At 43.5% G+C, this 72,089-nt stretch overlaps 1 pseudogene across 1 annotated transcript; it reads left to right on the forward strand.

The window, feature by feature from the left end:
- Positions 1-1,485: 1,485 nt before the first annotated feature.
- Positions 1,486-57,965, forward strand: LOC310824107 (cytochrome P450 3A27-like; annotated as a pseudogene). Its single transcript has 4 exons — positions 1,486-1,675; positions 1,879-2,041; positions 57,632-57,841; positions 57,960-57,965. The product of its transcript is annotated as a cytochrome P450 3A27-like (transcript).
- Positions 57,966-72,089: the final 14,124 nt, after the last annotated feature.

The following is a 72,089-nucleotide window of genomic DNA, read 5'->3' on the forward strand; positions in this document are numbered from 1 at the left end:
GGAATAAGGAGATTATTTAACAGTTTGAACACCTTTTTTTCAAGAATTATTATTTTTTTGCTTAAAAAGGGAAGGTTGGAGATTGGCCTAAAATCGCTAAGGACTGAAGAGTCTAAGTTACTTTTCTTCAGGAGGGGTTTCACCATGGTAGTTTTAGGTGCAGATGAACAGACCCCCACTTTGCTGAGCATTTCTGTATGACCACTGCAAAAGAGTTCATAGTGCTTCCATGTGGTGGAAGGTGGGGTAACAAGTCATCAAACACATCTTCAGGTCTTGCCTGAGTGATCCTCCTCACCTAATATTGGTTCTCTTATCTCAGAAGTATGTTGCAAATTCCTCACATTTGTAGGTGGAGAGCAGATCACCAGGTGTCTTGTGGGCGGGATTTATAAGGCTGTCAATCGTTGAAAAGAGCACTGTTTGAGTTGTTATGATTCATTATCAATTTTGAGAAATGATCCCGTCTGTCTTGGCGTTTTTTTATTGCCTTATTAAAAGCAGAAAGATGCTCTCGAAGAATATCAAGGTGGACCTGCAGTTTTTGTCCGCTCAGACTTTCTGCAAATTCTTTTAAATTTGGCCACAGCCTTTTTCAGTTTGACTGGTGCTACAGAGTCGATAGTTGCCCTTAGTTTGGTGTTGAAGCTGGTTGCTAAATCATTATCACAGGAGGAAGCTGTTGATGGTGTACTATTCATATTCATATTCATCATGAAATTCTCATCTGCTCAGCGACATGGCTAGATAAATAATAGAGTGAAAATATATTTTTCCCCACTTCTAATAGACTGACATGCATTCATGTTTAGCCAGGTTTCAGATAAAAACATTACAGTGCAGCTTTCGCTCTGAGATAAGATCAATAAAGGTTTTGCCAGATAGGGACCTAATATTCAAAAGCACCATGGTAATGTTCTCTGGGCTGTTCGGTGCTGCCCGGCCACAGTTAATGGAATGGATACCAAGTTATTCACATTTGAACCACCTGACAGTTTTCTTGTAGTCTGTCGACTGTGATAGGAAATAATAGACTATAGCACATTCAGTATTCCAAGCAGTCAATCCACTAAAAGCAGCCCAGTTTAGTGGCATTTTGACTTCTGATTGATCCTTGTGTACATCTATCATTTACATTGTTCAGTGGAATCTAAATGTATTTTCTTCTAACTATCAAGATAACATTATTTAGCGATTTTTTTGTTTATTCATGTATAACAAAAAAGCAAGACACTATTACACATGTACATTGAAAGTAATGGCGTTCTGTATGCGGGTGTCATGAAATTAGGCTATGCAGATTAGAATAAGTATAGTACTGTGTTCATTTCCCCCCAAAAAAACACAAAAAACTAACAGCTCTTCAGATTTGCGACGAAAAAGAGTTAGTTCTGGGCTACGGCTACGTGAACGACCAATCACTAGTGCTCATGTGAGTGTAATATCCCTGTGCAGGCTCCTATCCAGTACGAGGCTCTGATGCAGATGGACTATCTAGACAGCGTGATCAACGAGTCTCTCAGGTCGTACCCCATCGACTTGAAAGAGTCGCCAAGAAATCTGTTGAGATCTGCGGCATCACCATCCCCAAGGGTATGGTCGTCATGATACCCATCTGGACCTTGCACCGTGACCCCGATGTGTGGGAAGACCCAGAGGAGTTCAAACCAGAGAGGTAATGGGCCACATCTTAACCACAACCACAATATCAATCACAACAGCAACGATAAGAGCAGTGTTCCACAAACAACCATAAAACAAACCTAAATGCGACGACCAAACACAAACAGGTTTCTTCAACCATGTATAACCATCATATTACTGTGATTTAATTGATATGTTCTTTAACCCCTCCTCCTCTGAACTCTCCGTGTGTAGGTTCAGTAAGGAGAACAAGGAGAGCATCGACCCATACACCTACATGCCGTTCGGGTTGGGCCCACGGAACTGTATCGGGATGCGATTCGCTCTGGTATTGATGAAACTGGCGATGGTGGAGATTCTACAGAGGTTCAACTTCACCGTCTGCAAAGAGACAGAGGTGAAACAAAATAATGATACAATGATTGTAAATATAATTTTGTACCTATGACTTTGTTGCGTTTCTATATGTAGCAGAGGTGATTTTGGAATCACACTCGGGTGATGAGGTAGCCCTGCCTGAGACATGTAAACTGAAGTGTCGCCCTCAGACCTTGAGGATGTCCTCTTGGCTTAATAGTAGCGTTTGTGTCTTCCACATGGGAGACCCGGGTTTGAACCCCCATACTACAATTCTGTACTTGCATACTGCATGAGTATGTACTCCCCATTTAATTTCCCAGATTGCATTTTTCAGTACTAGGCGCCAATCATCCTCAGTATAGGCTACCTACTAAATGATGGAAGTGTGAGATTTAAAAAAAAGCTATTTGTATTTCTGCAAAACTCCCTCGAGACTTCATAGGGCCATTTTAATGTATGTCGACCCAAGAGAGGTTGTCCAGGAGTTTGAGTTTATTTGAATTTATCGTGCAATGCTACCCGAACGTAACAGTGATACTGTATTAGGTAACATTCATAGTGTAACGCTGACATCTGTTTTACTCGTTCCTTCATACTTTAACTGTGTGTCAACTCTCACCAGATCCCCATTGAGATGGACCTACAGAACACTCTGATGCCCATACGGCCCATCAAACTCAAGCTGCTGTTCCGCTGCCAGGAGTCCAACGACAACCAGCTCAAAGCAGACAGCCAGTGATGAGGACCTGCCCTGCTGCAGGTCTCTCAGTTATTATGTTACACATAGATCTAGGATCAGCCTCAACACTGGCTACTTTCAAAAATGGGCTTAAAAAAAAAAAGGGCTTCGCTTTTGCCTTAAATTGAAACTAAATTGGCGCTAATAATTGCACTGTGACCCTAAAATGCACTGTGACTTTTATTCTTTTTTTATGTCTTTTATGCGTTTTTATTCAAAAAAATTTTTCATGCTGTTTCCTTTTTATCTATTTTACGTAAAGCACTTTGAATTGCCTCTGTGTATGAAATGTGCTATATAAATAAACTTGCCTTGCCTTGCCTTGCCTCGCCTTGCCTCTGGGCTCTGCTGCTACTGTATGCTGCTCTCTTTGTATCTGTCTAATAGTGGAGGTCCAGGACTAGTTGTACAGAGACAGTTGTTGTCTGTCGTCTGCAGGGCAGGGATTTGCATGTGACTTGTGCATGTTTTGTACTCGTCTGGTAGTGGGTCTCTATCATCACGCTAAAAACGTGTGTATAATCACAAACTAAATCATAACATGAGAATGAACAACATGCCATCAAAACATGACAATAAATAGGTGTTAGATTAGATTCAACTTTATTGTCATTGTGCAGAGTACAAGTACAGAGACAACGAAATGCAGTTAGCGTCTAACCAGAAGTGCAAAAAAGCAGAAAAGTGCAATGTGAACAATATATACAGGTAGAGCAGTATAAGCAATATATGAGCAGTATAAGTAGTGCAGTATAAGCAGTATATGAGCAGTATAAGCAGTATATGAGCAGTATAAGTAGTGCAGTATAAGCAATATATGTATTAACAGTAACATTATAAGCAGAATAAATATAGAATGCAGTATGAACAGTATAAGCAGTATATGAGCTGTATAAGTAGTGCAGTTACCAATGTATTGGGTCTATCTATGGGTATCGTAGTGCAGCAGTAGTCAAAATGTACCTGCATTTTATCGGTTGAAGTGCCATCTCATCTGTCATAAGATTTGACTTGTAAAACTGAAAAGTAGGATACAACTAATAGCCTAAATGTATAAACACAGACCACAACCAAAAAACAACATGGGAAAATCGTTTACGCATCCTCTGCAGCAGGAACAGTGCAGAGAAAAAGTATGTACAGTAAACCCCATAACTGAATACACTTCATACGCTTCAGCGCGACACAGAACGCCTATACTGCAACAAAGTAAAAAGATGAGACAGACACGTGTCTTCAATAACTTGCATGTTTAATCAAAATACAAGCATTCGGCACATCGTTAACTTGTAGGAAAGTTTAATCAGGTTTTATCAATTGTATTATTTTAAATGTGAAATAAATATCATCAGTGCAGAGGCTATAACACACTACAAAAGTCACATTAAATCACGGAAAGTAGGCTAGGCTAATTAACGGAACTATATGAATATACAGCCCGAGCCCAGTCCAGGGTTCTGAAAGCGACAAGTAACAAGTGTGCCCATCAACTGTCTAGATATTAGGCCTATACGTAACATTTAGTCCTCCACTTTATATCACAGGTAGTATAACGTTTAAAATGACTACAAAACAAAAGCAATATAGTCTACAGTGAACGGCGCATTGTCCATTTGTCATACATGTCCAAACAGACCTGCTCACTTGAATAGGAAAGTAGCGCGGCGGTTCGTTGCTTCAGCAAACCTCTCGATGACTTTACTGTTGAAATCCATCTGTCCCTGGATCAATGCATTTTCAATGGAAATCATGTCAAGGCCGTTCAGTCGCTGGTGTCTGTTCTGTTCTGACAGATGTATAATGTCTTTGAATCCAGCCGATGCCCAAATAGTCTCCACCAAAAATCATACATGGGAAACAGAACAGCGCATGTTTCGAGGTGGTAGCGGTTAGCCATCTCTTTTTGTCAAACCATTCCTGTTGGCCCTAAACGTTTTATCTCCAACTTCTCTTCCAAAGGCAATGGACTAAACCGCATGGTCAACAAATAATCTACACGATTCATTGTGAAAACTTTAGCTAGCTAGCATTAGCGATAGACGTACAGTAGATGAACTGAATTGCTTTATGATTATTTCCTGTCATGTCAGACCACGTTAACGACATTAGCGTTTAATAGTTTTTGGCCACCTGTTGCTAGGCAGAATTCATACCCAATATAATTTGCGTGAGGTTTTTCCTGCTTACGCCAAACACGCTCACGTTGTTCCCCTCGCAACGATGGGGCAAGAGTGCTCCGCTGCCCCACAGCAGAAAGACGGGACAGGGAGCGCAGTCCGCACACACTAGTAATTACTAGTAATTAGTAATTACTCCAAAAACTATACGGATTATGAGTCAAGTTTTATATATTTATACACACCAATTTCACCATTTAATCTATTTTGTATTAAATATAAAATACTTATTATTATTACTAATAAAAAATATGACTAATAATTGTTTCGTATTTGTAATGTACTTTATGAGACTTTATGTTTGTAATGTACTTTATAAAGAAAAAAACCCTGTATATCCCCAAATTTGATTCTATGCAATATGTTTTTTCAAATGTTGTATTTGTCTTGTAGGCTACTTTTGTGTAAGCCGTATATTGTGGGTAAAATGCACTATAAATTCAAATGAACTTAAACTTAAATGTGTATTGCAGTGGAATCCGATCCGCGTGTAAATCGAATCAATTTCCCATTGACATGAATGCAAGATTTACGCGCGCGGATTTGGAGTTAGGATTCCACCCAAAATGCGTTGCCATTGGTATCATTATGACGTTGATATGTACACAGAATTGAGAATGTTCTGCAATAATACACAAAGTTCTTGAACTTTTAGTTCAGTGGCATAACGAGCTAAGACGCAACCTGAACCTGTGCAATCAGTATTACCAGAGTGAGATATAAAGAGATTATAACCGGAAGATTCGGCGCTTATACACAGCCTACTGACTGAGGTAGGCTAATGTAGGCCAGAGATGTAGTATAGTTGACATATAGTATAGTTTTATAACACTTGTATTTGTAAATACTTGAGACGGCATAGGCCGACTACCTTTACAGCATTTGGACAAGGGACGCGTAAAAATGTCACTGAGAGATATCTGTCACTAGGAGATGATATTCCCATTAAGTCGAATTCAGCGTTGGATATTTCTATATGCCTAAAAACTCACATCTTTAGAAAGGCCTTCCTTTAGGTCCTGTCCTCTTGTTGTTGTTAGTGTTTTGTTTGTGGTTTTGTTTGTGTGTCTATTGCACTCAACTGCACAGGCTTTGAAATTGTCGGCTACAAATGAAAAACACATTCCAAATCAAATATATTTTTTATTATTATTATGAGAGACCTAAATGCATGAATTGAATTAGGGCTATTTTAATTTTGCCGAGGTCTTCTGCTTATTAGCCTATAGGCTCCTACCTGTACCAGGCCGATTCCAGTTAATAAAATGTGCCCATTATATGGCCACTGATATTTGACCTGTTGGCCACAATTGCAGGCTATATTTCAAGGCGTGTCAACAAACATAGCCAGCCAACCCACACTGGAAGCTTTTGCTGACTCTAACATAGGCCTCTGACAGGACCAAGTCACTTCGAACCATTGCATCGAACGCTGATAAGAGTTGTTAGGCAGTGAATTACCATGATAGTCATTCCAAACCCATTATGACGCCAGCCGAACGCACATTATAGATAATAACATTTCTTTGCTGCCAATCGGTGTACTGGTATTTGTTGACTGATTCAGAAGGGCAAACTCAAAGATTGTTATCCCATTCTCATTTGGGGAATCTTTCTGACATTCCTGTTGCATTATAGTATGGGTGTGTGGAGATTATTTCAATCATTTTTGTTTGTGTTCTATCTACTGTAGGTGCATAAAAACAATGGAGGTGAAAATATATATGAGTATTGAGGATATCAGGAAGGAGCATGAGAGGATTAAGACAGAGAAGGCAGAGTTTGAGAAAAAGATAGAGGAATATGAGAAACAAAAGAGAAGGGACCAAAAAGTTAGGCAGAGGGAGGAGGAGATCCTGGTCAGAAAGGCAGAAAGACTGCAGGAGGACAGGAATGAGTTCAATAGGGAGAGGGAGGAGATGAACAGTGGGATCAAGATCCTCATGATGGAGAATGAGAAAGAGAAGGAGTCCTCAAAGGAGATACTTAGAAAGGCTGAGAAGGCAGAGGCAGAGTTAAATATGATGAGGAAGGAGAGCGTGAAAATCCAAAGAGACGGGCAGAAGGTGGAGCAAGAAATGCTCAGGATGTGGAAGGAGAAGGAGACATTTCTCAAGGCCAAGAAACAGATGGAGAAAGAGATGGAGAAAAATATGGTGGCAGTCAAGAGGAGAGAGGCCCTGGTGATGGAGGCCGAAGAAAGACTTAAACTGAGCAAGGAAAAAGAGAAGGAAGAGCAGGAGAAGGAGACCTCAAAGGAGATGCTTAGAAAGACAGAGAAGGTCGGAGCAGAGTTGCAAATGATAAAGAAGGAGTGGATGAAAATCAAAAGAGACGGGCAGAAGGTGGAGCAAGAAATGCTCGGGATGTGGAAGGAGAAGGAGACATTTCTCAAGGCCAAGAAACAGATGGAAAAAGAAATGGAGGCAGTCAAGAGGAGAGAGGCCCTGGTGATGGAGGCCGAAGAAAGACTTAAACTGAGCCAGGAAAAGGAGAAGCTAGAGCAGGAAAAGGAGACCTCAATGGAGATGCTTAGAAAGACAGAGAAGGTCAGAGCAGAGTTGAAAATGATAAAGAAGGAGTGGATGAAAATCAAAAGAGACGGGCAGGATGTGGAGCGAGAAATGCTCAAGATGTGGAAGGAGAAGGAGACATTTAAAAAGGATAAGAAACAGATGGAGAAAGAGATAGAGACCATCAAGAGGAGAGAGGCCCTGGTGATGGTGGCTGAAGAAAGAGCGAAACAGAGTCTGGAAAAAGAGAAGCTAGAACAGGAGAGGGAGACATTGAAGAAGGTGAGCATGGTGACGATTAGAGAGATGGTAGAGAACCTATAGACTAAGTAGATGAAGGTGATTGTTGCTAGTTTTACTATAGCATTTAGTCCATGACCTTCAACTCTCAGTTGAATTTGTCCAATTCTTGTCTCACCTTGCACTCCCCTCTGATGTTACTTTTTTAATTTCAGATGAACGATGGCTCCAGATATGCCCCAACCCTCATGTTCTCGTTGAGAGCGACTCCTCTGATGGCTCAGCTGGTACACAATCAGGCAAACCAGGGGACGAGCCTTTCTGTCAAAAGCCTTGTTGATGTGGCCCTGGCTGAGAGCGTGTGGGGGTGCAGAGATAAGACAGGGGACTGCACATGCCGACACTGTTAGCCTGGAAACCTCAACACAATTGGCTGCTATTTAGGGATACATAGCAAATCAATTTATATAGTTGTCTTAAGTTCAATAAATTAAGTTGAACATTAAATTAAATTGACTTCCTTTCTCTACCACTGTGACTGCTTGTGGCATTTATTATTATAGAAAGTCTTACTTGTGATGACCGTGTTGTATGTAGCTGAAGATGAATGTAGCTATTTTTTTAAGTCGCTCTGGATAAGAGCTTCTGCTAAATTACTCAAACGTAGGCCTAAAGTACATAAAATAATGTATCCATTTCCTGTTAACCATCTCTAAACCCTAGATGGCAGTATTTACTCTTACACCAGAAACGTGACCAGTTTCACGTGTGGATGCAGAAGAAATAGCCTCCCAATCTGTTTCTGCAAGGAACTTCTAATTTATGGATTCTGTACATTGTTTTATGTTGAGAGTCTTGTCAAGTCTGAATATCTTAGAGTTGGGGTTTGTCCTCTACCTCCAAATATAAACGAGGACAATCCCTTTGTTTTTCATACAGGTACCACTATTGTATGTATTTCTATAATCTATGTTTCTATTACTTTACCATACTATGAAACTAATTGAATATGTTTTTAAGCGTCCAAAAAGCATTGATACCATTTCCAAGCACTCCAAGAATCATTTTGCGTTGCTGCTGCAGCAGCCGCGCAATGTCAACACTTTACACACGCACTGGTGTAGCATGTAACATTAAAATCCATCAACTTCATATCACACCATTGATGATTGGTGAACTTGTTGGATCAGTTAAGGCCTGTGCCAGAAATCAGTAGACACACCAATCACACAATGGGACTATAACAGGCACATACAGTGCATTCTGAAAGTATTCAGACCCCTTCACTTTTTCCGTATTATGTTATGTTACAGCCTTATTCAAAAATAGATGAAATTATTTTTTTTCCTCATTAATCTACACACAATACGCAATAAGGTGCTTCAACAAAAAACGTAAAGGGTCTGAATACGTATGTAAAGGTGATATTTCAGTTTTTTATTTTGAATAAATTAGCAACAATTTCTAAAAACCTGTTTTTGCTTTGTCATTATGGGGTATTGTGTGTAGATTGATGAGGAAAAAGGCTGTAACATCACAAAATGTGGAAAAAGTGAAGGGGTATGAATACTTTCCGAGAGCACTGTATTTACATCTTGATTCACATAATCACACCTCGTACACACTTGCAAGTGATAGCAACGCCTATCACCTGTCCCAATAAAGGGATGCTACAAGCGCGCCATTTCATCCTTTCCACTCTTCACTCTCTGACTGTCTGAAGTGTACTGTAGTTGTGTTGTTGTAGCTGGGTACACCTCAGCCTATGATTCTCATGGGGCGTTAGTTTGAAAAGTGTACTGTAGTTGTGTTGTTGTAGCTGGCTACACCTCAGCCTATGATTCTCACGGGGCGTTAGGTTGAAAAGTGTACTGTAGTTGTATTGTTGTAGCTGGCTACACCTCAGCCTATGATTCTCACGGGGCGTTAGATTGTCTCTGATAGAATCTTACGGTTCAGCTCAACGACGATTTTCACCTTCTGAGCACCTGTTAACTCTCTGAGCTAGCAGGCTAACCTGTGAGCTCTCAATTCTTTGTTATTGTTGAACCCTAGCTCGACGATAATTCCTCAGGTTATTATTAGAACTTGCAAGGTCACATGTGTAGGCTACAGCTAGCACTTGGGACGGACGGCTAACTAAGTTACTTGTTGTTTCCGGACAGCTGAGAACCTTGGCTAGCTTTGACAAGGTAATATTGAGAAATATTAGCACCCTGTTTGCAGGAGGGTTGGTCAGCTTGTGTTTGTAGCCCTAGGACTACTGAGCACTTTCTAGTAATTAATAATTTACTAGCTAGTTACCTCGTATAATGATCTGGAACATACCAGTTCTCTCTGGTGTGGGACCAGCACCATATCTAACTATGCGGGTACCAGTTCCCTGTAGCACGTGGGTGTAGCAATGCTGAGGTGTGCTGATATTGTACCTGTTTGTTGCATAGTGCGCTGTATCTAAACTAACCCCACAACTAAGTCAACTAATAAACATGGGTTACGCATATCTTAAACATGCCTGTGTGTGTGTGTGTGTGTGTGTGTGTGTGCGTGCGTGCGTGCGTGCGTGTGTGCGTGCGTACATGTGTTTTTTCGGGGATGCAGAGAAAGTCTTCCAGCTGTTCCAATGAGTACATCCATCCATCCATCCATCCATACATAGACCTATGCATTTAATTCTGGTTTGTTTATAACTAAGAGGAAGACACATTTATCATCTGTTAGAAATTATTTTTATAAAAACAGTTTATTATTGCTATAATAAAAATACATTACTGCAGTGTGCTAAATTTACTAATGTGATGGCCTGTTGACAAATGAGCGATGGATCAAGCATTAGTCCCATAGTACGTTGAATTAATACATGGAGAGGTTAAGCCAGGTCATCAAGAAAGATGTTGCAACACACGCTTACACAAAGAGCTATAGTGGAATAGTACCAGGCTAGGGAGGATAGGCTAGGGAGGACATACCAGAGTAGGTGTCTTATCTCTTACAGAGTGCTGACTCCGCAGCTGGGATGAATGGTGTGACCAGCCCGTGAACAACAAGGGATGCCAAGTCTAAACCATGGTTCCTCCCCAACCAAATAGCCAATCACAATCATTTTGTATACTGTAAATACTTTGTTTGACTGTTTGAATGCATCCATTTTTGGAGGGTTGGTTACAGATTAACAGCTTGCTGACTGTGATTTTCATCGCCAAAAGTGGTCCTTGTACAAGCCTAGAATTCTGACATGTAAATAAATAGCTAAAAGTAAGAAGTAGTTTGTCTTCTCTTCAAATAAAGAACACGTTTTCTCACACATCAAAAACCACTAGTTATCATCAAAAAGGATGGTCACAGTTTGCTAAAAAAGAGTACCTAAAAAGCCTGCAGAGGTCTCGTAAAAGGTATTGTGGACAGATAAGATGAATATTATCATGGACTAGAGTGACAAAAGTTTGGAGAAAAAAGGATCTGCCCAAGATTTACAGCATACCACCTCATCTGTGAAACATGGTGCAGGGGGTGTTAGGTGTGGGCATGTATAGTTGCCATTAGAACTTGCTAACTTGTCTTAATTGATGATTGTACCTGCTGACGGCAGCAGCAGAATGTATTCTGAAGTGCACAGAAACATCTTGTCTGCTTGAGTGCAAGCAAATGCCTCCAAATGCATTGGATGGAGCCACACCATACAATAAAACAATGACCCAAAACACTGCCATTGCAACTAGTGGAAAGATCTTGATTGGCCAAGTCAACCTTCAGATTAAAATTCAATTGAACATGCATTACATTTCCCTAATGATAAGAATTTAGGCAAAAAGACCTCAAAACAAACAACAACTAAAGATGGCTGCAGTACAGACCTAGCAGAGCATCACCAAAGAAGATGCCCAGCGTCTGGTGGGGTTAGTGGTTTGCAGACTTCAGGCAGTTATTGTCCACTAAATACTAGTGGATTGTCCACTAAATACTAAACATGACTGCTTCATTTGGACATTTGATAAGTCTGTCCCATTACTTTTGGGTACACTGAAATAGGGGGATTATGCATAAAAAGTGATCCAAATGTTTGATAAATCCGAACGTTTGATAAAGTTCTTCATAACGAACATCAGGGAGATGTGACCAGAGAGGTGGTGAGTGGATCCTGGCTATAAGGGCACACTCTTGCCAACACACATTCTGGTGTGACATGTGGGATGTCTTATTGATCTATGTTGCTTTGGCTGTCTCCATGTGTGGATCATTGTAATCAGGGGTGGGGCTGGCCTTTTAAACACCTGTGCTTTGTTTCATTCAGGGAAAACAAAGAGATTTTTAACATTTCTTTTAAAGAGACAACACACATTTTCTGCCATGCCTCTGTCAATTGATTTGGCTTTAATCAATGGTTTCTTCTTGATGTTGTGTACATGTTTTCATGCCAATGTCACCTTTCAGAGGAAATCAAGGAACCTATCCAGATCTGATGTCGTATTAGATGAGTCAAACCCTGTCAGAACATAGTTTGCTTTTGCTAGATTCTTTTCTTTTCTTTTGTCTAGTATTGGTATACATGGTCGAAATTATGCACTCATATTTAGTATTTGGTCGACAATACTTTGTATGCAATAACCGTCTGGGACCCATTGACCCCACCAGGTGCTGGGTATCTTCTCTGGTGATATTCTGCCAGGCCAGCCATCTTCAGTTTTTGAGGTGTTTTTGCCCAAAATCTTACCATCAGAAAATGAAATGCATGTTCAATAGGATTTAAATCCAAACATTGACATGGCCAGTCAAGAACTTTCCACTTTTTCGCCCTGAAAATCTCCCTAGCTCCAATGGCAGTATGTTTTGGGTCATTGTCTTACTGTATGATGAAGCGCCATCCAATGAATTTGGAAGCATTGCTTTTACTCGACCAGACAAGATATTTCTGTACACTTCAGAATATATTCTGCTGCTGCTGTCAGCAGTAACATCATCAATTATGATAAGTTAGCAAGTTCTAGTGGCAGCTATACATGCCCAAACCATAGCATCCCCTCCACCATGTTTCACTGATGAGATGGTATGCTGTAAACCTTGGGCAGATCCTTTTTTCTCCAAACTTTCCTCTTGCAATCACTCTGATAATATTCATCTTATCTGTCCACAAGACTTTTTTCCACAACTCTGCAGGCTTTTTAGGTACCTCTTAGCAAACTGTAACCTGACTATCCTTTTTAAGAATAACTAGTGGTTTGCATCTTGCAGTGAAGCCTCAGCCATTTGCGATTGCTGAGCTCATCAGTGCTTGATTTTGGCAAGTCTAAGGTTTTGACTATGTTTCAGATTTTTCAGCTTTCACCATTTGTCAATTCCTTTGCTATTGTAATGTATCTAACACCTTGTCCTTTGTTGGGAATGATATTTAAGGAGAGGGACAGCGAGATATTCTTTGAGTTTTGGGTTAGGCCCATCACGGGCATCATTCTCCTGCGCTGTCCTTGACGCACGTTAACGTATGGTTAAAACTTACAGACGTATGTTGTTTTAAATTGTGTTAAATTGGTTATTTTGTTGATACTCTATTCTCATTCTTCCTATGGGCATTAATGTGATGTTGTGCGCTCGATAAAGGTTCTGTTAATCAGGGCTGGCTCTAGCCATTTTGGTGCCCAAGCATTTTTCCTTCTTTTGCATTATCAAATGTCTAAATTAAGCACTCATGTTTAGTATTTGGTCCCCAATCCTTTGTATGCAAAGGTGCAAAAGTCTGTGACCCATTGACCCAACCAGACGCTGGGTATCTTCTCTGGTAATGCTCTGCCAGACCTATGTTGCAGTGACTGTTGTTGTTTTTTTAGGATGTTTTGCCCTAAGTCTCCTCTTGAGCAAATTAAATGCATGTTCAATAGGATTTAAATCTGGAGACTGACTTGGCCAGTCAACAACTTTCCACTTTTTGGCCCTGAAAAATTCCCTAGTTCCTATGGCAGTATGTTTTGGGTCATTGTCCTGCTGTATGATAAAATGCCGTCCAATGAGTTTGGAGCCATTTACTTGTACTTGGACTGACAAGATGTAAATAAATGATTCTCAATTATGGTGAGCATTCTTTGGTTATCCACTGGAAGTCTTCCTTGGCCTACTAGGTAATTTGCAATTTCTGAGCTCACCAGTGCTTTCTTTCCTTTTAATGAAGTTAAATGAAGTTCCAAACTGTTGATTTTGGTAGGTTTAAGGTTTTGGCTATGTTTATTTTTTTTCTGATATTTCAGCATCATAATGGCTTCCCTGACTTTTAATAACATCTCTTTGGTCCTCATGTTGACAAGACACCAATAGCAGACTGCACAAATTATGTGACGGAACACACCTGACGAACACACTTGTCAAGCCAATTGTCCTATCACTTTTGTGTAGCCTGAAATAGGGGGATTATGCATAAAAGTGTTGTAATTTCTGAATGATAAACCAATATGTACATCAAATAAAAAATAAAAATCTCTACGTTTTTATTTCAAATCCAAACAGAAGAAAAAATGCTTCACTGTCCCATTACTTACGCACGGTACTGTATAACCTTCTGTGGAAAGGGTTCTACATGGAACCCAAAAGGTTTCTTCAAAGGGACAGTGGAAGAAGAACCCTTTTTGGTTCTAGGTAGCACTTTTTCAAAGAGTGCAGGATCTGTGATGGGTCTGTCTGTCTCTATCTACGGTATATTTGCTTGAATGCCACAGCCTATTTAAGTATTGTTGCTGACCATGTGCATCCCTTCATGGCCACAATTTACCCACCTTCTAATGGCTACTTCCAGCATTATAATGCACCATGTCACAAAGCAAAAGTCGTCTTAAACTGGTTTCATGAACATGACAATGAGTTCAGTGTTCTTCAGTGGCCTTCCTTGTCACCGGATCTGAATCCAATAGAACACCTTTGGGATGTGGCAAAACGGGAGATTCACATCTTGAAAGTGCACCTGAAAAATGTGCAGGAATTGCGTGATGCAATCATGTCATCATGGACCAGAATCTCAAAGGAATCAATGTCACGAAGAATTGAGGCTGTTTTGAGAGCAAAGGGAGGCTCTACCCAGTATTAGTATAGTGTTCCTAATAAAGTGTTGGGTGAGTGTATATCTAACTATCTTTGTTTTTGCTGGTCTGTAGGATCTATGATGGCCGTCAGCCCGTCCTGTGTATCATGGACACAGCCATGATCAAAACCATCCTCATCAAGGAATGCTACTCCCTTTTCACTAACAGGAGGGTAATACGCTAAATTGAAGTTGTTGTATGGGGAAAAAAACATAAGGGCTTATTAAATAGATAATATCATTGTTATTATAGCATTATTAATATTCGGTTAATTTTGCAGTATATAATCATTGTTATTTTTCTAGAATTTCTATCTCAACGGGCCTCTGTATGACGCCGTGTTTATCGCTGAGGATGATACATGGAGACGGATCCGCAGTGTCCTGTCTCCCTCCTTCACCAGTGGGCGGATCAAAGAGGTACAGTCCCATCTCTCCTCTCCTTCTTTTATTCATTCCAACAACACAAATAAATGAATGACTAACAACTCTGACGTGTGTGTGTGTGTGTGTTTATGTGATTTGTACTATGTGTATAGTGTGTATTCATTGTTGTTTGTTGTTGTGTGAAGCAGCAACTTTAATTGTCCAAGACAAATTTCCATCCGGGACAATAAAGTATATTTAATCTTATCTTAGATAAGTTCAGTGGTCAGATGACAGAGTATAGAATAATAGTTCATCTTTGGAGTCACTTATTCCTTGACTATATACATAATGTATCCTGTATGAATGTATATTCTCAGGCTATATAAACATTAAAATAATTCCTGTTTCAAACATGATATTAACCCATGTTTTGCACATATTAATCCATGTATCAATCATCATATTTTTCCATGTATCCTTCCCAACTCAGATGTTCGGGATCATGAAGCAGCACTCTGGTAATTTGGTCAGCAATCTGAAGAAGACGGCCGATAACGAAGAGCCCATTGAACTAAAAGAGTGAGGATTTCTCTCCGAGAAGATAAGGTGAATTTGTAATTTCAGTGAACTCCCCCTTTAATTTTGTGGTTGTGGTTCTGGTGGTCAAAGATTGTGTGGTTGTGTTCCAGGTTCTTTGGACCATACAGTATGGATAAGGTCGTCAGCACTTCATTCAGTGTCGACATCGACTCCCTCCACAACCCCTCTGACCCCTTTGTGACCAACATCAAGAAAATGCTCAAGTTTGACATCTTCAGCCCACTGTTCCTCACAGTCGGTACAACTGCCCCCATATAGCTTTCAGTCTAAATCATTTTGTGCTCAATAAATGAAGCTATCGAATTCATTGATTAGACTGACATACACTGTGGAAACACTCTATGAGACCACCAGTAGCTCTCTGTCCTTCCTGGCCTACAATCTGGCAACCAGCCCTCACATCATGACCAAGCTGCAGGAGGAGATAGACACTGTGTTTCCCAACAAGGTAACCCCTCTGCAGACTCCTATATAGTACTATTCATGTGGAACAGGAAATATGATAGTGACAGTATTTTAGAGGGTACTGATGAGTGTGTAACCCCTGTGCACTGCAGACTCCTACAGTATCTATTACTATTGCTTTGGAACAGATGGTTAGATAGGTGACAGTATTTTGCAGTATGCTAATGTGTCTGTAGCATCCCTGTGCAGACTTCTGCCCAGTGCTATTCATTTGAAACAGGAAGTAGATAGGTGTTGTTGGAATCTTCAGAATAGTTAAAAGGCCAGTACCTGAGGACCTGAGGGATCTACAGGGTATATACCTTAAAAGCATGTCTGACATGCAGTGGTGTGCGTGACCATAGAGTGATTTCTAAACTAATACAATTATCTTAAAATAAATTATAAAACTAACAGGTTATCAGTGCAGAGACTTGTATGATATGTGCTCTCCATCTGACTCGTGCTGCTGCATTCTGTATCATTTGCCAAGAGCTTTCTTTGGTCGACCAGACAGGAGAGTGTTACAGTAATCAAGGCTGCTAGTAATACAAGCATGCATTCGTCTCTCAGTGTCAGCCTGGGAGAGGAAAGGTTGCACCTTTACAGCTGTGTTCTGTAAAGGTCCATGTAATATTCAACCTTTTTAAAAGCTTCCTAAAGGTTGTAATGACTATCTTTAATCGGTAGCGATCAGGGAACGAGATCCCTTGAAATAAATATTTCATTTACAAACGCTGTTTTGGTTCGGAAAACACGCTTTTTAAAATGGAGTGTCCTACCTGGACACTCGGTTTGCATATAAACATGTTGTTACTGCCAGGGGTGTTCTAGGGGAGTGGACTCACCTTTCTGTCTCTGAGGGCTGCCTCTTCCAATCGTGTGCGCATGCAGAAACACAACAGCTAATGTCCAACACTGCAAGTTCATTTCGGGGGGTTATATTATTATAAGGGAGGATGTTGTCGTTTGGACAACTTCAGACAGAATTTCTCCACGATGGCAGATTTCCGACAAACTTACTTACTCTTCTTTAAGTGATACAAATATGTTTTAGTCACATTCTTGATATGGGTTTCAAAATTAAGATCTGAGTCAATGGTGACACCTCTGTTTTTTGCCTGGTGCTTAGTGTTACTGTAAGTTGAAGTGTCTTTAAGTATGCAGACAGTTTCTCTCTTTCGGTTTTTGCTCCAATGACTAGTTCTGTGACATCCATATGTCCGCAATGCATTTCACCAGGAAATCAATCAAACTGTTTGACTGGTGCTACAGAGTCGATAGTTGCCCTTAGTTTGGTGTTGAAGCTGGTTACTAAATCATTATCACAGGAGGAAGCTGTTGATGGTGTACTATTCATATTCATCATCATGAATCTCATCTGCTCAGCGACATGGCTAGATAAAGAGGATGCAACAGGAGTAAGACCCTTTGTAATCACTAGGTCCAGGGTGTGGCAGTGGTTATGGGTGAGCCCAGTAACTCACTGAATAAAGTCCGTAGAATTCAAGAGATTCATCAAATCCATGGCTGTCGAGTCAGTCTCATTGTCCACATGTAGGTTAAAATCACCAATGATAATAATCTTAGCATAATTTGAATGAAAGGTAGATGGGCCTTGGATGAAACCGTGATCTTTACATTTCTCATCCTTGTCATCAGGTGTCTTTATCACTCATTACTGTGCAACAGGAGGCTGATGGAGGTAGAAATGGGAGGACAGCTCATTGTAATTAGAGCTTGACAGATATATCTGATATTGGCCTTAAAGAAATATCTGAAGAGTTATTCACCATGTTATATATAATATAGAGGAAACTGGACAGCACTTATTATGGATCATTTAACACAATTACACATGACACAACTGTGTTAACAGAGACACAATACGTCCTGCTCCTGTACATGTTTGTATATACTGTACATTTTCCCCTATGTCTGCTAAGGGCTTCACTGCTTTTTCCACTGTTTATGTGGCACATAGGATATTTATATGTAATTGGCCACTTACGTAAATGGGCGATTCTTAGACTACGGGCACTTTCATGTCCTTTGATCATATTTTATTAAAAAAAAGGAAAAAGGGAATATTCACACTTTCATAGTTATCTTTACAATGAAAGTACTTTAGGAACTTTTTACCGGTAGTCTATGATGATTTTTTCACCTTTTTCAACATCGTTATAGATGCAAATATTGCTGTTTTGTGCCTGTCCCACACCCAGACTTCTGATCTTCAATAATGAAAATGAAGTGTAAAAAAATGATTTATCTATTTTTTTTAAATGTGACTGAATAAAGTATCAGTAAAATAATCAACACATAATTGGGGTATTTAAGGTCAAACAACTATTTATGTGATTTTATATACAAAATGTAGTTGTCCCACAGTATTGCCATCATTTCCACCACAACACTGTAATGTCCCTTTAAAAGGTTTGTGTGAAAGATGGTTTGGGTAGTTTCTATGGAGATGAACAGTTACATCACAGCACATGTCTGATATGGAGGATATTTTGGATTTCTTCACCAACTTTTGAAGAAAACTCAAGGTAAATATTGCTTGAAATGAAAATATTTTTATTGTATGTCATTTCCAAACATGACGTAACATCAATTGAGTTTGTAAATAAATCGATTTTTTAACGTACATAGATGTATTTTGCATGCATGAAATGCTAGGTACCAATTCATAGCTAATCTGTGATGCTAGCTTGGATTTTTTTACAAAATACTGTAAGATTGTCATTTCCACCTCCGTCATTTCCAACACATTACCTTCTTGGGTGGAAATGACAAAGGTGAGGTGGAAATTACATTTATGCTTACAAGGTGCAATTCATAGATTGTGAGGCTACATATGTGTAATTTATTTATTAAAATGTACAATGTTAATGTTTTATTCAAATGCATATTTGTTGAAATGCATTTTCATCTATTTTTAAGATGCCACGGACCTCTACTGCAGAAAGGTCTCAGGCCTATAGGGACAGAATAAAAGAGGACCCTGTCAAATATGAAGAGCGACTGAAAAGAGACAGGGAGAGATACCTGAGGAAAAAAGAAAGAGGGGTTGACCCAGAAATGACCCAGAAATGACCCAGTCATTTCCACCACCTCATACCTTTTTTAAAAAATAGTTACAAAATTCTAATCACTCATTAAAAACTTCTGCATAGTTTATGGGATAATGTTCCACTTAATGTAATAACACAAGTAGTTATTTCCTGAAATGTATCTAACCAATCCAATATTATATTTCAGGTTGTGGTTGATGTAAGCTTTGTGTTTGGTCCTCATCTCAATTAATTTACCTAATCCACAAATGTATGGTAATTGCAATATAGGTATAAACTGGTAAAACTATGTGTGAAAGTGGTCTTACACTGTTGAGAAATTATGTATATCATACTTTTTTTAAATAATAATCAAATGTTTACATATGATGGAAATTACATTTGTTCAATGCGGGTCGGACAATATGTAAAAAAAACATCAATTTGTCTTGTAATGTTAGTGCGTTCTCTTATGGATCATGAAACTAGACTACTTATATTAACCTATTAGACTGTGACAATTAGGTTTGAACATTTTTTTTCCCCTCAAGTTCACAAGGCCAAAAGTGCCTGTAGTTGAAGAATCGCCCAAATGTGTTATTTTATATGTATGCACTTTATCTTGCATGTTTACAGACTCCCCCCATTCAATTTCACGCATTTCTATTTGGAGTATAAAAGGCACTAGATCACCTGCGGGTATATAAGCTGTGGCTTGCGCTGCGTTCTTCAGTTGGCAGTTAATACCTGAACCAGTAAAGACTGAGGACCAGACGACTCACTAGTGTGTTTTCCATTTATTCTTAAGCATAAGCATTAATACAGTTTGTCATTAATGTAGGCTTTCTATTTAGTGTACCGTTATGCATAGTAGCATATGAAGTTTGTAGTCTGTTAGCGGTAATTGCGCTAGCTTGGTATCCTAAACGAGGACGAGTTAGCACTAGCTTGCCGTTTACGATGAGTGGTTGTTGTCAAATGACACTTGACAAAACATGTCGAAGGGAGTCTGGTGTAACGTTTGCCTGACTCCACTGATACAGATGTATGTGTAGGATTTAATGTTAGAGTGTTTTGTAGTTTACATTTTCTTTGTTTTTCTTCGTTTTCTCCTAACGGTTAAGAGAAGGTAGACGGTTAGAGCCAGAGCCCGAACCGCTGATGAACAGCGCTGTAGTTTACCGTTGCCAAGGCAACCAGGCAGCTCACAGGTTGTACCATATTTCTAAATCATTATTTTGATATAATACTGAAATGTATATATACATACTGAAATTATATTGTTATTGTTTTACATTGTAATTTGTATTGTTCCAACTAAGTTCATTGGCAGTTAATACCTGAACCACGAGTATGTTTTCCATTTATCCCCCCCCTATACTAACCCTAACCCCAACCCCACCCAGAGACCTCTTCATCCCCGCTACCCCCCTTGTACAAGTTCTCTCCTGCTAATACAAATAAAATGAAATAGCCGACTGCCTATGGCCCCTGGTGTGAGCATTGATTACTTTGTCTTATGATGACTGTTGGATAGATGATTCAATTACTTAAACAAATGTATTGTTGTAAGTCGCTTTGGATAAAGGCGTCTGCTAAATGCCATGAATGTAAATGTAAATTACAATGGAGGGCCATGTCCAGAAACGACCCAGAGCCCCTACCACTGATCTATATACCTATATCTATGTCTGTGTTTTGTCTATTAATTAATAATATGATGATGATTAATCCCAACGACGTATATTTTCCAAGAAACAACATGAGCATATCTGTAATCAAATAAATATCTCCTGCGTCATAATGCTGTTGTCTTGATGACGCTGCTAGCAATGACGTAAATTTATGTAAAAGTCACTTTGGTCACTTGAACCTCCAGTTGTTGTCAAATAGCCTTTGCTGATTGTCATTTGTAATGTGGTACGCTCATTAGTGGAAATAGATTCAATTACATTTCAACACAATGGAGAAAAACTGGTGGGACCCGCCGCAGGTAAGTTTGCCTTGCTCTATTTTAGTTTAAATAAACGGGAATACTTTACATTAAATTGCCCCAATACTTGGGCCAAATGTCCAAGGACGTAGGATGTATCTTTCGAGAGGGGGTGCTGCCTAAATGTTGTGTAAAGGGCTGTGCCATGGCTGCTGGTGGGCCGGTCGATCTGTGGGCTGCGGGGCCGGTGAGCGACACGATGTGTGGGCTTCGCGCAGATCCCCCCTACCTTAATCGAATAAGCACTAGGCCGACAAGCTCCTGTATATTTTCAGCCTACCTCAAGTCCGTGAACTGCCTTCAAGTAAACGCAAAGCTGTAAGAAGCAGGGCTGAAAATTAATCAAATTTAATCAAATCAAGCTCTATCATCCGTGGTGACAACATGTTACTGTACACTTGTTTGTATTCGTATGTTATCGTCCAGTCAAAGTAGCCTACAATTCAAAGCAACATTCCCCCCACAATCAGGACCTAGACCTACTGCAAAGAAATACCCTTAATTGGCTACTCTTTGTTGTTAGATCTCTGGGAAGTAATTCATCCGACTCGGCAGACAGTTTGATCCCAACATCAAGTCAAATCGCGGTAATTTCGGTGAGCGCGCAATTCCAAAAACAGCTGTTTGTCAGTGAAAGAGCAGCGTAACAGCCTAAAAAGTGAAACGGGACGAGCTCAATCGTTGTTACAGAGAGAAATGTGGCTGTAAAATCAACCATTTTAAAGATCAACATTAAAACGAGACAGCTTTATAAATAACCTATAGAGGATGGACTATCGAAGAAAGATGATTGACAGAACAATATCAAAATGGTTAATTTGATGTTTTCAGGTAGGCCCTATCTAAAATATAACCAAACATAGTTGGCACTAATAGGTCTTAATCGACAGGACCTTTCCTTAAGTAAGTCGTAAGTTGACTTTGCAAAGGGCCTACAATTACTTACTGTACAGGCCTACATGATTTGCAATATAAATTGTGTCGGATATGTTGAATAAAAGGTAGATGTAGGCCTTTTTTAAAGGCAAAACTAGAGAGCCCCTTTTGGGAAATTGGGAACGCAACAGCCTATTCTTGAGAACATTGTGAGGTACTGCAATCTCTTTGCGAGGGAAGCCTGTTATCTAACGCAATCATATTTCTTGACGTTTCCCTGTCATTGTGTCTGTCATCTCCATCAGGAAGTTTCAAAGCCCTATGCTACTGTATTTGATAACTACCCACTCACCCCATTCAGGATGGCTAAACATAGACAATATGTAAAGATCACTGGAGACAATTGAATGGTTTTATACTCAGAAAAGACAAATACATTCATAGAGACATTCTCGAGACTGCACCTGTAGTGTGTTCACTGTATGTCCACAGGAGTGTAAAGAGGATCAGGCTGCCCTGATGATGGAGGCAGCAGGACCGGCAGCTTTCGCAGCCTACACCCCACTCCCACAGAGGACATCAAGACGGGCCAGGCACACGAGAGAGAGGGCCAGAGTGGCTAAAGAAAGAAAGGAAGAGAAGGAGGGTTGGAGGAGGGAGATGGAGGAGAGAGCGGAAGAGGTGGAGGGAGCCCAAAACCTTCTGCATAAGGTGAAGGAGCACACCGATGCAGAGAAGGAGAGGCTGAAGGAGGAGAGAGAGAGGGTGGACAAGGACAGAGAAATGGTGGACAAGGACAGAGAAATGGTGGAGAGGAAGAGGAAGATAGTCAACCATCTTAAAGATAATATGGAGAGGAAGAGGAAAGTGTTGGATAGAGACACTGAGAAAGTGAATGAATGCAATGCAATACTCAGTCGCATTCAAAAGACGCAGGAAAATAACAAAAAGGATTTGGAGGAGAGGATTGTCCAGTTGGAAATAAAGGCGAAAGAGGTGGAGGAGGTGGAGAAAGTGACAAAGGAGATGGAGGAGACTTTCCAGAGGGAGATGGAAAAAACAAGAAATGAGATGAAGAGGAGAGAGAAGGAGGTGGAGGAGAGAGAGAGGGTGGTGCAGGAGAGAGAGAAGGAGGTAAAGAAGAGCGAAGAGAGATTAAAGATGAGTGAGAAGGAGACCGAAACAATGGAGGTGATGAAGAGAAGGGTAGAAGAGGTCGACAGAGAGATGGAGAGAATCCTAGAGGAGAAAGAAATGGAGGTGAAACAAGTGACAGAGAGGATGGAGGTGATGAAATGGGCAGAGGAGGAGAGAGAAAAAGACAGGAATGAGAAGAAGAAAGAAAAGGATATTGAATGGATGAGAAAGGAGTTGGAGGCGATGAAGAGAGTAGAGGAGGTGGAGAGAGAGAAGGAGAAAATCCTGGAGGAGAAAGAATGCGACGTTAAACGTGTGAGAGAAGAGATGGATGTGATGATAAAGAATATGGTGGAAAGGAGGGAGAGGGAAGTGAAAGAGGAGATGAGGATGAAGACAGAGATGGAGAGAGAGAGGGAGAAGATTGAAAAGGAGAAAGAAAAGGTTATTGAATGGATGAGAAAGGAGATGGAGGCGGGTATGAAGAGAGAAGAAGAGATGGAGAGAGAGATGGAGAGAATCCTGGAGGAGAAAGAAAGGGAGGTGAAACAAGTGAAAGAGAGGATGGAGGTGATGAAATGGGCAGAGGAGGAGAGAGAGAGAAACAGGAGTGAGAAGGAGAAAGAAAAGGATTTTGAATGGATGAGAAAGGAGTTGGAGGCGATGAAGAGAGTCGAAGAGATGGAGAGAGAGATGGAGAGAATCCTGGAGGAGAAAGAATGTGACGTTAAACACGTGAGAGAAGAGATGGATGTGATAAAGAATATGTTGGAAAGGAGGGAGAGTGAAGTGGAAGAGGAGATGAGAAAGATTACAGAAGATGTCGTGAAGTGGATGAAGACAGAGATGGAGAGGGAGAAGGAGAAGATTGAGAAGGAGAAAGAAAACGATATTGAATGGATGAGAAAGGAGATGGAGGCGGGTATGAAGACAGTAGAAGAGATGGAGAGAATCCTGGAGGAGAAAGAAATGGAGGTGAAACAAGTGAAAGAGAGGATGGAGGTGATGAAATGGGCAGAGGAGGAGAGAGAGAGAAACAGGAGTGAGAAGGAGAAAGAAAAGGATTTTGAATGGATGAGAAAGGAGTTGGAGGCGATGAAGAGAGTAGAGGAGGCCGAGAAAGAGATGGAGAGAATCCTGGAGGAGAAAGAAATGGAGGTGAAACAAGTGAAAGAGAGGATGGAGGTGATGAAATGGGCAGAGGAGGAGAGACAGAGAAACAGGAATGAACAGGAGAAAGAAAAGGATATTGAATGGGTGAAAAAGGAGTTGGAGGCAATGAAGAGAGTAGAAGTGGTCGAGAAAGAGATGGAGAAAATCCTGAAGGAGAAAGAAGATGACGTTAAACGCATGAGAGAAGAGATGGATGGGATGATAAATAATATGGTGGAAAGGAGGGAGAGGGAAGTGAAAGAGTTGATGACAAAGATTACAGAAGATGTCGTGAAGAGGATGAAGACAGAAATGGAGAGAGAGAAGGAGAAGACTGAAAAGAAAAGAGTAATGGCGGCGAACCTGGAGTTTGCCAGAGAGAGCATGGAGAGGGCTTTCCATAAAGGGAAACAAAATACAGGTATGCCCTCCATTATCTGCTTACAGTGCATTCTAAGCATGATCCTTTTGGCTTCTCAAATCACCTCAAAATAATTTAGATTTTATCTATACAAATGATAAGACAATTTTTCTCTTTCAGATATTTCAACACAGAGACAATTCTGGAAATCCACAACTATCCCAAACTTACTACCACAATAACTACCCTGCATACTACCACTATAACTACACTTGCCGTTTCAATTCTCTTTCATTAAAGTCATATTCAAAGGCAAACTGTGTGTCATGTTTGAAATGCTGTATTTTACAAGTTGCATAGCTGTAAACTATGTTGAGTGATGATGAGTTTAGGAAGAAAAGGTATGTAAAAAATGAATACTCCTGCACACACGATTGTTACCTCTGCTTATTTATTGTGTCGACGTTTCGGTTTATGACCTTTATCAAAACATTTTTATCTGTGAGGTCTGTATTCCTAACACCACAAAAAGACAAAGTGGTGGTGTTTGTGTTTTTTACATTTACAAGTTGAGGAAGAAAAAACATGGCACATGTATGCACATGGGTTAGATTAGAAACAATCTGGGTAAACCTTAATTTGAAGAGGTATGCATGAGGTCTGTTATGTTTTTCTCTATATGCCATAATATTGATTACAATGATCAACATATTTGTACCCTGAAAAGAACCCAAACTGAACAAGTTCCCCATTATAAGTACCTGGGCATTTACATAGATGATACACTTTTAAAATACATGTTGAAAAAGTGATCAAGAGTTTGTGAGTTAGACTTGTACTTGTTTTGTAAAGAAATGTCTTGCTTCACCTTTGATAATAGGAGGAAGATTGTCTTGGCAACGCTCCTCCCTGTCCGTGATTATGGTGACACAATTTAAAATCACACGACAGCCTCAGTTCTTAAACCACTAGACCCGATTTATCACTCTGCTCTGCAGTTCATTTGTAGGCATGTTTTCTGTACCCACCATTGTCTTTTGTATCAGTCTGTGGGTTGGGATTCTTTGACGTTGAGAAGGGCTTATCATTGGATTTCATCTGTATATGAAGCAGTTCTTTTAAAACTCCCATTTTACCTCACATCATTGCTTTTATGGCGACTTAGTGGCGATCAAACTTGCAGCTTGTTACTATTTAATGTGCTACAAGTGATTACAGAATTGAGAAGAACTTTTTAGCTGCTGTGCTCCTCAGATATGGAATGATCTTCAGGCTAGACTGAGGTTGGAGCACTTGGTCCCTTACACTTGTACCATCATCTGCTTTTTAGTGGACAATATATGCAATAAATACCTTTTTTACACAAACATCTTGAATCAGAATGGGTCAGCCCTAGCCTCTTACACAAACAGGGTCACAGTCAATGGGTACAAAACTGGAGCAAACGTGTGTATACCAAGATACTGTACCTCGACTCCTTTCCATTCCAAAAGAAATGTGTCCCTTTCCCTTCACTCAAATGTTGTGGATGACATGTACATAAAGCTACACACTGGTGCAGGTGTGATGTTATGAGAGCTTTAGCATTTAGCATTTCCTGTGTCCAGGCGTTCTATTCACTTCTAATAGGACAAATGAAGGTACACTTGCCTCATAAGGCTCATTCTTGTTTCATTTGTCCTATTAGCTCCTACTGACCTCACTTTACACAGACACAGAGGAGGAGAGACTCAGACTCATTAGAAGTTTATTACTGGATCAGTTTACAAAACAAAACAAAACTGCATGGAGCGTACAGTACAGCAGCGCTTGGAGTACCAGACATGAACACACACCTCACATGCACACACACATCGGAGCTGTCACAGTGGTATACCTTGGATCACACACAGACACACACACACACACACACACACACACACACACACACACACACACACACACACACACACTCACTCTCTCTCAGGGCTGCATGCGGATAGCTCCATCCAGTTTGATGACCTCTCCATTGATCATGGGGTTCTCAGCCAGTGATGTCACCAGGTGGGAAAACTCTGCAGGGTCTCCCAGGCGCGAGGGGAAGAGCACTTGGCGGGCCAGGAATGAACGCACCTTCTCAGGTTAACCCGCCAGGAGAGGAGTGGAGAACAGAACCTAAGGAGAGGGAGAGAGAGGTTGTCTGATATGGAGAGGAAGGGGGGGGGGAGGAGTGTGTGAAAGAGTGCGTATGTATGTGTGTGTGTTTACTGACTGGGTGCGATGGTGACCACACAGATGTCCATGGGTGCCAGGTCTCGGGCGATGGGTAGAGTCATCCCAACAATACCCCCCTTAGAGGCTGAATACGCAGCCTGACCCACCTACAGAGAGAGAGAGTGAGAGTGAAGGAAGGGGCTGTTGAGACAGTGTTTGTGTGTGTGTGTGTGTGTGTGTGTGTGTGTGTGTGTGTGTGTGTGTGTGTGTGTGTGTGTGTGTGTGCGTGCGTGCATGGTGCAATGGAGGTCTTGGCGATCTGTTGGTTCTTGTGTGTGATTGGCTGACGGTACTGCAGCATGTTGACCTCTTCCTCACTGCAGGGTCTACTACAGTTGGAGCAGTCAGAGAGCACAGCCTGGGCCCCTGCAACCAAACATACACCCTGAAATATGGTTTGGACAAAGGATCCCAATGTCAAGATAATATTGCTGTAGGGAAGCTACTCTATGACACAATACCATGTGGAAATGTCAATGATTTTCTAAAGATGATATGGATAGTGGATAGTGGATAGTGGATAGTGGATAGTGCCTGGTGAGGTCGCAGACTTCAGGCAGATTGTTGACCTAATACGAAACATTAGTACTTTATTTGGACATTATATGATACTTTTGAAGCCCTGAAATAGTGGGAGTATGTTTACAAATGTTTTTTTAAAAACCCATTGAATTAAAGTTGAGAATCTCTACTTTGACCCCATAATATTTGTTTGATTTCAAATCCAAATGTAGAGCTAAAAGAACAGAAAATGCTTCCTCTTTCCAATACTTATGAAGAGCACTGTATTCATGTTAATCAGTTGCTTCATTACTGTAATATGTGATGTGTTTTGAACTAGTATTTTGAAATACTGTTTTTAGGAGCCAATGATATAAAACAAGTGCATACATGTAAAGAACATAACACATTTTTAGAGGAGTTCAAATATTTAAAATTCAGTATTACTCGAAAGAAAATATTTGCCCAAAAATATTTGCCCCATAGTCCTTCTTGAATCAATGGGTCTGCAAACTATTAAAACCCGATAGGGATCAAACAGGCAGCAACTATTAGCAGGATGTTAAGATAAAGGCCGACAATAACATCACTGAGTGTTGCCCTCTGCGCAGGGATCCCCTTTCAATCATTCACTAGCCATGGCTTCAACTTCACCTCTCACATACTCTTTCGCCTGTGTTTCATGATCTGAAACACAGGTGTCATGACGGGATAAAATAATCACTTCAGCAGACGTGTCCGGGGTTACTCAGAAGAAGCGATTGAACCTGTAAAGATGGGTTACCTTCCGTACTTCTCCACCGAGACATGAACTCTCCTTGCCTTACTCATCACTCTGATCGTAGTGTAAGAAGTTTTAATAAAACATATTATTTGTTAGTTAGTTAGTTGTGATAATACATACAAATGATAGTATTGATAATTACAGTTATCTAACAGTTTCAATGATACCTATGACTTGATCGTTTTGCTTTTGTTTCAAGTCAGATTGTTGATTTATATTTGTTCTGACCAGGTATGGATACTGGCCATATGGAATATTAAAAAAACTAGGCATTCCTTGTCTCAAACCCATCCCTTTCCTCGGGACGATGATGGGATATAAGAAGGTTTGTAGAGATTAAGCCCATAAACAACAACATTGTAGACTCATCCATGATGTGTGTTGTTGTGGTGAAAGCCATGGGAGCTGAATATGAATTGTTTTACCCAGAAAAATGGGCAATAAAGCTTTTGAACGAAAACGAAAAGAGAGGAGTGGGAGCCGGTCTGTAGTGGAAAAGGGCCATCATAAACTAAGCCACAGTTCAGGTTTATGACAAGCATTTATGATCTGGCTATTTTTTTGTTTTGTTTTTTGTTCCCAGGGTGGTTTCACCAATTCTGACACAGAGAGCTTCCAGAAATATGGGAAACTGTGGGGCTGAGTCTGCTAAACTGATCCTGGTTATTGTTAACTATGATGGATATATGTATCTCTCAGTGTCTACAGTATACACTCTTAAACCAGGCGGACACCGTGCGATTTTCACAAACACAGACGATCCAACCGACGAAATGGTCTCGTACACCAAGACAAATGATCTGTCTTGATGCAATGTACACTGCCCAAGCAACAATTTCATGCTTCCACATTAATAATTTGAATCTGTTATTGAGCGATTTAAGTTTTAAGCTTTTAAGTATTCTGTAGTATGGTCCCTGTGGGGGGACATGCAGCGTTCGGCCTGTAGAGGGAGCTACAGGACCGTGGCCAGGGTGACGTCGGCGAGGCTCCGTTGCACACCTGTTGCAAATGAAGCCTCGTTGACTAGATGGTTTAAGATGTGTGTGCCTCGGCGTTCGAGGGAGAAGGAGGGCGACTGGAAAGTCGCCGAGTGGCGTGTTACGAACATTGAAATTATTACGAACATTGGAATTATTACTAACATTTTATGAAAATAAACGGGATACTCCCAGAAAACAGTACCTCGACTCCGCCTCTGTGTCACAGACTTGTTACAGTGGCGCCCAACGTGGGGCACAGCAAAGGCGGAGAAAAAAAGGGAATGGAGGCGTTAAGCGCGGCTATCGGAAGGATGGCCCTTATACTGGAGCAGCAGGCCCACCTCCAGCAGGAGCACCAGACCGCGGTGAGGGAGATGGTGACGGCAAGGGCTGAGGACCGTACCCTCCTCCTGGAGCTCGTCAGGGCCCTGATGATGGAGGAGGGGAGCCGGCCCTTTGCCTACGCCCAGCAGCTGCGGGACAGCGCGCGGCGGTGGCTGGACCCAGGGAACAGCTCGTCGGAGGAGGTCGGGGACCGGGTGGTGTTGGAGCAATTCCCCACGGGGCTCCCGGCCCGGACCGCCGCCTGGGTCCAGTACCACCGGCCCCAGGATCTAGCGGCCGCCGTTACCTTGGTGGAGGACCATTTCTCCTTCCCGCCGCAGGAGCCCCGATGACCAACCCCGGCCCCGCGCCAGGGGGCGGGGGTCCGGCGCCCGGAAGGAGCCATGGTGACGGAGGAGGAGAGACCGGCGCCCGCCCCGAGGACGAGATGGCAGGGGCAGGCATGTCGAGAACCAGCCCTGGCCCCACAGGAAGCACCCCGAGCGACAGGGGGGGTGTGTTGGCGATGCGGACGGCCGGGCCATGTACAGGCGGAGTGCCCAGTGAGGGAGGTGGGGCAGGTCGTCCGCATCGGCGACATACCGGGCCCTCCCCCCGGACCAGGAGCGGCGTATCGTGTTCCGGTAAGGATACAACATGATATGCACCAGGCCTTCTTGGATTCGGGCTGCATGCAGTCCATGATCCAGGAGCGCCTGGTTCGACCGGGGGCATTGTTAAAGGCATCGAGGGTGTTGGTGAAGTGTGTGCATGGGGACATTCACGAATATCCCGTGGTCACGATCAAGATTCATTTTGAAGGGAAAAAGCATAGTGTACAGGCGGCGGTTAGCCCGCGCCTCACGCATCCCCTTATTCTGGGTGTAGATTGGGAGGGGTTTCCTCAAGCGGTAAGCAGGGCTACCGGGGTGCGTGCACGACAGAGAGGGAGGTGTGAGGCGGGTAATGTGTTCTGTGCTGAGGCGGCGCCTCGCGACACTGCCGAGGAGCCGGAGCCGGGCGGGGCGGTCTCAACCCGAGATTCCCCCGCCGAACTATCCGTTGCTAGGTGACTTCCCCCTCGAGCAGTCTCGTGACGAGACCCTACGATCGGCCTATGACCAAGTGATAGCGATTGATGGTACTTTGGTACGGCCAGACGCAGTACACGCCCACCCCTATTTCGCGATTATCAGCGACAGGTTGTACCGAGTAAGTCGTGACTCACATAGCCAGGAGGAAGTAACCCAGTTGTTGGTTCCCCGTAGCCACTGGGAAATGGTCTTCCAGGCGGCTCATTTCAACCCCATGGCGGGCCATTTAGGTTATGATAAGACACTAAACCGTATAATGGCTCGATTTTATTGGCCGGGAATTCGGGCAGAGGTGCGTAGGTGGTGCGCGAATGTCAGTTGGTAAATCCCATTCCACGGGCCCCCTTGCGGCCCTTACCATTGGTCGAGAACCCATTCGACCGCATTGCGATGGATATTATCGGGCCATTTGATCGGTGTACACAGGGATATCGATTTGTGTTGGTCTTGATAGATTACGCAACCCAATACCCCGAGGCAATACCGCTGCGCAATATCTCTGCCAGGAGTGTAGCGCAGGCATTGTTTCAAGTAATCTCCCACGTGGGAATCCCGAAAGAGATTCTCACCGATCAGGGCACTAATTTTATGTCACGCACCCTCAAGGAACTGTATGGCTTGTTGAACATCAAGGCGATTCGAACCAGTGTTTACCACCCGGCCACTGATGGCCTTTGTGAGCGGTTCAATCGGACCTTGAAGTCAATGATCCGGAAGTTCGTACACGAAGACAGTCAGAATTGGCATAAATGGCTAGATTCCCTGTTGTTTGCGGTACGGGAAGTCCCCCAAGCTTCCACCGGGTTTTCCCCGTTTGAATTACTCTACGGGCGTAAGCCTCGGGGTGTCCTAGACCTTCTTAAAGAAAATTGGGAGGAAGGGTCTAGCGACAGTAAAAATGAGATTCAATACGTCCTGGACTTGCGCACAAAGCTCCACGCCCTAGGGGTTATCTCACGCGAGCATTTGCTGCAAGCCCAGGAGCGTCAAAAGTGACTGTACGACAGGGGAACTAACCTGCGAGAATTTACACCGGGAGATAAGGTGCTCGTACTGTTACCCACCTCCAGCACGAAATTACTAGCGAAGTGGCAAGGGCCGTTTGTGGTCACACGTCGCATGGGGGACGTGGATTACGAGGTAGTACGCTCGGACCAGGGGGATAGCTTGCAGGTGTATCACGTAAATCTCCTAAAAAAATGGAACGACGTGGTCACTGTTGCTCTGGCTACAATAATTCCAGAGAGAGATGAGTTCGTTCCGGAAGTCCCAAAATCAAAAGTTAGCACTCCGGTCGGTATTGATAACCATCTCTCTGCTAGCCAGGCCACGGACGTTGCAGATTTGCAAGCTAAGTTCGCGGACGTGTTCTCTCCCTTGCCCGGTCGGACTACGCTTATCGACCACCACATAGAAACGCAGCCGGGTTTAACGGTACGCACGCGTCCCTATAGGTTGCCGGTACACAAACGAGACATTGTGTGCAGGGAATTGGAAGCCATGCTGGAGCTGGGTGTGGTCGAGGAGTCCCGCAGTGACTGGTGTAGCCCCATCGTGCTTGTCAACAAGCCGGATGGGGCTATACGGTTCTGTGTGGTTTATAGACGGGTTAATGCGGTCTCCAAGTTCGATGCCTACGCGATGCCCCGGGTTGACGAGCTCTTGGACCGGCTTGGCACGGCCAAGTATTTCACGACGTTGGATTTCACGAAGGGATACTGGCAGATTCCACTCTCGCTGGTATCCCGGGAGAAAACTGCATTCTCCACTCCGCTCGGGCTATTCCAGTTCACGGTGCTCCCTTTCGGGTTGTTCGGAGCCCCAGCCACTTTTCAGCGCCTCATGGACCCTGAGGTCCCTGAGGCAGGCGGGGCTGACGGCCAACCCGAAGAAGTGCGTGATCGGGCGGAGGGAGATCCGGTATCTGGGGTACCACTTGGGTCGGGGGGAGGTGCGGCCACAGATTGAAAAGACTGCGGCCATCGCAGCCACTCCGCGGCCCAAGACAAAGAAGGAGGTGAGGGCCTTCCTGGGGCTGGCTGGCTATTACCGGCAGTTCGTGCCGGGGTTTTCAGAGCTGGCCAGTCCCTTGACGGACCTCACCCGGAAGGGTGCCCCAGATCCGGTCCAATGGTCGGGCCAGTGCCAGGGGTCGTTCGAGGCCCTTAAGGGAGCTCTTTGTGGAGAAACGGTCCTGTATGCGCCTGATTTTAACCTCCCTTTCTCCCTACAGACGGACGCGTCGGATAGAGGCCTGAGAGCAGTGCTGACCCAGCGGGTGGAGGGGGCTGACCGGCCGGTGCTGTACCTGAGCCGCAAACTATCGGAGAGGGAGGGCCGGTACAGCACGGTGGAGAAGGAGTGCCTGGCCATCAAGTGGGCGGTCGGCGCCCTCCGCTACTATCTGCTGGGTCGCGCTTTCACCCTCTACTCCGACCATGCTCCCCTCCAGTGGCTCCACCGGTGGTATCTCGCGTTGCAGCCCTTCAACTTTTCGGTCGTGCACAGACCGGGGGCGCAGATGGTCGTGGCAGACTTCCTCTCCCGTGCAGGGGGGGGGGGGAGTAGGTTGTCAGCCGTCGTGTCCCCGGCCTGTGTCGGGTGGTGGGGGTATGTGGGGGGACATGCAGCGTTCGGCCTGTAGAGGGAGCTACAGGACCGTGGCCAGGGTGACGTCGGCGAGGCTCCGTTGCACACCTGTTGCAAATGAAGCCTCGTTGACTAGATGGTTTAAGATGTGTGTGCCTCGGCGTTCGAGGGAGAAGGAGGGCGACTGGAAAGTCGCCGAGTGGCGTGTTACGAACATTGAAATTATTACGAACATTGGAATTATTACTAACATTTTATGAAAATAAACGGGATACTCCCAGAAAACAGTACCTCGACTCCGCCTCTGTGTCACGGACTTGTTACAGTCCCAAACACAACTTGTGCGTTGCCAATGTTTGACAACATCCTGGATTCTCATTGGTTGAGGCTCCTATATTGCCTCTGAGCACGTCTCAAACTGCATGAATAAAGAGGAGCCACGACACGTCAGAATTCAAATCGGAAGTGATTGTGTCTTCCCTCCATGTCATTGAAAGGGCAAAAATGTAATTAAAAAAATAAAGAAAAAAAGGGTTCTAAAAGGATTCTTTGGTTGAATAACTCTTATGGGTTCCATTTGCAGTGCCCTGCGTAAGTAATGGGACAAGCATTTTTTCTTCTTTTGCATTATGCAAATGTCCAAATTAAGCACTCATGTTTAGTATTTGGTCCCCAATCCTTTGTATGCAAAAGTGCAAAAGTCTGTGACCCATTGACCCAACCAGACGCTGGGTATCTTCTCTGGTAATGCTCTGCCAGACCTATATTGTAGCGATTGTTGTTTGTTTTTTTAGGATGTTTTGTCCTCCTCTTCAGCAAATTAAATGCATGTTCTATAGGATTCTATAGGATTCACTTTTTGGCCCTGAATAATTTCCTAGTTGCTATGGCAGTATGTTTTGGGTCATTGTCCTGCTGTATGGTGAAATGCCGTCCAATGAGTTTGGAGCAATTAACTTGTACTTGGACTGACAAGATGTTTCTGAACACTTCCGAATTCATCCTCATCAAAGGAGACGTGAGCCAGTTCCAGTGGAAGCCATACATGCCCAAGGCATAACACCCCCTCCCCCATATTTCACAGATGATGTGGTATGCTGTGAATATTGGGCAGTTCCTTTTTTTCTCCACACTTTCTCCGGTACATGTTTTTCCAGAACTCTGCAGGCTCTTTTAGGTACTTTTTAGCAAACCGTAACCTGGCCAGCCTGTTTTTGTGGCTGAGTAGTGGTTTGCACCTTGCAGTGTAGCCTCTGTAGTTCTGCTGGTGAAGTCTTCTGCGGATGGTAGTCTCTGACTCATTGACGCCTACCTCCTGGAGAGTGTTCCTAATCTATGGGGCAGTTGTTGTTGTTTTTTTGTTTTTTTATTATGGTGAGCATTCTTTGGTTATCCACTGGAAGTCTTCCTTGCCATTTGCGATTTCTTAGCTCACCAGTGCTTTCTTTCCTTTTAATGAAGTTCCAAACTGTTGATGTTGGTAGGTTTAAGGTTTTAATGTTTCATTTTTTTCTGATATTTCAGCATCATAATGGCTTCCCTGACTTTCAATAACATCTCTTTGGTCCTCATGTTGACAAGACACCAATAGCAGACTGCACAAATTATGTGACGGAACACACCTGACGAACACACCTGTCAAGCCAATTGTCCCATCACTTTTGTGTAGCCTGAAATAGGGGGATTATGCATAAAAGTGTTGTAATTTCTGAATGATAAACCAATATGTACACAAATAACATCAAATAAAAGATGAGAATCTCTACGTTCTCATTTCAACTCCAAAAAGAAGAAAAAATGCTTCACTGTCCCATTACTTTCGCACGGTACTGTATAACCTTCTGTGGAAAAGGGTTCTACATGGAACCCAAAAGGTTTCTTCAAAGGGAGAGTGGAAGAAGAACCCTTTTTGGTTCTAGGTAGCACTTTTTTTCTAAGAGTGCAGGATCTGTGATGGGTCTGTCTGTCTCTATCTACGGTATATTCGCTTGAATGCCACAGCCTATTTGAGTATTGTTGCTGACCATGTGCATCCCTTCATGGCCACAATTGACCCATCTTCTAATGGCTACTTCCAGTATGATAATGTCAGCATGATAATGTCACAAAGCAAAAGTTGTCTTAAACTGGTTTCATGAACATGACAATGAGTTCAGTGTTCTTCAGTGGCCTTCCCAGGATCTGAATCCAATAGAACACCTTTGGGATGTGGTAGAACGGGAGATTCACATCTTGAAAGTGAACCTGAAAAATCTGCAGGAATTGAGTGATGCAATCATGTCATCATGGACCAGAATCTCAAAGGAATGTTTCCAACATCTTGTGGAATCAATGCCACGAAGAATTGAGGCTATCTTTGTTTTTGCTGGTCTGTAGGATCTATGATGGCCGTCAGCCCATCCTGTGTATCATGGACACAGCCATGATCAAAACCATCCTCATCAAGGAATGCAACTCCCTTTTAACTAACAGGAGGGTAATACGCTAAATTGAAGTTGTTGTATGGGGAAAAAAACATAAGGGCTCCTTAAATAGATAATATCATTGTTATTATAGCATTATTAATAGTAGGTTAATCTTGCAGTTTATAATTATTATTATTTTTCTAGAATATCTATCTCAACAGGCCTCTGTATGACGCCGTGTTTATCGCTGAGGATGATGCATGGAGACGGATCCGCAGTGTCCTGTCTCCCTCCTTCACCAGTGGGCGGATCAAAGAGGTACAGTCCCATCTCTCCTCTCCTTCTTTCATTCATTCCTTTATACAACACAAATAAATGAATGACTGACAACTCTGACGCGCGCGCGCGCGCGTGTGTGTGTGTGTGTGTGTGTGAGAGTGTGTGTGTGATTTGTAGTATGTGTATAGTGTGTATTCATTGTTGTTTGTTGTTGTGTGAAGCAGCAACTTTAATTAATTAATCCAAGACAAATTTTCATCCGGGACAATAAAGTATATTTGATCTTATCTTCGATAAGTTCAGTGGTCAGATGACAGAGTATAGAATAATAGTTCATCTTTGGAGTCACTTATCTTTTGACTATATACATAATGTATCCTGTATGGATGTATATTCTCAGGCTATATAAACATTAAAATAATTCCTGTTTCAAACATGATATTAATATATGTTTTGCACATATTAATCCACGTATCAATCATGATATTTTTCCATGTATCCTTCCCAACTCAGATGCTCAGGATCATGAAGCAGCACTCTGGTAATTTGGTCAGCAATCTGAAGAAGACGGCTGATAACGATGAGCCCATTGAACTAAAGGAGTGAGTATTTATCTCCGAGACGATAAGGTGAATTTGTAATTTCAGTGAACTCCCCCTTTAATTTTGTGGTTGTGATTCTGGTGGTCAGAGATTGTGTGGTTGTGTTCCAGGTTCTTTGGACCATACAGTATGGATGTGGTCGTCAGTACTTCATTCAGTGTCGACATCGACTCCCTCAACAACCCCTCCGACCCTTTTGTGACCAACATCAAGAAAATGCTCAAGTTTGACATCTTCAGCCCACTGTTCCTCACAGTCGGTACAACTGCCCACATATAGCTTTCAGTCATTTTGTGCTTAATAAATGAAGCTATCGATTTTATTGATTAGACTGACATAAACCACACTGCCAATGGTTTGCGCTCTACTCATTTGACAAACACATGGGCCCTGTCCAGAACCAACCTCTAGTTCCTAAATGCTGGACACTTGGAGATCTGAGTGGATTGGATACAGAAGTGTCTAGGGATAGAGCCTAGGAGTTGTTTCTGGACAGGGCTGTGCATTGAATAGGATTGGAGTCACGTATCATGGTATTTCCTGTTCCTGTTTGTAACCGTGGCATTTCCTGTCCGTCCAGCATTCTTCCCCTTCATGGGTCCTGTTATGGCAAACATGGAGGTATCCCTATTCCCTGCCTCGGTCACAGATTTCTTCTACGCTGTCTTTCAGAAGATCAAGTCCAATCGCGTGGCTAGCACCAGGAAGGTATGTAAATATAACTGATCAAATATACGATCTTCAGCCAGTATTGTGTAATACAATTGTAGAGATTTGGTAGCATCTGGTAGTTCTCATGTGATTTTGATCTGACGTAAGCCTGCTTCCAGAGTCGGGTAGATTTCCTGCAGCTGATGATAGACTCACAGAAAGACAGCAACTAAAAGGGAGAGGAGCAGAGTAAAGGTGCCTGCCTTAAACACACACACACACACACACACACACACACACACACACACACACACACACACACACACACACACACACACACATACACACTGTATACTAGCATCTAACACACACACATACAGTACCTGCCTCAAACACCTATACCTACAAACACACCGTGGAAATACTCTACTTCGTCCCTTTCTCACACCTACCACCCCATTTCTCCCACTCTCCCTCTCCTCCCTCTCATTCTCCCCCTCTCTCCATCATCATAGGATTGAGTGACCATGAGATCTTGTCCCAGGCAATGATGTTCATCTTTGCTGGCTATGAGACCACCAGTAGCTCTCTGTCCTTCCTGGCCTACAATCTGGCAACCAACCCTCACATCATGACCAAGCTGCAGGAGGAGATACACACTGTGTTTCCCAACAAGGTAACCCCTCTGCAGACTCCTATATAGTACTATTCATGTGGAACAGGAAATATGATAGTGACAGTGTTTTAGAGGGTACTGATGAGTGTGTAACCCCTGTGCACTGCAGACTTCTACAGATGGTTAGATAGGTGACAGTATTTTGCAGTGTGCTAATGTGTCTGTAGCATCCCTGTGCAGACCTCTGCCCAGTATTATTCATTTGAAACAGGAAGTAGATAGGTGTTGTTGGAATCTTCAGAATAGTTAAAAGGCCAGTACCTGAGGACCTGAGGGATCTACAGGGTATATACCTTAAAAGCATGTCTGACATGCAGTGGTGTGCATGACCATAGAGTGATTTCTAAACTAATACAATTATCTTAAAATAAATTATAAAACTAACAGGTAATCAGTGCAGAGACTTGTGTGATATGTGCTCTCCATCTGACACGTGCTGCTGCATTTTGTATCATTTGCCAAGAGCTTTCTTTGGTCGACCAGACAGGAGAGTGTTACAGTAATCAAGGCTGCTAGTAATACAAGCATGCATTCGTCTCTCAGTGTCAGCCTGGGAGAGGAAAGGTTGCACCTTTACAGCTGTGTTCTGTAAAGGTCCATGTAATATTCAAGCTTTCTAAAAGCTTCCTAACGGTTGTAGTGACTATCTTTAATCGGTAGCGATCAGGGAACAAGATCCCTTATAATAAATCCCTTATGAATAAATATTTCATTTACGAACGCTGTTTTGGTTCGGAAAACACGCTTTTTAAAATGCAGTGTCCTACCTGACATTCGGTTTGCATATAAACATGTTGTTAGTGCCAGGGGTGTTCTAGGGGAGTAGACTGACCTTTCTCTGGTGGCTGCCTCTCCCAATCGTGTGCGCATGCAGAAACACAACAGCTAATGTCCAACACTGCAAGTTCATTTCGGGGGGATATATTATTATTAGGGAGGATGTTGTTGTTTGGACAACTTCAGACAGAATTTCTCCACGATGGCAGATTTCCGACAAACTTACTTACTCTTCTTTAAGTGATACAAATATGTTTTAGTCACATTCTTGATATGGGTTTCAAAATTAAGATCTGAGTCAATGGTGACACCTTGTTTTTTTGCCTGGTGCTTAGTGTTACTGTAAGTAGTGTCTTTAAGTGTGCAGACAGTTTCTCTCTTTCGGCTTTTGCTCGAATGACTAGTACCTCTGTCTTATCTTGGTTGAGCTGTATGAAGTTCTGTGACATCCATATTTCACCAGGAAATCAATCAAACTGAAATTGTTGGGTGATACAGAAATGTACAGCTGGGTGTCATCTTCGTAACTGCAGTAATTAATATTGTGCTTCCTGATGACACTGACGAGGAGTACAGGCCCTAAAATTCAACTTTGAGGAACCCCACAGGTGTGGTCACCAATGGGAAACAAAATGGCCAGTTAGGTTGGTCCTACACCAGTTAAGAACTGGACCAGAGAGGCCAACCCACTTCTCAAGTCTATCAATAAGGATATCATGGTCCACAGTATCAAAAGCTGCACTCAGGTCCAGCAGGACAAGGACAAAGAGCATTTTGGCATCAGCATTAATTAATTAATTCTAAGGCCATTAAGAACCTAGTTAATAACTTAACAACATAGTGCTATCTCAGTGCTATGATCGGCACAAAAGCCAGATTGGAACATGTCAAATGGGAATAAGGAGATTATTTAACAGTTTGAACACCTTTTTTTCAAGAATTATTATTTTTTTGCTTAAAAAGGGAAGGTTGGAGATTGGCCTAAAATCGCTAAGGACTGAAGAGTCTAAGTTACTTTTCTTCAGGAGGGGTTTCACCATGGTAGTTTTAGGTGCAGATGAACAGACCCCCACTTTGCTGAGCATTTCTGTATGACCACTGCAAAAGAGTTCATAGTGCTTCCATGTGGTGGAAGGTGGGGTAACAAGTCATCAAACACATCTTCAGGTCTTGCCTGAGTGATCCTCCTCACCTAATATTGGTTCTCTTATCTCAGAAGTATGTTGCAAATTCCTCACATTTGTAGGTGGAGAGCAGATCACCAGGTGTCTTGTGGGCGGGATTTATAAGGCTGTCAATCGTTGAAAAGAGCACTGTTTGAGTTGTTATGATTCATTATCAATTTTGAGAAATGATCCCGTCTGTCTTGGCGTTTTTTTATTGCCTTATTAAAAGCAGAAAGATGCTCTCGAAGAATATCAAGGTGGACCTGCAGTTTTTGTCCGCTCAGACTTTCTGCAAATTCTTTTAAATTTGGCCACAGCCTTTTTCAGTTTGACTGGTGCTACAGAGTCGATAGTTGCCCTTAGTTTGGTGTTGAAGCTGGTTGCTAAATCATTATCACAGGAGGAAGCTGTTGATGGTGTACTATTCATATTCATATTCATCATGAAATTCTCATCTGCTCAGCGACATGGCTAGATAAATAATAGAGTGAAAATATATTTTTCCCCACTTCTAATAGACTGACATGCATTCATGTTTAGCCAGGTTTCAGATAAAAACATTACAGTGCAGCTTTCGCTCTGAGATAAGATCAATAAAGGTTTTGCCAGATAGGGACCTAATATTCAAAAGCACCATGGTAATGTTCTCTGGGCTGTTCGGTGCTGCCCGGCCACAGTTAATGGAATGGATACCAAGTTATTCACATTTGAACCACCTGACAGTTTTCTTGTAGTCTGTCGACTGTGATAGGAAATAATAGACTATAGCACATTCAGTATTCCAAGCAGTCAATCCACTAAAAGCAGCCCAGTTTAGTGGCATTTTGACTTCTGATTGATCCTTGTGTACATCTATCATTTACATTGTTCAGTGGAATCTAAATGTATTTTCTTCTAACTATCAAGATAACATTATTTAGCGATTTTTTTGTTTATTCATGTATAACAAAAAAGCAAGACACTATTACACATGTACATTGAAAGTAATGGCGTTCTGTATGCGGGTGTCATGAAATTAGGCTATGCAGATTAGAATAAGTATAGTACTGTGTTCATTTCCCCCCAAAAAAACACAAAAAACTAACAGCTCTTCAGATTTGCGACGAAAAAGAGTTAGTTCTGGGCTACGGCTACGTGAACGACCAATCACTAGTGCTCATGTGAGTGTAATATCCCTGTGCAGGCTCCTATCCAGTACGAGGCTCTGATGCAGATGGACTATCTAGACAGCGTGATCAACGAGTCTCTCAGGTCGTACCCCATCGACTTGAAAGAGTCGCCAAGAAATCTGTTGAGATCTGCGGCATCACCATCCCCAAGGGTATGGTCGTCATGATACCCATCTGGACCTTGCACCGTGACCCCGATGTGTGGGAAGACCCAGAGGAGTTCAAACCAGAGAGGTAATGGGCCACATCTTAACCACAACCACAATATCAATCACAACAGCAACGATAAGAGCAGTGTTCCACAAACAACCATAAAACAAACCTAAATGCGACGACCAAACACAAACAGGTTTCTTCAACCATGTATAACCATCATATTACTGTGATTTAATTGATATGTTCTTTAACCCCTCCTCCTCTGAACTCTCCGTGTGTAGGTTCAGTAAGGAGAACAAGGAGAGCATCGACCCATACACCTACATGCCGTTCGGGTTGGGCCCACGGAACTGTATCGGGATGCGATTCGCTCTGGTATTGATGAAACTGGCGATGGTGGAGATTCTACAGAGGTTCAACTTCACCGTCTGCAAAGAGACAGAGGTGAAACAAAATAATGATACAATGATTGTAAATATAATTTTGTACCTATGACTTTGTTGCGTTTCTATATGTAGCAGAGGTGATTTTGGAATCACACTCGGGTGATGAGGTAGCCCTGCCTGAGACATGTAAACTGAAGTGTCGCCCTCAGACCTTGAGGATGTCCTCTTGGCTTAATAGTAGCGTTTGTGTCTTCCACATGGGAGACCCGGGTTTGAACCCCCATACTACAATTCTGTACTTGCATACTGCATGAGTATGTACTCCCCATTTAATTTCCCAGATTGCATTTTTCAGTACTAGGCGCCAATCATCCTCAGTATAGGCTACCTACTAAATGATGGAAGTGTGAGATTTAAAAAAAAGCTATTTGTATTTCTGCAAAACTCCCTCGAGACTTCATAGGGCCATTTTAATGTATGTCGACCCAAGAGAGGTTGTCCAGGAGTTTGAGTTTATTTGAATTTATCGTGCAATGCTACCCGAACGTAACAGTGATACTGTATTAGGTAACATTCATAGTGTAACGCTGACATCTGTTTTACTCGTTCCTTCATACTTTAACTGTGTGTCAACTCTCACCAGATCCCCATTGAGATGGACCTACAGAACACTCTGATGCCCATACGGCCCATCAAACTCAAGCTGCTGTTCCGCTGCCAGGAGTCCAACGACAACCAGCTCAAAGCAGACAGCCAGTGATGAGGACCTGCCCTGCTGCAGGTCTCTCAGTTATTATGTTACACATAGATCTAGGATCAGCCTCAACACTGGCTACTTTCAAAAATGGGCTTAAAAAAAAAAAGGGCTTCGCTTTTGCCTTAAATTGAAACTAAATTGGCGCTAATAATTGCACTGTGACCCTAAAATGCACTGTGACTTTTATTCTTTTTTTATGTCTTTTATGCGTTTTTATTCAAAAAAAAATGTCATGCTGTTTCCTTTTTATCTATTTTACGTAAAGCACTTTGAATTGCCTCTGTGTATGAAATGTGCTATATAAATAAACTTGCCTTGCCTTGCCTTGCCTCGCCTTGCCTCTGGGCTCTGCTGCTACTGTATGCTGCTCTCTTTGTATCTGTCTAATAGTGGAGGTCCAGGACTAGTTGTACAGAGACAGTTGTTGTCTGTCGTCTGCAGGGCAGGGATTTGCATGTGACTTGTGCATGTTTTGTACTCGTCTGGTAGTGGGTCTCTATCATCACGCTAAAAACGTGTGTATAATCACAAACTAAATCATAACATGAGAATGAACAACATGCCATCAAAACATGACAATAAATAGGTGTTAGATTAGATTCAACTTTATTGTCATTGTGCAGAGTACAAGTACAGAGACAACGAAATGCAGTTAGCGTCTAACCAGAAGTGCAAAAAAGCAGAAAAGTGCAATGTGAACAATATATACAGGTAGAGCAGTATAAGCAATATATGAGCAGTATAAGTAGTGCAGTATAAGCAGTATATGAGCAGTATAAGCAGTATATGAGCAGTATAAGTAGTGCAGTATAAGCAATATATGTATTAACAGTAACATTATAAGCAGAATAAATATAGAATGCAGTATGAACAGTATAAGCAGTATATGAGCTGTATAAGTAGTGCAGTTACCAATGTATTGGGTCTATCTATGGGTATCGTAGTGCAGCAGTAGTCAAAATGTACCTGCATTTTATCGGTTGAAGTGCCATCTCATCTGTCATAAGATTTGACTTGTAAAACTGAAAAGTAGGATACAACTAATAGCCTAAATGTATAAACACAGACCACAACCAAAAAACAACATGGGAAAATCGTTTACGCATCCTCTGCAGCAGGAACAGTGCAGAGAAAAAGTATGTACAGTAAACCCCATAACTGAATACACTTCATACGCTTCAGCGCGACACAGAACGCCTATACTGCAACAAAGTAAAAAGATGAGACAGACACGTGTCTTCAATAACTTGCATGTTTAATCAAAATACAAGCATTCGGCACATCGTTAACTTGTAGGAAAGTTTAATCAGGTTTTATCAATTGTATTATTTTAAATGTGAAATAAATATCATCAGTGCAGAGGCTATAACACACTACAAAAGTCACATTAAATCACGGAAAGTAGGCTAGGCTAATTAACGGAACTATATGAATATACAGCCCGAGCCCAGTCCAGGGTTCTGAAAGCGACAAGTAACAAGTGTGCCCATCAACTGTCTAGATATTAGGCCTATACGTAACATTTAGTCCTCCACTTTATATCACAGGTAGTATAACGTTTAAAATGACTACAAAACAAAAGCAATATAGTCTACAGTGAACGGCGCATTGTCCATTTGTCATACATGTCCAAACAGACCTGCTCACTTGAATAGGAAAGTAGCGCGGCGGTTCGTTGCTTCAGCAAACCTCTCGATGACTTTACTGTTGAAATCCATCTGTCCCTGGATCAATGCATTTTCAATGGAAATCATGTCAAGGCCGTTCAGTCGCTGGTGTCTGTTCTGTTCTGACAGATGTATAATGTCTTTGAATCCAGCCGATGCCCAAATAGTCTCCACTAAAAATCATACATGGGAAACAGAACAGCGCATGTTTCGAGGTGGTAGCGGTTAGCCATCTCTTTTTGTCAAACCATTCCTGTTGGCCCTAAACGTTTTATCTCCAACTTCTCTTCCAAAGGCAATGTACTAAACCGCATGGTCAACAAATAATCTACACGATTCATTGTGAAAACTTTAGCTAGCTAGCATTAGCGATAGACGTACAGTAGATGAACTGAATTGCTTTATGATTATTTCCTGTCATGTCAGACCACGTTAACGACATTAGCGTTTAATAGTTTTTCGCCACCTGTTGCTAGGCAGAATTCATACCCAATATAATTTGCGTGAGGTTTTTCCTGCTTACGCCAAACACGCTCACGTTGTTCCCCTCGCAACGATGGGGCAAGAGTGCTCCGCTGCCCCACAGCAGAAAGACGGGACAGGGAGCGCAGTCCGCACACACTAGTAATTACTAGTAATTAGTAATTACTCCAAAAACAGCACTATACGGATTATGAGTCAAGTTTTATATATTTATACACACCAATTTCACCATTTAATCTATTTTGTATTAAATATAAAATACTTATTATTATTACTAATAAAAAATATGACTAATAATTGTTTCGTATTTGTAATGTACTTTATGAGACTTTATGTTTGTAATGTACTTTATAAAGAAAAAAAACCTGTATATCCCCAAATTTGATTCTATGCAATATGTTTTTTCAAATGTTGTATTTGTCTTGTAGGCTACTTTTGTGTAAGCCGTATATTGTGGGTAAAATGCACTATAAATTCAAATGAACTTAAACTTAAATGTGTATTGCAGTGGAATCCGATCCGCGTGTAAATCGAATCAATTTCCCATTGACATGAATGCAAGATTTACGCGCGCGGATTTGGAGTTAGGATTCCACCCAAAATGCGTTGCCATTGGTATCATTATGACGTTGATATGTACACAGAATTGAGAATGTTCTGCAATAATACACAAAGTTCTTGAACTTTTAGTTCAGTGGCATAACGAGCAACCTGAACCTGTGCAATCAGTATTACCAGAGTGAGATATAAAGAGATTATAACCGGATGATTCGGCGCTTATACACAGCCTACTGACTGAGGTAGGCTAATGTAGGCCAGAGATGTAGTATAGTTGACATATAGTATAGTTTTATAACACTTGTATTTGTAAATACTTGAGACGGCATAGGCCGACTACCTTTACAGCATTTGGACAAGGGACGCGTAAAAATGTCACTGAGAGATATCTGTCACTAGGAGATGATATTCCCATTAAGTCGAATTCAGCGTTGGATATTTCTATATGCCTAAAAACTCACATCTTTAGAAAGGCCTTCCTTTAGGTCCTGTCCTCTTGTTGTTGTTAGTGTTTTGTTTGTGTTTTTGTTCGTGTGTCTATTGCACTCAACTGCACAGGCTTTGAAATTGTCAGCTCCAAATGAAAAACACATTCCAAATAAAATATATTTTTTATTATTATTATGAGAGACCTAAATGACCTAACCCAGACCTAACCCATGAATTGAATTAGGGCTATTTTAATTTTGCCGAGGTCTTCTGCTTATTAGCCTATAGGCTCCTACCTGTACCAGGCCGATTCCAGTTAATAAAATGTGCCCATTATATGGCCACTGATATTTGACCTGTTGGCCACAATTGTAGGCTATATTTCAAGGCGTGTCAACAAACATAGCCAGCCAACCCACACTGGAAGCTTTTGCTGACTCTAACATAGGCCTCTGACAGGACCAAGTCACTTCGAACCATTGCATCGAACGCTGATAAGAGTTGTTAGGCAGTGAATTACCATGATAGTCATTCCAAACCCATTATGACGCCAGCCGAACGCACATTATAGATAATAACATTTCTTTGCTGCCAATCGGTGTATTGGTATTTGTTGACTGATTCAGGAGGGCAAACTCAAAGATTGTTATCCCATTCTCATTTGGGGAATCTTTCTGACATTCCTGTTGCATTATAGTATGGGTGTGTGGAGATTATTTCAATAATTTTTGTTTGTGTTCTATCTACTGTAGGTGCATAAAAACAATGGAGGTGAAAATATATATGAGTATTGAGGATATCAGGAAGGAGCATGAGAGGATTAAGACAGAGAAGGCAGAGTTTGAGAAAAAGATAGAGGAATATGAGAAACAAAAGAGAAGGGACCAGAAAGTTAGGCAGAGGGAGGAGGAGATCCTGGCCAGAAAGGCAGAAAGACTGCAGGAGGACAGGAATGAGTTCAATAGGGAGAGGGAGGAGATGGACAGTGGGATCAAGATCCTCATGATGGAGATTGAGAAAGAGAAGGAGTCCTCAAAGGAGATACTTAGAAAGGCTGAGAAGGCAGAGGCAGAGTTAAATATGATGAGGAAGGAGAGCGTGAAAATCCAAAGAGACGGGCAGAAGGTGGAGCAAGAAATGCTCAGGATGTGGAAGGAGAAGGAGACATTTCTCAAGGCCAAGAAACAGATGGAGAAAGAGATGGAGAAAAATATGGTGGCAGTCAAGAGGAGAGAGGCCCTGGTGATGGAGGCCGAAGAAAGACTTAAACTGAGCAAGGAAAAAGAGAAGGAAGAGCAGGAGAAGGAGACCTCAAAGGAGATGCTTAGAAAGACAGAGAAGGTCGGAGCAGAGTTGCAAATGATAAAGAAGGAGTGGATGAAAATCAAAAGAGACGGGCAGAAGGTGGAGCAAGAAATGCTCGGGATGTGGAAGGAGAAGGAGACATTTCTCAAGGCCAAGAAACAGATGGAAAAAGAAATGGAGGCAGTCAAGAGGAGAGAGGCCCTGGTGATGGAGGCCGAAGAAAGACTTAAACTGAGCCAGGAAAAGGAGAAGCTAGAACAGGAGAGGGAGACATTGAAGAAGGTGAGCATGGTGACGATTAGAGAGATGGTAGAGAACCTATAGACTAAGTAGATGAAGGTGATTGTTGCTAGTTTTACTATAGCATTTAGTCCATGACCTTCAACTCTCAGTTGAATTTGTCCAATTCTTGTCTCACCTTGCACTCCCCTCTGATGTTACTTTTTTAATTTCAGATGAACGATGGCTCCAGATATGCCCCAACCCTCATGTTCTCGTTGAGAGCGACTCCTCTGATGGCTCAGCTGGTACACAATCAGGCAAACCAGGGGACGAGCCTTTCTGTCAAAAGCCTTGTTGATGTGGCCCTGGCTGAGAGCGTGTGGGGGTGCAGAGATAAGACAGGGGACTGCACATGCCGACACCGTTAGCCTGGAAACCTCAACACAATTGGCCGCTATTTAGGGATACATAGCAAATCAAGTTATATAGTTGTCTTAAGTTCAATAAATTAAGTTGAACATTAAATTAAATTGACTTCCTTTCTCTACCACTGTGACTGCTTGTGGCATTTATTATTATAGAAAGTCTTACTTGTGATGACCGTGATGTATGTAGCTGAAGATGAATGTAGCTATTTATTTTAAGTCGCTCTGGATAAGAGCTTCTGCTAAATTACTCAAACGTAGGCCTAAAGTACATCCGTAAAATAATGTATCCATTTCCTGTTAACCATCTCTAAACCCTAGATGGCAGTATTTACTCTTACACCAGAAACGTGACCAGTTTCACGTGTGGATGCAGAAGAAATAGCCTCCCAATCTGTTTCTGCAAGGAATTTCTAATTTATGGATTCTGTACATGGATTCTGTCTTGTCAAGTCTGAATATCTTAGAGTTGGGGTTTGTCCTCTACCTCCAAATATAAACGAGGACAATCACTTTGTTTTTCATACAGGTACCACTATTGTATGTATTTCTATAATCTATGTTTCTATTACTTTACCATACTATGAAACTAATTGAATATGTTTTTAAGCGTCCAAAAAGCATTGATACCATTTCCAAGCACTCCAAGAATCATTTTGCGTTGCTGCTGCAGCAGCCGCGCAATGTCAACACTTTAGACACGCACTGGTGTAGCATGTAACATTAAAATCCATCAACTTCATATCACACCATTGATGATTGGTGAACTTGTTGGATCAGTTAAGGCCTGTGCCAGAAATCAGTACACACACCAATCACACAATGGGACTATAACAGGCACATACAGTGCATTCTGAAAGTATTCAGACCCCTTCACTTTTTCCGTATTATGTTATGTTACAGCCTTATTCAAAAATAGATGAAATTATTTTTTTTCCTCATTAATCTACACACAATACGCAATAAGGTGCTTCAACAAAAAACGTAAAGGGTCTGAATACGTATGTAAAGGTGATATTTCAGTTTTTTATTTTGAATAAATTAGCAACAATTTCTAAAAACCTGTTTTTGCTTTGTCATTATGGGGTATTGTGTGTAGATTGATGAGGAAAAAGGCTGTAACATCACAAAATGTGGAAAAAGTGAAGGGGTATGAATACTTTCCGAGAGCACTGTATTTACATCTTGATTCACATAATCACACCTCGTACACACTTGCAAGTGATAGCAACGCCTATCACCTGTCCCAATAAAGGGATGCTACAAGCGCGCCATTTCATCCTTTCCACTCTTCACTCTCTGACTGTCTGAAGTGTACTGTAGTTGTGTTGTTGTAGCTGGGTACACCTCAGCCTATGATTCTCATGGGGCGTTAGTTTGAAAAGTGTACTGTAGTTGTGTTGTTGTAGCTGGCTACACCTCAGCCTATGATTCTCACGGGGCGTTAGGTTGAAAAGTGTACTGTAGTTGTGTTGTTGTAGCTGGCTACACCTCAGCCCATGATTCTCATGGGGCATGAGGTTGAAAAGTGTACTGTAGTTGTATTGTTGTAGCTGGCTACACCTCAGCCTATGATTCTCACGGGGCGTTAGGTTGAAAAGTGTACTGTAGTTGTGTTGTTGTAGCTGGCTACACCTCAGCCCATGATTCTCATGGGGCATGAGGTTGAAAAGTGTACTGTAGTTGTATTGTTGTAGCTGGCTACACCTCAGCCTATGATTCTCACGGGGCGTTAGATTGTCTCTGATAGAATCTTACGGTTCAGCTCAACGACGATTTTCACCTTCTGAGCACCTGTTAACTCTCTGAGCTAGCAGGCTAACCTGTGAGCTCTCAATTCTTTGTTATTGTTGAACCCTAGCTCGACGATAATTCCTCAGGTTATTATTAGAACTTGCAAGGTCACATGTGTAGGCTACAGCTAGCACTTGGGACGGACGGCTAACTAAGTTACTTGTTGTTTCCGGACAGCTGAGAACCTTGGCTAGCTTTGACAAGGTAATATTGAGAAATATTAGCACCCTGTTTGCAGGAGGGTTGGTCAGCTTGTGTTTGTAGCCCTAGGACTACTGAGCACTTTCTAGTAATTAATAATTTACTAGCTAGTTACCTCGTATAATGATCTGGAACATACCAGTTCTCTCTGGTGTGGGACCAGCACCATATCTAACTATGCGGGTACCAGTTCCCTGTGGTAGCACGTGGGTGTAGCAATGCTGAGGTGTGCTGATATTGTACCTGTTTGTTGCATCGTGCGTTGTATCTAAACTAACCCCACAACTAAGTCAACTAATAAACATGGGCTACGCATATCTTAAACATGCCTGTGTGTGTGTGTGTGTGTGTGTGTGTGTGTGTGCGTGCGTGCGTGCGTGCGTGTGTGCTTGCGTACATGTGTTTTTTCGGGGATGCAGAGAAAGTCTTCCAGCTGTTCCAATGAGTACATCCATCCATCCATCCATCCATACATAGACCTATGCATTTAATTCTGGTTTGTTTATAACTAAGAGGAAGACACATTTATCATCTGATAGAAATTATTTTTATAAAAACAGTTTATTATTGCTATAATAAAAATACATTACTGCAGTGTGCTAAATTTACTAATGTGATGGCCTGTTGACAAATGAGCGATGGATCAAGCATTAGTCCCATAGTACGTTGAATTAATACATGGAGAGGTTAAGCCAGGTCATCAAGAAAGATGTTGCAACACACGCTTACACAAAGAGCTATAGTGGAATAGTACCAGGCTAGGGAGGATAGGCTAGGGAGGACATACCAGAGTAGGTGTCTTATCTCTTACAGAGTGCTGACTCCGCAGATAGGACAATGGTGTGACCAGCCCGTGAACAACAAGGGATGCCAAGTCTAAACCATGGTTCCTCCCCAACCAAATAGCCAATCACAATAATTTTGTATACTGTAAATACTTTGTTTGACTGTTTGAATGCATCCATTTTTGGAGGGTTGGTTACAGATTAACAGCTTGCTGACTGTGATTTTCATCGCCAAAAGTGGTCCTTGTACAAGCCTAGAATTCTGACATGTAAATAAATAGCTAAAAGTAAGAAGTAGTTTGTCTTCTCTTCAAATAACGAACACGTTTTCTCACACATCAAAAACCACTAGTTATCATCAAAAAGGATGGTCACAGTTTGCTAAAAAAGAGTACCTAAAAAGCCTGCAGAGGTCTCGTAAAAGGTATTGTGGACAGATAAGATGAATATTATCATGGACTAGAGTGACAAAAGTTTGGAGAAAAAAGGATCTGCCCAAGATTTACAGCATACCACCTCATCTGTGAAACATGGTGCAGGGGGTGTTAGGTGTGGGCATGTATAGTTGCCATTAGAACTTGCTAACTTGTCTTAATTGATGATTGTACCTGCTGACGGCAGCAGCAGAATGTATTCTGAAGTGCACAGAAACATCTTGTCTGCTTGAGTGCAAGCAAATGCCTCCAAATGCATTGGATGGAGCCACACCATACAATAAAACAATGACCCAAAACACTGCCATAGCAACTAGTGGAAAGATCTTGATTGGCCAAGTCAATCTTCAGATTAAAATTCAATTGAACATGCATTACATTTCCCTAATGATAAGAATTTAGGCAAAAAGACCTCAAAACAAACAACAACTAAAGATGGCTGCAGTACAGGCCTAGCAGAGCATCACCAAAGAAGATGCCCAGCGTCTGGTGAGGTTAGTGGGTTGCAGACTTCAGGCAGTTATTGTCCACTAAATACTAGTGGATTGTCCACTAAATACTAAACATGACTGCTTCATTTGGACATTTGATAAGTCTGTCCCATTACTTTTGGGTACACTGAAATAGGGGGATTATGCATAAAAAGTGGGGTAATTTCTAAATGGTGAAACGAATGTGTATACAAATACCATCAAATAAAAGCTGAGAATCTCTACTTTAACCTTGTAGTAATTGTTTAATTTCAAATCCAAACGTTTGATAAAGTTCTTCATAACCAACATCAGGGAGATGTGACCAGAGAGTGGATCCTGGCTATAAGGGCACACTCTTGCCAACACACATTCTGGTGTGACATGTGGGATGTCTTATTGATCTATGTTGCTTTGGCTGTCTCCATGTGTGGATCATTGTAATCAGGGGTGGGGCTGGCCTGTTAAACACCTGTGCTTTGTTTCATTCAGGGAAAACAAAGAGATTTTTAACATTTCTTTTAAAGAGACAACACACATTTTCTGCCATGCCTCTGTCAATTGATTTGGCTTTAATCAATGGTTTCTTCTTGATGTTGTGTACATGTTTTCATGCCTATGTCACCTTTCAGAGGAAATCAAGGAACCTATCCAGATCTGATGTCGTATTAGATGAGTCAAACCCTGTCAGAACATAGTTTGCTTTTGCTAGATTCTTTTCTTTTCTTTTGTCTAGTATTGGTATACATGGTCGAAATGATGCACTCATATTTAGTATTTGGTCCGTCTGGGACCCATTGACCCCACCAGGTGCTGGGTATTTTCTCTGGTGATATTCTGCCAGGCCAGCCATCTTCAGTTTTTTAGGTCTTTTTGCCCATAATCTTACCATCAGAAAATGAAATGCATGTTCAATAGGATTTAAATCCAAAGATTGACATGGCCAGTCAAGAACTTTCCACTTTTTCGCCCTGAAAATCTCCCTAGTTCCAATGGCAGTATGTTTTGGGTCATTGTCTTACTGTATGACGAAGCGCCATCCAATGAATTTGGAAGCATTGCTTTTACTCGACCAGACAAGATATTTCTGTACACTTCAGAATACATTCTGCTGCTGCTGTCAGCAGTAACATCATCAATTATGATACGTTAGCAAGTTCTAGTGGCAGCTATACATGCCCAAACCATAGCATCCCCTCCACCATGTTTCACAGATGAGATGGTATGCTGTAAACCTTGGGCAGATCCTTTTTTCTCCAAACTTTCCTCTTGCAATCACTCTGATAATATTCATCTTATCTGTCCACAAGACTTTTTTCCACACCTCTGCAGGCTTTTTAGGTACTTCTTAGCAAACTGTAACCTGACTATCCTTTTTAAGGATAACTAGTGGTTTGCATCTTGCAGTAAAGCCTCAGCCATTTGCGATTGCTGAGCTCATCAGTGCTTGATTTTGGCAAGCCTAAGGTTTTGACTATGTTTCAGATTTTTCAGCTTTCACCATTTGTCAATTGCTTTGCTATTGTAATGTATCTCACACCTTGTCCTTTGTTGGGAATGATATTTAAGGAGAGGGACAGCGAGATATTCTTTGAGTTTTGGGTTAGGCCCATCACGGGCCTCCAAAAATAAATCTCTACGTTTTTATTTCAAATCCAAAAAGAAGAAAAAATGCTTCACTGTCCCATTACTTACGCACGGTACTGTATAACCTTTTGTGGAAAGGGTTCTACATGGAACCCAAAAGGTTTCTTCAAAGGGACAGTGGAAGAAGAACCCTTTTTGGTTCTAGGTAGCACTTTTTTTCTAAGAGTGCAGGATCTGTGATGGGTCTGTCTGTCTCTATCCACGGTATATTTGCTTGAATGCCACAGCCTATTTAAGTATTGTTGCTGACCATGTGCATCCCTTCATGGCCACAATTTACCCACCTTCTAATGGCTACTTCCAGCATGATAATGCACCATGTCACAAAGCAAAACTCGTCTTAAACTGGTTTCATGAACATGACAATGAGTTCAGTGTTCTTCAGTGGCCTTCCCAGTCACCGGACCTGAATCCAATAGAACACCTTGGGATGTGGCAGAACGGGAGATTCACATCTTGAAAGTGCACCTGAAAAATGTACAGGAATTGCGTGATGCAATCATGTCATCATGGACCAGAATCTCAAAGGAATCAATGTCACAAAGAATTGAGGCTGTTTTGAGAGCAAAGGGAGGCTCTACCCAGTATTAGTATAGTGTTCCTAATAAAGTGTTGGGTGAGTGTGTATCTAACTATCTTTGTTTTTGCTGGTCTGTAGGATCTATGATGGCTGTCAGCCCGTCCTGTGTATCATGGACACAGCCATGATCTAAACCATCCTCATCAAGGAATGCTACCATCTTTTCAGTAACAGGAGGGTAATACGCTAAATTGAAGTTGTTGTATGGGGAAAAAAACATAAGGGCTTCTTAAATAGATAATATCCTTGTTATTATAGCATTATTAATATTAGGTTAATCTTGCAGTATATAATAATTATTATTTTTCTAGAATTTCTATCTCAACGGGCCTCTGTATGACGCCGTGTTTATCGCTGAGGATGATACATGGAGACGGATCCGCAGTGTCCTGTCTCCCTCCTTCACCAGTGGGCGGATCAAAGAGGTACAGTCCCATCTCTCCTCTCCTTCTTTTATTCATTCCAACAACACAAATAAATGAATGACTAACAACTCTGACGTGTGTGTGTGTTTATGTGATTTGTACTATGTGTATAGTGTGCATTCATTGTTGTTTGTTGTTGTGTGAAGCAGCAACTTTAATTGTCCAAGACAAATTTCTATCCGGGACAATAAAGCATATTTAATCTTATCTTAGATAAGTTCAGTGGTCAGATGACAGAGTATAGAATAATAGTTCATCTTTGGAGTCACTTATTCCTTGACTATATACATAATGTATCCTGTATGAATGTATATTCTCAGGCTATATAAATATTAAAATAATTCCTGTTTCAAACATGATATTAACCCATGTTTTGCACATATTAATCCATGTATCAATCATCATGTTTTTCCATGTATCCTTCCCAACTCAGATGTTCGGGATCATGAAGCAGCACTCTGGTAATTTGGTCAGCAATCTGAAGAAGAAGTCCGATAACGAAGAGCCCATTGAACTAAAAGAGTGAGGATTTCTCTCCGAGAAGATAAGGTGAATTTGTAATTTCAGTGAACTCCCCCTTTAATTTTGTGGTTGTGGTTCTGGTGGTCAAAGATTGTGTGGTTGTGTTCCAGGGTCTTTGGACCATACAGTATGGATGTGGTCGTCAGCACTTCATTCAGTGTCGACATCGACTCAGTCCACAACCCCTCTGACCCCTTTATGACCAACATCAAGAAAATGCTCAAGTTTGACATCTTCAACCCACTGTTCCTCACAGTCGGTAAAACTGCCCCCATATAGCTTTCAGTCTAAATCATTTTGTGCTTAATAAATGAAGCTATCGATTTCATTGATTAGACTGACATACACTGTGGAAACACTCTAATAAGTCCCTTTCTCACACCTACCACCCCATTTCTCCCACTCTCTCCATCGTCATTGATTGAGCGATCATGAGATCTTGTCCCAGGCGATGATTTTCATCTTTGCTGGCTATGAGACCACCAGTAGCTCTCTGTCCTTCCTGGCCTACAATCTGGCAACCAACCCTCACATCATGACCAAGCTGCAGGAGATAAACACTGTGTTTCCCAACAAGGTAACCCCTCTGCAGACTCCTATATAGTACTATTCATGTGGAACAGGAAATATGATAGTGACAGTATTTTAGAGGGTACTGATGAGTGTGTAACCCCTGTGCACTGCAGACTCCTACAGTATATATTACTGTTGCTTTGGAACAGATGGTTAGATAGGTGACAGTATTTTGCAGTGTGCTAATGTGTCTGTAGCATCCCTGTGCAGACTTCTGCCCAGTGCTATTCATTTGAAACACGAAGTAGATAGGTGTTGTTGGAATCTTCAGAATAGTTAAAAGGCCAGTACCTGAGGACCTGAGGGATCTACAGGGTATATACCTTAAAAGCATGTCTGACATGCAGTGGTGTGCGTGACCATAGACTCTAGAATCTAGATCAAGAGAAGGCTGAGTGAGTCACCAATTCTTAGCAGGTGGTTTTGGAGCAAATTGGATAAACTGTTCAAAACAGCAATATGAAACTGGAGCTGTGTTCACACTACAGCACTGTTATAACTACAGTGGTGATACAATAGTACACCCTACTGGTCGAAATGAGGAAAAGCTTACGGCACCGGATCCTCAACCGACCAATGGTTGAGCGCCGTTGAGCAAAGTTGAGCGCTAACCCACCAATGACTTTGTCTTTTCTATTCCTAAATGAACCAGCTGATCAGGTTTTTTTGTTGAATTGAAAGATGTTTTAATATTTTGTAGCGCTCAACTCACCAATCATTGAGCGAGGAATTTCAAACGTCATCTAATTTATACGGCTCCGGAGGCCACTATCGGTGAATCTCATGTACGACGTTACTGTTACTCAGGTAAGTTTTATCCTCTTCATCCTTCGCTAGTTAGACATTTGTTAGGCATGTATAAAGCTGTGCCGATTTTGTCAAAAGATAAAAGATTGTCTGGAAATCAGCAACTGACCATACCATCGTTGACATATGCGGGATTTGGCTTGTTAATGTGTAATGACAACGTATTGACAACCTGTCAGTAGGCTAGCTGGCTAGCGCTAGCAGCTAACGGGTCTGGTGACACGGAGTTGAGAACGAACAAACATCCCATAAAAAGTGTACCCACACACTTAGAACAAGCGCATGGCGAGAGGTCTCATTGCCCGGTTTCGACGTGCCAATGCTCCTGCGCCAAAAGTCTTATATGCAGACAACAACTGCTGTCGGTAAGTTTAATAACAATTCCATTGAAACCTATGATGAAATTGATAATCCAAGTGATGTACATATCAGTTAACTTCATATAATTTTTTTGCAAGACACACATGGATAACACAGTTATAAAAACATGTAACACACGTACACAAAATGTTGATATAATTTCAGCGGTTCATCCTTCCTGGAGAATCTGTTTGGTGACTGGGTGCAGAGGGGTACTGTGGTCAGACTGGACATCCGACCCTGGCTGCACCGCTGGGATGCTGTTGTCATCAAACAGAGCCACGCCAAGTACGGGGTGTTCATGAGTGCCTTGGCAGGTGCGGTGCTCGCCTACAACAAGGCGGACATGATGCTCCTAGTCCAGGCGGTCAGGAGCGGCAACCAAGAGCTGTACGCCAGGTATTCGGACGAGGAGATTATGGCCTTCCTCAAGCCTCACCAGGTCAGGTCGTATGTCAGGCGCATTACCTGTGGGGTTGTGGTAAGTGTGATATTGATCCATGTATGAATTTCATGAATAAGAAGCAAACATACTTGCTTATTTGTCAATATGGATTCAACTGTACTGGACTAAGGTGTCACTCAGATCTAGTTTTGAAAATAAATGTAAGATCATTAGGAGTAACGACTGATTTAACACTGTGACGGCCCGCTGGCCTGTGCCTTTCCCTTCACCATATTTAACCCTCTGTTTGTCCTCGTTGTTTCTGTGAGTGTTCCAGGTGTGCAGTTTGCCTGATTGGAGGTGACAAGCCTTAATTGGGTGCACCCGGCGCGCAGGTTCACCTGACTGTTTAAAAGCTCTGGCTCCTCCTCCTCCTTCGGCAGACTCTACCTGCAGCAGACACTGCCTACGCCGCTGGTCTTGGCCCAGCATTGGCGTGTCATGCTGTTTCCTTTGTTTTGCCTTTGCTATCTTTTGTCTTTGTCATTTGGATTTGGTGCAGACGTTTTGTGCATTTGTTTGTTTGATAATTGCACCATATGGGAAAATAAAGCCAGTTTTGTTATTGGTAAAACCTACTCCGTCCATCAGTTGTGTTACACTCATTCTAGTTGTGACAACACTCAAAGCTGAGAATATACATGTTACAGGAGACCGCTTTGGTGATTGAGTCCATCATTGCCGAGTTCAGGGGACCAGCAGGCCTTGACATTGACGGAATCCACCTGTTCAAGTCGACAGAGGCAGTTGATGCTCACTGGGCAACTGTAAGCAAGCATCTCAGTTGCATGCAGGTGGGTTAATGTCTTTGCAGTCATCTTGTGTCATTATAAAACCATTCAAACTTGTATGGCAACATTTCAAAGGACACCAGAATAAATAAGGAACTTGCAATTCGTTGTGCTTTACAGGATCCCCCTGGCATACAGCTGTATGTTTCTGTGAAGGTGGTGGTGCTGAATGGCGTTCGGCTGAACAAGCACAGGTGCCGGCGAGGCAGTAACTCTTTGGAGGGGTTGCACGCACACCTGTACAATGCCATTCCTTCACAGAGATGTGGGATTATGCCATTCCAAGTGAGTAATTAAAAAAAAAAAACACTTCGATATAGCGTAGTTTCAATGATGCATTTTATTTCACAGCTTTAGTCATCACTTCTAAGCATATCCAATAACAGTCAAAATGGTCATGTGTTTCAGGTATACCTGATGGCCTTTGCTGTGCAGTGGAACAACCACCCGCTGTGTCGGCAGCACCCGTACTCCTGGTTCTTCCTGCACAGCCACAGGCTCCCTCCATCATATTTCGTGGGCCATCATGCAGTCAGAGCTTTGTACCTGTGGCACAGCCCCCTGCACCAACAACCAAGCCATACATGCCTAATAAGTCCTTGCGGCCATGTGGGGCTTGCCAAGTGCCTCAGTGTGGTGGGCAGCGTAAGAGGTACACACCCTCCAAAGACAAAGCAGCTGGAAGCTTCCAGAAAATCTTCTCCTATTGCCCGGCAACTAGAAAATCCACTACCTCTGGTTTTGAAGATGTTGTGTACGATAGTTTTGAACACTTCAAAAGTGTGGTGGATGAAGCATGCCGAGTTAGAAAAGAGGAAAAACTATTTAAAAATACCTGTGACTTGTGTGATGCCACTTCTCCTATGCCATCTTTAAGAGAGAGAAAGAAAGAGAAAAAAAGCTTGTTTTTGTTTGTTTGTTTGAGTCAAAGTGTTTCAAAGTGTTTTAGCAAGTAGAGCAATACAGTCAGCCTATTTATTTATATTGTAGTTAAAATGCACTTTGTAGTTTAATTAAAGAATGTTCTTGTCTTTTTTTATTATTTATATTGTAGTTAAAAATGCACTTTGTAGTATCTTTTTTATACAAACATGTTCTGGTCTATGTCCAATATCCGGTCCAATCTAACCTCTGTTTCAATCTAACACAATTAATTTACATACCCTTTATTGTTAGTTTATGTTCAATTAACCTGTGTTTTTGTCATGCGTGTCCTCGTGCTGTTTGTATGTCTTTGTCAGCTTCATGTCTTTGTGATGTTTGTATGTCTTTGTCCGCTTCATGTTTAACAAAAGTTTGCCAAAAAAACACACACAAAAAATGTAACAGAGAGGAATGGCTTGAGCATTTGTTGCTTGGTGACCTGTGTCTTTGGATAATCTTGTAGTTCTTTATTGGGCTTTGGCCTGTACAAAGCTATTGTGAATTTGTATCTTATGTGTTCTCAATTATTAATGTTTTTGTGTGCATGTCCTTGTGATGTTTGTATGTCTTTGTCAGCTCCATGTTTAACTAAATGTTTGTAAATGTTTGTCTCTCGTCATCTCACTCATGGCCTGTACCTTGACGTGGTGAGTGGGCTTTCAACTAAACAGGTCTGCCTACTTGTGTTTGTGTGTCATAAAAATAATATATCTGTGCCCCATACATGGAATCTGAGTGCATATGTAGTAAATGGAAAAATGTGCATGTTGAAACCTTTACATTGGGTTCTTTGTAAATTTTGAATGCATTTTCGTTTCACAAAATGCACTGTTCTCATGTCTTATTCAGTAACTGTTGGTGACCATCTGCGGCATTTTAGCAACCACACTCTTGCAGTTCGTTGGGACGAAACACATTCTAGTTAAAGAATAAAACTGTAATGCTATTTGGTAATTTGTGAATAACATGTTTAAGTAATAATATAAATAAAAGTATTATACAAGTATTTCAAGTATTTTGGAGTCTCTGTATGCTTGGGTTTCAGAAAAAAAGAGGAGGGTGGGACATGTCAAAAATGATTGTAGGTCAAACACCTAGAGTATAAGCTTTTGCAAATGTTTGTAAAAAAATACTTTTACCAACACCCAGTTTATTAATTATGGGCTGCATGGTAAGTAGGATGGTGGGGCATATCTCATGTCACACATCATAACACGAGGTGCAAGCATTCAGAAATGGTATGGTTTGTATGATCAGTTTCCCCTTATAAAGGGGAAATACACTATGGTATTTTTTGGTCAAAGCAATGCATCAATGGTGATCAAGTATTATAGACTACAATTTACTCTGACTCCTGTGAGAAAATGTGTTCTTTATTTGAAGAGAAGACAAACTACTTCTTACTTTTAGCTATTTAATTATATGTCAGAATTCTAGGCTTGTACAAGGACCACTTTTGGCGAAGAAAATCACAGTCAGCAAGCTGTTAATCTGTAACCAACCCTCCAAAAATGGATGCATTCAAACAGTCAAACAAAGTATTTACAGTATACAAAATGATTGTGATTGGCTATTTGGTTGGGGAGGAACCGCGGTTTAGACTTGGCATCCCTTGTTGTTCACGGGCTGGTCACACCATTGTCCTATCTGCGGAGTCAGCACCCTGTAAGAGATAAGATACCTACTCTGGTATGTCCTCCCTAGCCTGTCCTCCCTAGCCTGGTATTATTCCACTATAGCTCTTTGTGTAAGCGTGTGTTGCAACATCTTTCTTGATGACCTGGCTCAACCTCTCCATGTATTAATCCAACGTACTATGGGACTAATGCTTGATCCATCGCTCATTTATCAACAGGCCATCACATTAGTAAATTTAGCACACTGCAGTAATGTATTTTTATTATAGCAATAATAAACAGTTTTTATAAAAATAATTTCTAACACTCCAATAAGATTAGTAGGTTGACCTCGAATGTAGTTTATCAACTAATAACACATGAGTAAGGCTAAGAAGGGCTATGGAGGAAAGAGATATGAATGGTGGTTTATTTAACAGTTACCAATAACCTTAAATGTGACCAAGTAAACCAAATGAAAGAAATCAAGTTACATAGGTTAAAACCAGATAAAACAGAGAAGTTGTCTTTGTGTCTTCTCCCAGACTCAGAGGTGTCAATATGCATTGCTAATTAGATTGTGCTGGCTGCACCCCCTGGGTGGTCATTACAATGAGTCGTGTGAATGGCTCAAATGTCATCCAGACAAAGTGAGAGTGCATTAAATACATTCTTACACCCTTTATGTACACTTTTCCACCTAAATATATCAATCTCATCAATCTACATCAACTCAAACTATGCAAATAATGCAAACAACATTCAGCAGCCAAGTGGATTTCAATCAATTCTTATACATGACATTTCTGTAAATAAAACTTGAGGCCAGTGAACACCAGGGGGCGTCCTTCTTTCTGATCAATTTTCGTCCGATCCCAGGTTGAGCAATAGGGACTTGGGGGGGTCATGAGCCATTCCCAGGCGGTCTCCCATCCAAGTACTAGCCCGGCCCGACTCTGCTTAGCTTCCGAGATCGGACGAGATCGGGCGTGCTCAGCGTGGTATGGCCGTAAGCGAAGGAACCAGCCCTCTGCACTGTATATAAAGTCGAGGAAAGGAGACGCCCGCCACTTGACAACACAAACAATACTGCAGTTGATACGCAGAAGGCAGGGAGTTATCTGGGGGGGAAAAAACACCCAAACTGGAGCTGTGTTCACACTACAGCACTGTTCAAACTACAGTGGTGATACAATAGTACACCCTACTGGTCGAAATAAGGAAAAGCTTACTGCACCGGGTATTCCCAGGCGGTCTCCCATCCAAGTACTAGCCCGGCCCGACTCTGCTTAGCTTCCGAGATCGGACGAGATCGGGCGTGCTCAGCGTGGTATGGCCGTAAGCGAAGGAACCAGCCCTCTGCACTGTATATAAAGTCGAGGAAAGGAGACGCCCGCCACTTGACAACACAAACAATACTGCAGTTGATGCGCAGAAGGCAGGGAGTTATCTGGGGGGGAAAAAACACCAAAACTGGAGCTGTGTTCACACTACAGCACTGTTCAAACTACAGTGGTGATACAATAGTACACCCTACTGGTCGAAATAAGGAAAAGCTTACTGCACCGGGTATTCCCAGGCGGTCTCCCATCCAAGTACTAGCCCGGCCCGACTCTGCTTAGCTTCCGAGATCGGACGAGATCGGGCGTGCTCAGCGTGGTATGGCCGTAAGCGAAGGAACCAGCCCTCTGCACTGTATATAAAGTCGAGGAAAGGAGACGCCCGCCACTTGACAACACAAACAATACTGCAGTTGATGCGCAGAAGGCAGGGAGTTATCTGGGGGGGAAAAAACACCAAAACTGGAGCTGTGTTCACACTACAGCACTGTTCAAACTACAGTGGTGATACAATAGTACACCCTACTGGTCGAAATAAGGAAAAGCTTACTGCACCGGGTATTCCCAGGCGGTCTCCCATCCAAGTACTAGCCCGGCCCGACTCTGCTTAGCTTCCGAGATCGGACGAGATCGGGCGTGCTCAGCGTGGTATGGCCGTAAGCGAAGGAACCAGCCCTCTGCACTGTATATAAAGTCGAGGAAAGGAGACGCCCGCCACTTGACAACACAAACAATACTGCAGTTGATGCGCAGAAGGCAGGGAGTTATCTGGGGGGGAAAAAACACCAAAACTGGAGCTGTGTTCACACTACAGCACTGTTCAAACTACAGTGGTGATACAATAGTACACCCTACTGGTCGAAATAAGGAAAAGCTTACTGCACCGGGTATTCCCAGGCGGTCTCCCATCCAAGTACTAGCCCGGCCCGACTCTGCTTAGCTTCCGAGATCGGACGAGATCGGGCGTGCTCAGCGTGGTATGGCCGTAAGCGAAGGAACCAGCCCTCTGCACTGTATATAAAGTCGAGGAAAGGAGACGCCCGCCACTTGACAACACAAACAATACTGCAGTTGATGCGCAGAAGGCAGGGAGTTATCTGGGGGGGAAAAAACACCAAAACTGGAGCTGTGTTCACACTACAGCACTGTTCAAACTACAGTGGTGATACAATAGTACACCCTACTGGTCGAAATAAGGAAAAGCTTACTGCACCGGGTATTCCCAGGCGGTCTCCCATCCAAGTACTAGCCCGGCCCGACTCTGCTTAGCTTCCGAGATCGGACGAGATCGGGCGTGCTCAGCGTGGTATGGCCGTAAGCGAAGGAACCAGCCCTCTGCACTGTATATAAAGTCGAGGAAAGGAGACGCCCGCCACTTGACAACACAAACAATACTGCAGTTGATGCGCAGAAGGCAGGGAGTTATCTGGGGGGGAAAAAACACCAAAACTGGAGCTGTGTTCACACTACAGCACTGTTCAAACTACAGTGGTGATACAATAGTACACCCTACTGGTCGAAATAAGGAAAAGCTTACTGCACCGGGTATTCCCAGGCGGTCTCCCATCCAAGTACTAGCCCGGCCCGACTCTGCTTAGCTTCCGAGATCGGACGAGATCGGGCGTGCTCAGCGTGGTATGGCCGTAAGCGAAGGAACCAGCCCTCTGCACTGTATATAAAGTCGAGGAAAGGAGACGCCCGCCACTTGACAACACAAACAATACTGCAGTTGATGCGCAGAAGGCAGGGAGTTATCTGGGGGGGAAAAAACACCAAAACTGGAGCTGTGTTCACACTACAGCACTGTTCAAACTACAGTGGTGATACAATAGTACACCCTACTGGTCGAAATAAGGAAAAGCTTACTGCACCGGGTATTCCCAGGCGGTCTCCCATCCAAGTACTAGCCCGGCCCGACTCTGCTTAGCTTCCGAGATCGGACGAGATCGGGCGTGCTCAGCGTGGTATGGCCGTAAGCGAAGGAACCAGCCCTCTGCACTGTATATAAAGTCGAGGAAAGGAGACGCCCGCCACTTGACAACACAAACAATACTGCAGTTGATGCGCAGAAGGCAGGGAGTTATCTGGGGGGGAAAAAACACCAAAACTGGAGCTGTGTTCACACTACAGCACTGTTCAAACTACAGTGGTGATACAATAGTACACCCTACTGGTCGAAATAAGGAAAAGCTTACTGCACCGGGTATTCCCAGGCGGTCTCCCATCCAAGTACTAGCCCGGCCCGACTCTGCTTAGCTTCCGAGATCGGACGAGATCGGGCGTGCTCAGCGTGGTATGGCCGTAAGCGAAGGAACCAGCCCTCTGCACTGTATATAAAGTCGAGGAAAGGAGACGCCCGCCACTTGACAACACAAACAATACTGCAGTTGATGCGCAGAAGGCAGGGAGTTATCTGGGGGGGAAAAAACACCAAAACTGGAGCTGTGTTCACACTACAGCACTGTTCAAACTACAGTGGTGATACAATAGTACACCCTACTGGTCGAAATAAGGAAAAGCTTACTGCACCGGGTATTCCCAGGCGGTCTCCCATCCAAGTACTAGCCCGGCCCGACTCTGCTTAGCTTCCGAGATCGGACGAGATCGGGCGTGCTCAGCGTGGTATGGCCGTAAGCGAAGGAACCAGCCCTCTGCACTGTATATAAAGTCGAGGAAAGGAGACGCCCGCCACTTGACAACACAAACAATACTGCAGTTGATGCGCAGAAGGCAGGGAGTTATCTGGGGGGGAAAAAACACCAAAACTGGAGCTGTGTTCACACTACAGCACTGTTCAAACTACAGTGGTGATACAATAGTACACCCTACTGGTCGAAATAAGGAAAAGCTTACTGCACCGGGTATTCCCAGGCGGTCTCCCATCCAAGTACTAGCCCGGCCCGACTCTGCTTAGCTTCCGAGATCGGACGAGATCGGGCGTGCTCAGCGTGGTATGGCCGTAAGCGAAGGAACCAGCCCTCTGCACTGTATATAAAGTCGAGGAAAGGAGACGCCCGCCACTTGACAACACAAACAATACTGCAGTTGATGCGCAGAAGGCAGGGAGTTATCTGGGGGGGAAAAAACACCAAAACTGGAGCTGTGTTCACACTACAGCACTGTTCAAACTACAGTGGTGATACAATAGTACACCCTACTGGTCGAAATAAGGAAAAGCTTACTGCACCGGGTATTCCCAGGCGGTCTCCCATCCAAGTACTAGCCCGGCCCGACTCTGCTTAGCTTCCGAGATCGGACGAGATCGGGCGTGCTCAGCGTGGTATGGCCGTAAGCGAAGGAACCAGCCCTCTGCACTGTATATAAAGTCGAGGAAAGGAGACGCCCGCCACTTGACAACACAAACAATACTGCAGTTGATGCGCAGAAGGCAGGGAGTTATCTGGGGGGGAAAAAACACCAAAACTGGAGCTGTGTTCACACTACAGCACTGTTCAAACTACAGTGGTGATACAATAGTACACCCTACTGGTCGAAATAAGGAAAAGCTTACTGCACCGGGGTATTCCCAGGCGGTCTCCCATCCAAGTACTAGCCCGGCCCGACTCTGCTTAGCTTCGAGATCGGACGAGATCGGGCGTGCTCAGCGTGGTATGGCCGTAAGCGAAGGAACCAGCCCTCTGCACTGTATATAAAGTCGAGGAAAGGAGACGCCCGCCACTTGACAACACAAACAATACTGCAGTTGATGCGCAGAAGGCAGGGAGTTATCTGGGGGGGAAAAAACACCAAAACTGGAGCTGTGTTCACACTACAGCACTGTTCAAACTACAGTGGTGATACAATAGTACACCCTACTGGTCGAAATAAGGAAAAGCTTACTGCACCGGGTATTCCCAGGCGGTCTCCCATCCAAGTACTAGCCCGGCCCGACTCTGCTTAGCTTCCGAGATCGGACGAGATCGGGCGTGCTCAGCGTGGTATGGCCGTAAGCGAAGGAACCAGCCCTCTGCACTGTATATAAAGTCGAGGAAAGGAGACGCCCGCCACTTGACAACACAAACAATACTGCAGTTGATGCGCAGAAGGCAGGGAGTTATCTGGGGGGAAAAAACACCAAAACTGGAGCTGTGTTCACACTACAGCACTGTTCAAACTACAGTGGTGATACAATAGTACACCCTACTGGTCGAAATAAGGAAAAGATTACTGCACCGGGGTATTCCCAGGCGGTCTCCCATCCAAGTACTAGCCCGGCCCGACTCTGCTTAGCTTCCGAGATCGGACGAGATCGGGCGTGCTCAGCGTGGTATGGCCGTAAGCGAAGGAACCAGCCCTCTGCACTGTATATAAAGTCGAGGAAAGGAGACGCCCGCCACTTGACAACACAAACAATACTGCAGTTGATGCGCAGAAGGCAGGGAGTTATCTGGGGGGGAAAAAACACCAAAACTGGAGCTGTGTTCACACTACAGCACTGTTCAAACTACAGTGGTGATACAATAGTACACCCTACTGGTCGAAATAAGGAAAAGATTACTGCACCGGGGTATTCCCAGGCGGTCTCCCATCCAAGTACTAGCCCGGCCCGACTCTGCTTAGCTTCCGAGATCGGACGAGATCGGGCGTGCTCAGCGTGGTATGGCCGTAAGCGAAGGAACCAGCCCTCTGCACTGTATATAAAGTCGAGGAAAGGAGACGCCCGCCACTTGACAACACAAACAATACTGCAGTTGATGCGCAGAAGGCAGGGAGTTATCTGGGGGGGAAAAAACACCAAAACTGGAGCTGTGTTCACACTACAGCACTGTTCAACTACAGTGGTGATACAAAGTACACCCTACTGGTCGAAATAAGGAAAAGATTACTGCACCGGGGTATTCCCAGGCGGTCTCCCATCCAAGTACTAGCCCGGCCCGACTCTGCTTAGCTTCCGAGATCGGACGAGATCGGGCGCTCGTGCTCAGCGTGGTATGGCCGTAAGCGAAGGAACCAGCCCTCTGCACTGTATATAAAGTCGAGGAAAGGAGACGCCCGCCACTTGACAACACAAACAATACTGCAGTTGATGCGCAGAAGGCAGGGAGTTATCTGGGGGGGAAAAAACACCAAAACTGGAGCTGTGTTCACACTACAGCACTGTACTACAGTGGTGATACAATAGTACACCCTACTGGTCGAAATAAGGAAAAGATTACTGCACCGGGGTATTCCCAGGCGGTCTCCCATCCAAGTACTAGCCCGGCCCGACTCTGCTTAGCTTCCGAGATCGGACGAGATCGGGCGTGCTCAGCGTGGTATGGCCGTAAGCGAAGGAACCAGCCCTCTGCACTGTATATAAAGTCGAGGAAAGGAGACGCCCGCCACTTGACAACACAAACAATACTGCAGTTGATGCGCAGAAGGCAGGGAGTTATCTGGGGGGGAAAAAACACCAAAACTGGAGCTGTGTTCACACTACAGCACTGTTCAAACTACAGTGGTGATACAATAGTACACCCTACTGGTCGAAATAAGGAAAAGCTTACTGCACCGGGTATTCCCAGGCGGTCTCCCATCCAAGTACTAGCCCGGCCCGACTCTGCTTAGCTTCCGAGATCGGACGAGATCGGGCGTGCTCAGCGTGGTATGGCCGTAAGCGAAGGAACCAGCCCTCTGCACTGTATATAAAGTCGAGGAAAGGAGACGCCCGCCACTTGACAACACAAACAATACTGCAGTTGATGCGCAGAAGGCAGGGAGTTATCTGGGGGGGAAAAAACACCAAAACTGGAGCTGTGTTCACACTACAGCACTGTTCAAACTACAGTGGTGATACAATAGTACACCCTACTGGTCGAAATAAGGAAAAGCTTACTGCACCGGGTATTCCCAGGCGGTCTCCCATCCAAGTACTAGCCCGGCCCGACTCTGCTTAGCTTCCGAGATCGGACGAGATCGGGCGTGCTCAGCGTGGTATGGCCGTAAGCGAAGGAACCAGCCCTCTGCACTGTATATAAAGTCGAGGAAAGGAGACGCCCGCCACTTGACAACACAAACAATACTGCAGTTGATGCGCAGAAGGCAGGGAGTTATCTGGGGGGGAAAAAACACCAAAACTGGAGCTGTGTTCACACTACAGCACTGTTCAAACTACAGTGGTGATACAATAGTACACCCTACTGGTCGAAATAAGGAAAAGCTTACTGCACCGGGTATTCCCAGGCGGTCTCCCATCCAAGTACTAGCCCGGCCCGACTCTGCTTAGCTTCCGAGATCGGACGAGATCGGGCGTGCTCAGCGTGGTATGGCCGTAAGCGAAGGAACCAGCCCTCTGCACTGTATATAAAGTCGAGGAAAGGAGACGCCCGCCACTTGACAACACAAACAATACTGCAGTTGATGCGCAGAAGGCAGGGAGTTATCTGGGGGGGAAAAAACACCAAAACTGGAGCTGTGTTCACACTACAGCACTGTTCAAACTACAGTGGTGATACAATAGTACACCCTACTGGTCGAAATAAGGAAAAGCTTACTGCACCGGGTATTCCCAGGCGGTCTCCCATCCAAGTACTAGCCCGGCCCGACTCTGCTTAGCTTCCGAGATCGGACGAGATCGGGCGTGCTCAGCGTGGTATGGCCGTAAGCGAAGGAACCAGCCCTCTGCACTGTATATAAAGTCGAGGAAAGGAGACGCCCGCCACTTGACAACACAAACAATACTGCAGTTGATGCGCAGAAGGCAGGGAGTTATCTGGGGGGGAAAAAACACCAAAACTGGAGCTGTGTTCACACTACAGCACTGTTCAAACTACAGTGGTGATACAATAGTACACCCTACTGGTCGAAATAAGGAAAAGCTTACTGCACCGGGTATTCCCAGGCGGTCTCCCATCCAAGTACTAGCCCGGCCCGACTCTGCTTAGCTTCCGAGATCGGACGAGATCGGGCGTGCTCAGCGTGGTATGGCCGTAAGCGAAGGAACCAGCCCTCTGCACTGTATATAAAGTCGAGGAAAGGAGACGCCCGCCACTTGACAACACAAACAATACTGCAGTTGATGCGCAGAAGGCAGGGAGTTATCTGGGGGGGAAAAAACACCAAAACTGGAGCTGTGTTCACACTACAGCACTGTTCAAACTACAGTGGTGATACAATAGTACACCCTACTGGTCGAAATAAGGAAAAGCTTACTGCACCGGGTATTCCCAGGCGGTCTCCCATCCAAGTACTAGCCCGGCCCGACTCTGCTTAGCTTCCGAGATCGGACGAGATCGGGCGTGCTCAGCGTGGTATGGCCGTAAGCGAAGGAACCAGCCCTCTGCACTGTATATAAAGTCGAGGAAAGGAGACGCCCGCCACTTGACAACACAAACAATACTGCAGTTGATGCGCAGAAGGCAGGGAGTTATCTGGGGGGGAAAAAACACCAAAACTGGAGCTGTGTTCACACTACAGCACTGTTCAAACTACAGTGGTGATACAATAGTACACCCTACTGGTCGAAATAAGGAAAAGCTTACTGCACCGGGTATTCCCAGGCGGTCTCCCATCCAAGTACTAGCCCGGCCCGACTCTGCTTAGCTTCCGAGATCGGACGAGATCGGGCGTGCTCAGCGTGGTATGGCCGTAAGCGAAGGAACCAGCCCTCTGCACTGTATATAAAGTCGAGGAAAGGAGACGCCCGCCACTTGACAACACAAACAATACTGCAGTTGATGCGCAGAAGGCAGGGAGTTATCTGGGGGGGAAAAAACACCAAAACTGGAGCTGTGTTCACACTACAGCACTGTTCAAACTACAGTGGTGATACAATAGTACACCCTACTGGTCGAAATAAGGAAAAGCTTACTGCACCGGGTATTCCCAGGCGGTCTCCCATCCAAGTACTAGCCCGGCCCGACTCTGCTTAGCTTCCGAGATCGGACGAGATCGGGCGTGCTCAGCGTGGTATGGCCGTAAGCGAAGGAACCAGCCCTCTGCACTGTATATAAAGTCGAGGAAAGGAGACGCCCGCCACTTGACAACACAAACAATACTGCAGTTGATGCGCAGAAGGCAGGGAGTTATCTGGGGGGGAAAAAACACCAAAACTGGAGCTGTGTTCACACTACAGCACTGTTCAAACTACAGTGGTGATACAATAGTACACCCTACTGGTCGAAATAAGGAAAAGCTTACTGCACCGGGTATTCCCAGGCGGTCTCCCATCCAAGTACTAGCCCGGCCCGACTCTGCTTAGCTTCCGAGATCGGACGAGATCGGGCGTGCTCAGCGTGGTATGGCCGTAAGCGAAGGAACCAGCCCTCTGCACTGTATATAAAGTCGAGGAAAGGAGACGCCCGCCACTTGACAACACAAACAATACTGCAGTTGATGCGCAGAAGGCAGGGAGTTATCTGGGGGGGAAAAAACACCAAAACTGGAGCTGTGTTCACACTACAGCACTGTTCAAACTACAGTGGTGATACAATAGTACACCCTACTGGTCGAAATAAGGAAAAGCTTACTGCACCGGGTATTCCCAGGCGGTCTCCCATCCAAGTACTAGCCCGGCCCGACTCTGCTTAGCTTCCGAGATCGGACGAGATCGGGCGTGCTCAGCGTGGTATGGCCGTAAGCGAAGGAACCAGCCCTCTGCACTGTATATAAAGTCGAGGAAAGGAGACGCCCGCCACTTGACAACACAAACAATACTGCAGTTGATGCGCAGAAGGCAGGGAGTTATCTGGGGGGGAAAAAACACCAAAACTGGAGCTGTGTTCACACTACAGCACTGTTCAAACTACAGTGGTGATACAATAGTACACCCTACTGGTCGAAATAAGGAAAAGCTTACTGCACCGGGTATTCCCAGGCGGTCTCCCATCCAAGTACTAGCCCGGCCCGACTCTGCTTAGCTTCCGAGATCGGACGAGATCGGGCGTGCTCAGCGTGGTATGGCCGTAAGCGAAGGAACCAGCCCTCTGCACTGTATATAAAGTCGAGGAAAGGAGACGCCCGCCACTTGACAACACAAACAATACTGCAGTTGATGCGCAGAAGGCAGGGAGTTATCTGGGGGGGAAAAAACACCAAAACTGGAGCTGTGTTCACACTACAGCACTGTTCAAACTACAGTGGTGATACAATAGTACACCCTACTGGTCGAAATAAGGAAAAGCTTACTGCACCGGGTATTCCCAGGCGGTCTCCCATCCAAGTACTAGCCCGGCCCGACTCTGCTTAGCTTCCGAGATCGGACGAGATCGGGCGTGCTCAGCGTGGTATGGCCGTAAGCGAAGGAACCAGCCCTCTGCACTGTATATAAAGTCGAGGAAAGGAGACGCCCGCCACTTGACAACACAAACAATACTGCAGTTGATGCGCAGAAGGCAGGGAGTTATCTGGGGGGGAAAAAACACCAAAACTGGAGCTGTGTTCACACTACAGCACTGTTCAAACTACAGTGGTGATACAATAGTACACCCTACTGGTCGAAATAAGGAAAAGCTTACTGCACCGGGTATTCCCAGGCGGTCTCCCATCCAAGTACTAGCCCGGCCCGACTCTGCTTAGCTTCCGAGATCGGACGAGATCGGGCGTGCTCAGCGTGGTATGGCCGTAAGCGAAGGAACCAGCCCTCTGCACTGTATATAAAGTCGAGGAAAGGAGACGCCCGCCACTTGACAACACAAACAATACTGCAGTTGATGCGCAGAAGGCAGGGAGTTATCTGGGGGGGAAAAAACACCAAAACTGGAGCTGTGTTCACACTACAGCACTGTTCAAACTACAGTGGTGATACAATAGTACACCCTACTGGTCGAAATAAGGAAAAGCTTACTGCACCGGGTATTCCCAGGCGGTCTCCCATCCAAGTACTAGCCCGGCCCGACTCTGCTTAGCTTCCGAGATCGGACGAGATCGGGCGTGCTCAGCGTGGTATGGCCGTAAGCGAAGGAACCAGCCCTCTGCACTGTATATAAAGTCGAGGAAAGGAGACGCCCGCCACTTGACAACACAAACAATACTGCAGTTGATGCGCAGAAGGCAGGGAGTTATCTGGGGGGGAAAAAACACCAAAACTGGAGCTGTGTTCACACTACAGCACTGTTCAAACTACAGTGGTGATACAATAGTACACCCTACTGGTCGAAATAAGGAAAAGCTTACTGCACCGGGTATTCCCAGGCGGTCTCCCATCCAAGTACTAGCCCGGCCCGACTCTGCTTAGCTTCCGAGATCGGACGAGATCGGGCGTGCTCAGCGTGGTATGGCCGTAAGCGAAGGAACCAGCCCTCTGCACTGTATATAAAGTCGAGGAAAGGAGACGCCCGCCACTTGACAACACAAACAATACTGCAGTTGATGCGCAGAAGGCAGGGAGTTATCTGGGGGGGAAAAAACACCAAAACTGGAGCTGTGTTCACACTACAGCACTGTTCAAACTACAGTGGTGATACAATAGTACACCCTACTGGTCGAAATAAGGAAAAGCTTACTGCACCGGGTATTCCCAGGCGGTCTCCCATCCAAGTACTAGCCCGGCCCGACTCTGCTTAGCTTCCGAGATCGGACGAGATCGGGCGTGCTCAGCGTGGTATGGCCGTAAGCGAAGGAACCAGCCCTCTGCACTGTATATAAAGTCGAGGAAAGGAGACGCCCGCCACTTGACAACACAAACAATACTGCAGTTGATGCGCAGAAGGCAGGGAGTTATCTGGGGGGGAAAAAACACCAAAACTGGAGCTGTGTTCACACTACAGCACTGTTCAAACTACAGTGGTGATACAATAGTACACCCTACTGGTCGAAATAAGGAAAAGCTTACTGCACCGGGTATTCCCAGGCGGTCTCCCATCCAAGTACTAGCCCGGCCCGACTCTGCTTAGCTTCCGAGATCGGACGAGATCGGGCGTGCTCAGCGTGGTATGGCCGTAAGCGAAGGAACCAGCCCTCTGCACTGTATATAAAGTCGAGGAAAGGAGACGCCCGCCACTTGACAACACAAACAATACTGCAGTTGATGCGCAGAAGGCAGGGAGTTATCTGGGGGGGAAAAAACACCAAAACTGGAGCTGTGTTCACACTACA

Source organism: Argentina silus, assembly GCF_951799395.1.
Source record: "Argentina silus genome assembly, chromosome: Y".
Taxonomy (NCBI): Eukaryota; Metazoa; Chordata; class Actinopteri; order Argentiniformes; family Argentinidae; genus Argentina; species Argentina silus.